The 72,089-nt window shown below is 42.6% G+C and overlaps 2 protein-coding genes and 1 pseudogene across 2 annotated transcripts; all 3 read left to right on the top strand.

The window, feature by feature from the left end:
• Nucleotides 1–21,566: 21,566 nt before the first annotated feature.
• On the top strand, nt 21,567–45,584 carry LOC141148221 (uncharacterized). The gene is made up of 8 exons (XM_073635464.1): nt 21,567–21,740; nt 23,740–23,781; nt 24,860–25,223; nt 32,879–33,100; nt 35,585–35,613; nt 36,957–37,007; nt 39,906–40,008; nt 44,194–45,584. Exons 1-7 carry the CDS (start codon nt 21,567–21,569, stop codon nt 39,969–39,971), a joined length of 948 nt encoding a protein of 315 aa, XP_073491565.1. The 3' UTR covers nt 39,972–40,008; nt 44,194–45,584.
• Nucleotides 45,585–48,378: 2,794 nt separating this feature from the next.
• On the top strand, nt 48,379–49,265 carry LOC141147888 (olfactory receptor 5B12-like; annotated as a pseudogene).
• Nucleotides 49,266–66,423: 17,158 nt separating this feature from the next.
• On the top strand, nt 66,424–67,353 carry LOC141147886 (olfactory receptor 7C1-like). The gene has a single exon (XM_073635049.1). It carries the CDS (start codon nt 66,424–66,426, stop codon nt 67,351–67,353), a length of 930 nt encoding a protein of 309 aa, XP_073491150.1.
• Nucleotides 67,354–72,089: the final 4,736 nt, after the last annotated feature.

Below are 72,089 nucleotides of genomic sequence, written 5' to 3'. Positions count from 1 at the left end.
CCTTCTTGTCTGGCTTCTTTGCAATTGGGAACAGGGGTGTATTGACCTGGGACTTAATTGGTACAACAACCCCTGCTGCTTTCAGTTGAGTGATTTGATCCTTTATCCCCTCAGTCTGAGCAATACTCAGTGGGTACTGTTTAATCTGTGGGAGATGGGCTCCTGGTTTAATTTTTATCATGACTGGGGTGCAATCCAGCAGACCTACATCATATTTGCTGGTGGCCCATAATTCAGTGGGAATCACTTTCAATTCTGGTGGAAATGGCAGAGTGGAGTCTTGGATTAAAAATACTCCACAGGCAGAATTTAAAACTTCTCCTGATAGACTACTGACCACTTGGACTCCTGTAGGAGTGTAGTCTATGTTTGCTAGAATTTGGTTCAAAATGTCAGCTCCCAAAAGATTGGTAGGAACTGTGTCTGAAACTAACACTTTAGTGACAATTTCTGTTTGCTGTCCTAGCCTAAGTTTAAGTGGCTTGGACTCAACCAAATCAGTAGAGGTCCCGGTTAGGCCAACACCAGAGATAACATTTGTAGATAATAATCCTGGAGGTAAGTCCTCTATATTAAAAACACTTCGGCTTGCACCAGTATCAATTAAACAGGTTAATTCTGTTTCTCCTCCAGGATAGGGGAGTTCTTGTAAAAATACTTTTACTCTGGCCTCGGGACCATTGTCTCCCCTATTTAACATGATTGATACTGGCATGCCATTTTCCTATGCCTGATCCACTGCTTTTGGCAGAGAACTGGGATCAGCATGAGGGGCCCCTAAGCTCTTTTCTAGTCTACGGTCAGGAAGATGGCAGAATTTGGCTATGTGTCCTTCCCCATCACAATTGTAGCATATAATTGGTCCCCGATTGCTATGATTTCTGAAATTGCCTTTGCCTCTACCTCTTCCTTTTCCTCTCTGCTTCCCCATGTACATTACCTTGGGTTTGCTGTCTTTTTGGTTAATCCTGTTTTCTATGGACAACAGGATAGGCAGGACGTCTCGAATAGACATATTGCCTGCCTCAGGCCTTGCTGTGAACAACTTTTCTTTCAACTGGGGTATTAAACCATCAAGAAACCTTTGTTTCACCAGTTGTGTAGATGGACTTGCAGTTTCTCCCGCCTTCTCTTCCTCTATTTTAATGCCTGCTTCCTCAGCCATCTCACTTAACCGCCTCCAATAAGCCCCTGCTGCTTCCTCTTTCCCTTGCTTAGCATTCATAAATTCAGCATGTCTGGTTTCTCCATATATTTGGGGCAATTTTTCCTTCAATTTCTCACAAACCTCCCGTCCACTAACCATCTTACCTAGATTTTTGACGTCTACACCACATTCTTTAAGTATATAGCCAGACATGTTGCTTCCCACTGCTTTAATAAGAAGCTGATGAATGTCAGTAGCAGAAGCCTCATATGCTTCCTGTGCAGCACTAAGTTTGTTTGCAAACCCAATTGGATTCTTTCTAGGATCTCCCAATCCTTCTAATATGGCTCTCATATCTTGGGGACTAAAAGGTACATGCCATTTAATTTGAGACTTACTGTCAACAGCATCACCTTCAAAAACTAATTGGGTTCTGACAGGATAAACTGCAACAGATTTCTCTATGCCAGGGGCAGAAGGGCTGGCATCTCCCTTCCTTCTCTCTTCATCTTGCTGCCACAATTTGGAAATTATGGTTTGCTCTGGAAGTTCAGACTCTATCTCTCTTTCTCTGGCCAAAGCCTTAAGTTCAGAGAGATCCAGGTTTGCATATGTGCCTTTTGATTTATGCCAATCATCTGTTTCTAGGATACGAGCCAAATCCCTCTTTGTAGGTTGATATGGGGCTGTTAAACCTCTGCTCTCTACTATATTGCATAGCTCATCTTTTGTGTGTTCCATGTAATCTAATTCTTTTGCTTTTGTGCGTGGTCCCCTTAAAGCCAAACTGGCAGCCACATAAGGTGGGGGGTCCTCCTCTACAGAGTCTTCTGGCCAAACGTAGTAAATTTGGGCAGTACTTTTATTAAATATCTCCGTCAAGCCAGTTTGATTCGCTACTTTAGCTTCTGTCTCCCATGTGCAAGCTATTCTCCACGTTCCTTCACTGCACAGTAGTGGGCCATAATCGTGCAGAAAAGTTTGCCATACTTTTAAATCAAAAGTCCCTTCAGATTTTAAAGGTTTAGCTGTTCCCTTTGTCCATTCTACCCATTTATCTAGGGGCTCAGTATAGGCAGAACCGTACCTTCGGTTCATATATTCTCTAGCGCTCATCTTGCGCTGGGCATATTCTGAAGGCCTCTCTCCCTTCATTCCCTTAATTAATTTAATGCCCATAATGACTGGCCAGTCTTCTCTCTTCTCTACTTGTGCCTATACCCTCTTGCCTCTAAAACAAATAGTACAGCAAATCTGCAGATTTACAAGAATAGTCTCCACTTATCTACGTGGATAGAAGGGGTTTATGACAATAGACAAAACACTCATTAAGAGACCCTCCTCGTCTCTTCTCTTCTCTGTGAGTTTTATCTGACCCTACCATGCGCCTCTGACCCAGGTCGCCCACAAGGAGTCAACGCAGGGAACTGCAGAGGATTTTCCCTATCCACACACAGTCCAACCCGTGAAGGGGGACACAAACACATTCACACACACGTTACCCAACCAGAAAGGTCCGAGAGTGGTCTGGTTTCCTTGAGAACCGACAGATAGGATACATAGGAAAAGGCAGAAATATAGCAAGCTTAAGGGCAGCTTACCTAGCCGGCATTTGAGGTCTGCGTTTCCTGATGATCCCGATCGAAGCGCGGTTCCTTCTGGAGACTCTGCCAAACTCCTGTTATGACTCGCCAAGACTGATATGACTGATTTCTGATTGGGACTCTAAAACAAAGTTAATACTGCAGCTGCAGGAACAGATTCACAGGACTCAATCACTGTGTTTAAAATGTCCGTTCAGTGAAAAATTTATTATTACATGTTATTTTATACATAGATAAGAAAGGGGTGGTGTGAGATGTTATTAAAAAGTAACAAATAGCAATATGTTATTAAAAGCTAACAAATAGAAATATATTATTAAAAACTAGCGAATAGAACAATTGCAAAAGTTAAACCTTGAAAAGGGAGGGGGGAGTAGAGAGCGTTTAGTAGGAGAAGTGTCTGTGTGTTAGGTGAAGGTTACAGAACACATTTCAACAGTGAGAACAAAATGGATTCTCTTGTGCTTAAATGAACAGTACAATGAATGTCCATGTCATAATCAATGGGGCAGCGCTACTATACCGCCGGGAAAAACGCCGCTGCGGCAGTGTTTTGCAGGCAGATTTAAACCCTTTTCGGCCGATAGCGGGGGGTTAAAACCGCCCCGCTAGCGTCTGAATAGCACAGCTAAAATGACGTTTTTTAGCGCCGCTTTACCGCTGACACCCTAGGTGGCACAGGGCTCTAAGTTGATTATTTTTTGTATTCTCCAATCATTTATATTAATGTACACTACGAAATAAAATAAAAGAACACATCTACATTCTGCACTATAAGAGCTCTCTCACCTCTTGTTTTATTTTCCAATGCACCCCTTGGAGCCACTCCCTCTTCTTCCTTCTACATTGTTAAGGCCCACCACCCTATAACACTATAAAGCTCTGTAGTATTACACTTCCTTGTTATCCTCACTCTCTCTATAAGCACTGTCAGCTACCAAAACCATCAAAATCCATCACTGGCCAAAGTCTTGCACCTGAGTAGTGGCCACATGTAAGACTTTGGCCAATGATGTTTTTTTGCAGCTCATTGTGGGGCTTTTGGCTGAAGAATTCCTATCAAATGTCCTGAAAGTTCAGATTAAATCTGAAGCTCTGAACCAGACAACCATGCTTTCATGTTGAATAAAATTCAGGCTCCTCAATCATGGATGAGCTAGGATTTCCTCTGATCCTGCACTTTGGAGTCCACCTATAACATTGCTAATCAGGGTAACCATCTGTAGGCTATCCATGTGACCCACTACTTTTCCCCCAACAAACAATACAGCTAATGGACTTGGCCTTCTTTATTCCATTGCTTTTCCCTGCAACATGCCCAGTCATTTTTGTTTTACATATATTTTTCTTGAGTTTTAACAATTCAAAAGATACCCAGACAAAACAAAAAAGGTACAACTAGGCTCCAAAGAGCCCATAAGAAAAAAAAACCCAATGTCTCTTACATTCAAACAGAGATGTACAGTGCAAAATTAGTAACTACATATAGGTCGATAAGAGTCACACCTAGTTGGGTCTACGGCCAACTGGTACATTTGAAGGGGATGCATGCTAAATAATTGTTTATAGTTCATGTACTATTAGCCAGGGATGCCATTCAATCCTAGGGTCTTATGAGGAGGGAGTTCTGAAATTGCTAGTTCTATCTCCTCTAGCACTATCCAGTGGTAATAGGGGCATCTAGGAGCTGTCTACACTGGGCAGTTAACACAGGAAGGGAAATACCCTCTAAGTAGGTAGAAAAGCAGGCATAAGAGTAGTCTGCTGCAGGGCTGTACAAAGATGACTAAAAAGAGTTGAAAGCATCCAGGATCTCAGCAGAGGATGTATATAATTGTCCCATAGAGGAGTATATGGAGGATATAAAGGTAAGAAAACATTCGGGCCTGGCCAGATAGAAGGCCTGCTTTGTTATTATGCTCAAACACCTTCTGATTACTGTACAATATGTTCATTTTGGAGAAGGCTAACATAATGGAGGGGAAGTCAGTAGGCCTTGGAGGGTAATTGGAGGACCCCCATCTCAAGTGTATCTGGGTTGGCCATCATATCACTCCTAGGAGTAGGGTTGAGACTAGGGATGGGCCGAACACCCCACAGTTCGGTTTGCATCCAGAACATGCAAATGGACCGAAAGTTTGAGCGAACATTCGAACACCGTTAAAGTCTATGGGACTCGAATGTGAGAAATCAAAAGTGCGAATTTTAAAGGGCAATATGCAAGTTATTGTCCTAAAAAGGGTTTGGGGACCCGGGTGCTGCCCCAGGGGACATGTATCAATGGAAAAAAAAGTTTTAAAAACGGATGTTTTTTGGGAGCAGTGATAAAAATTAAAGTGAAATTCCTTTAAATATCGTACCTGGGGGGTGTCAATAGTATGCCTGTAAAGTGGCGCATGTTTCCCGTGCTTAGAACAGTCCCTGCACAAAATTACATTTCTAAAGGAATAAAAGTCATTTAAAACTGCTTGAGGCTTTAATGTAATGTCGGGTTCCGACAATATGGATGAAAATCAGTGAGACAAACGACATGGGTACCCCCCCAGCTCATTTCCAGGCCCTTTGGGTCTTGTATGGATATTAAGGGGAAACCCGCACCCAAATTAAAAAAAGAAAAGGCATTGTGCCCTCAGGCCCCCATATACTCTGAACAGCAGTATACAGGCGGTGCAAGCAAGACAGGGACTGTAGGTTTGTTCTTATGTAAAATCTGTTTGTAATTTAGAACAGGTACATTTTGTAAGTGTAGCTCCAGCCAAAAAATCTATTTTAAAGCTTTTAGGAAAACATAGAGAAAGTTTATCACCCCTGTAACAGTTGTTTTGCTGTCTGTTTCCCCTGTTCAGATTTCACCTCACTTTCTGTCCCAATGACAATTGGATTTTGAAAATTTGGGGTTTTTAAGGGAAACAAGGATTGGTGATAAATATGTGGAGGAGACACCTTTTTCCCATATTAACTCTTACAGGAGAGAATTTCCCTTCCTAGGGGTAGATTTCCTCTCACTTCCTGTTGTCTCCATCCGTTTGTAAGTCGGATTTTTGAAAATAGGGGACTGCCTGTATATACTATACGGCCTGCCCTATACACTCTGTGGAAAATTGGGCCTTAGATGTTGGTGGTACCAGAACACTGTAAGCCCTCACAGTTACTCTTGGTGGGTGCTGGAACAGGCCCTGATGTGAAATATTATATCAAGAATTGTAATTACATGCCCCTGTTAAACAGGGGCATACAAATTGGGCTTTAGGCAGTGGTGGTAGTGCCACAGCACTGAAACCCCTCACAGATACTCTTGTTGAGCACAGAAACGAGCCCTGCTGTTAAATATTTGATCAAAAATTGTAATTACACGCCCCTGTTAAACAGGGGCAGAAAAATTGGGCCTTAGGCAGTGGTGGTGGTGCCACAACACTGCAACTCCTCACAGATACACTTGTTGAGTGCAGGAACGAGATCTGCTGTTAAATATTTTATCAAAAATTGTAATTACACACCCCTGTTAAACAGGGGCAAAAAAATTGGTGGTCCCCAGAACCAAAAATGTTCTTAGAAGCTATCAACATGAACATTAAGGAGGAATAGGATAGTCACTCAGCATAACAGGATAGCCACTCAGCATCAGAATAGGCAGTCTTGAAGGGATCTCACATTCATAAAAAAATTAATCGGTTACATCAGCATCAGGTGCTTGGTAGCTTGTGATCCAAGACTAATTCATTTTAAAGAAGGTGAGCCGATCAACCGAGTCGGTGGACAGGCACACTCTGTGATCGGTTACAAAGCCTCCAGCAGCACTGAATGTGCGTTCAGAAAGAACGCTGGATGCAGGACAGGCCAGTAGCTCAATTGCATACTATGGAAGCTCTGGCCAGTCATCCATCCTCAAGACCCAGTAACCCAGTAACCCAGTGGATTTTCGGTTGGAAAGGGATCCAAGTCTGATCTTGCCCCTAGGTATTGTGTAAAGAACTCCTGTGCTGTCAGATGAATCCTATACTAGAGGGACACTGCTGCAACACACAAGACTGCTCCAAAACAGACAAAACAATGGTGAAATAAGGGGGTGGTGGTTGCGCTGTGATAAAAAAAGGGGGGGGGGGGAGGGGAAAGGGAGCTAGACTTAAATGAATCAATAGATAACAAATGACCTAAAAATGTGAAAAAATTATGTGAAAACGTACTCACAGATGCAAATATATAAATAAAAAGTACGCACAAACAAATATCGCTAAATGATGCATAACAAAAGTGCTGTAATCAAACCAGATTAAATAAATAAACTGAAGGTGTATACCAGCAAAGAGTGTGCAGGGGTATATGGATCTGCTTCAAGAAGAGCATCAATCCAGAGTCTATCAGATATCATAAAAACTTATCCAATGCAATTGCTAAAACCATGTATATGTAAATGTGCTAATATTATAATCAGCTGATGATATAAATACACACGTGGATAATAAATGACAATGTGAATAAAAAATATATATAAGTGTCCATAAAAATAGTCCCAGTGGTTGGTGTTGGTGACCCGCCAACACTTGGCAAAAAAATATAATATATACCAAAGAAAAAATAAAAATAAAATAAACAAAGTGACGACAGTCCCACCACCAAATGTGACAATCCTGGATATGGATAACGTAATGATGGTGAACCAGGGGGGAAGGAAGACAGTGTGCTGACAGGTGGGGGCACCTCCGTGTTCCCAGGCCCCTTACCTTACAGCTGTAAGGTATACAGCATATGTAGAGGAGGCCCCGCAGACGGGGAGATCCAAAGGTACAACAGATGGCGTTGATTGGAGATGCCGTATATCATATGCAGAGACAAAGAACAAGTGGCATATAGTATAATTCCGTTTGATGTAAAGATACAGGTGGGGGGGGGGATGTAGTGGGAGAGGGGGAGAGGGGGTTGCACTCACTTTTAAGCAATGAGCGCACGCCTCAACCCACGAGCGCCGAGCTCGTGTAATCCCAGGCTCTGGATCTTCTAAGAGACTCTCCCCGCTTCCAGTTCCTCACCACCCATTATGCAGAGTTATATTGTGCGGTATATAAAAAACAGAAACCGCACATAGCATAATCCCGTATATCATATACTTTATTAAAACATTCACAAAATTCATGCACTTACATTTAAAACACAGCTGGGGGGTAAAACATCCACGAGCGCCGAGCTCGTCACATCCAGCTAGTGTGTGGCAGCGTCCCGTGCTCCTGACGCGTATCGTCACGTGACTTCTTCAGAGGATGCTGGCGATGGTTGCTGGGACTGATCAGACCTTGGGGCTGCGGACTAAAAAAATTGTCTGAATGCACTGGTCAGACGGCCACCTTCTCCACCGCTCCTTCTGTGACTGACCGAAGCCTCAGCAACACGTTGTTCAGGAGGAGCAGGAAATTGTAACCTCCCAGGCTCTGGAAAAGCATTGCACAAAACTTTCTGCAAGGCCTTGCGAAGAGGTTTCAGTCCTTTGCTCCCTCTGCGATGGCTGGATAAGTTCTGCCACCTTACCCTTGTAACGTGAATCAAGAAGGGTTGCCACCCAGTACTGATCCCTCTCCTTGATACCACGAATACGAGAGTTCTTTTGCAGGCTTTGCAGGATCAGAGAGGCCATGCAGCGTAGGTTTGCTCAGGCATTCGGTCCGGAGTCCTCTGGGTCACTAAGGATGACCTGATCCGAAGCCACCTCCTGACAGCCACGTACATGTCCATGGGTTTCTGGGGTTTCTGGGGACTGGAAACGATCCCTTGAAGACTGCTGCTGATGCTGAGTGCCAGGCTCCACCCCATGCTGACACAATCCTCCGCCTCCTCTTCCTGTGTGATAGGCAAGCCTGCAGGAATACTGTCTGGATAAAGTGGACCTTGAGAGGTAAGGATGTCCTCCTCTTCCTCCCTCTGTTCTGCCTCAAGTGCCCTGTCCATTATTCCATGCAGCGTGTGCTCCAACAGGTAGACAAGAGGGACAGTATCACATGCATGCACTGTAACTGCTCACCATCCATGTGGCCTCCTCAAATGGTGACAGGACAGTGCATGCATCCTTGATCATGAGCCACTGGCATGGCGAAAAAAAGTCAAGCTCCCCTGACCCTGTCCTGGTGCCATACTCGCACAGGTAGTCATTGATGGCCCTCTGCTGCATGTGCAGCCGCTTTAGCATTGCCTAAGTTCAGTTCCACCTGGTGGGCATGTCACAGATGAGGCGGTTCCTGAGCAGGTTGCATTCTTTTTGGATGTCAGCCAGCCGAGCACTGGCATTATATGACTGGTGGAAATGCCCACAGACTTTCCTGGCCTGCCTCAGGAGATCCTGTAAGCCCAGATACCTGCACAAGAACCGCTGGACCATCAAATTAAGGACATGAGCCAAACAGGGAACATTGGTGAAGTGTCCCTGTTGGAAGGCGGAGAGGAGGTTGGTGCCATTGTTGCAAACCACCATTCCTGGCTGAAGCTGGTGTGGCGTCAACCACCTCTGAGCCTGCCCCTGCAGAGCTGACAGAATCTCTGCCCCAGTGTGGCTCCTGTCCCCTAAGCAGACCAACTCAACCACCACATGGCATCTTTTTGCTTAGAACGCCTACAGAGCACCGCTGGTTCTGTGGACAAATCTGCACAGGAGGAGGCCATAGAGAAAGAAGAAGAGGAGGGGGTGGAGGAGAGAGTTTTGGCAGAATCACCACTACCAGTATTTTGGAGGTGTGGTGGTGGAACAAGCTCCAACAATACTGCACCCTGTCCTGCATCCTTCTCAGCTGCCAGCAGGATTACCCAGTGCGCTGTGAAAGAAAGGTAACATCCCTGTCCATGCCTGCTGGACCATGAGTCAGCGGAAATATGCACCTTACTGCTGACCGCCCTGTCCAACGAGGCCAAGACATTGCCTTCCACATGTTGGTAGAGAGTCGGAATGGCCTTCCGATAAAAAAATTGTCGTTTGGAAACCTGCCACTGAGGTACCGCACATTTCACAAATTCTCAAAAGGGGGCAGAGTCTACCAGCTGAAAAGGCATCAGTTGGAGTGCTAGTAATTTAGCCAAACTAGCATTCAGCCGCTGAGCATGTGGATGGCTGGGACCGTATTTCTTTCGCCGGTTTAGCGACTGGGGTAGGGAAATTTGCCTGCTACAATCGGATGTTGGTGTACCGCTAGCAGATTGGCCGGAAGTGCTTGGGACACCTAATTCTACACCTTCATTCCTCTCAGTGCAGGTCTCTGAGAGGACTGAAGTTATAGTGGGGTTGGAGATCCCAGCTGATGAGAAGCAAGGAGAGGTCCTCCTTGTTCTTTAGTGTGGGTCTTTTAAGTACTGTTGCCAACGGACTGCATGGGAGCTCGACATATGTCTGGTCAAGCATGTGGTGCCCAAGCGGCTGCTGTTTTGGCCACGCTTGATACGCTTCAGACATATGTTGCAAACAGCAATGGTGCGATCTGCTGCACACGTCTCAAAAAAGGCCTGCGCGGAGTCAGCAGTGCCCTGCACATGCAGAGCTCTGCGGTGTGATGCAGTCGGTTGCCTGCACTTAAGCTGGCCCCTGGAGGGCATCCTGCCTCATTGAAGATGTGCCTCCTCCTCCTCTCTTCTATCTGGCACCCACGTAGATTCATTGACATCATCATCCCCTCCTTCCTCGCCACTGGAGCAAACCTGGCAGCATGCTGCAGCTGGGGGAACATGACTGCCAGTTTCTTGTCCTTCTTGGGCACCCCCTCTCTCTGGGCTCATGTAACTGCCTTCATCCTCAACATGGGTACCATCATCAGAGTCTTCAAAATGCTGCACATCCTCCTGCATCATGTACCCTACACTGTGATTGAACAGTTTGGGGGACTCTTCAGGGCATGATGGTGGGGCTAGGGAAGGAGTGACTGATGATATTGAGCCGATGGAAGAGGCCGCTTTGGCAGCTGCATTTGCAGACAAAGTACCCTGAGCCTGGGTGACAGAGGATGAGGAGGATGAGGATGGCTTGGTCATCCACTCTACCAACTCTTCTGCATGTTGTGGCTCAACACAGCCAGCTGCCGAAAAAAAAGGACAAGCATGCCCCACGGCCACGTGCTGAGGATGCGCCATGTCGACGACCAGCACTGTTGGCTGTAGACACAGAGCCTGCTTGCCCTCTTTTAGTGGCCTGTGAGTGTCTGCCTATCCTTGGTGGCCTTCCAGACATACTGTACAATTAGATTAGCAAAACAACGCCTGGAATTTACTAAAAACAGTACTCCAGGAATGGCCTATAGTCAGGTATAGGCTTGGCTGGACTACAATGCAGTGGATATATATTTTATGAACTGCAGCTCACGGAGTCTGCCTGCCTGCCTGAAAGTGTCTTTGAACACGCACTCCAGGAATGGCCTACAGTTAGATATAGGCTTGGCTAGGCTATATATATACACAAGCCATTATATATATATATATATATATATATATATATATATATATATATATATATATATATATATATATATATATTAAATGGACTGAAGCTAGCTGAATCAACTGCCTGCCTGAAGTATATTAGAAACAGTACACCAGGAATGGTCTGCAGTGAGATGAAGCTAAACTGTATACAGTGTATATACATATATTTATATATACAGTAAGCAGGCAGCCAGTGAAGTCAGGGTGTGGTTAGTTCTAATATGCATACTTGGGTCAGTTAAATCAGTGGTTTTGTCCTCAGGACCCACTAACAGGCCAGATTTTAAGTATTTCCTTGGGGGAGATGCAGACTAGAACAGTGGCGTCACTAGGGTTGGTGCGGCTCTCCCCCCTTAACCTACCACAATGGATGGAGTTGGAATGGGATCAAGGGATGCATGGAGCTGGGATGGGATCGGGGAATGGATGGAGCAGGAATAGGATCAGGGGGATGGATGGAGCCGGGATGGGATCAGGGTCAGGGGGGATGGATGGAGTGGGTATGGGATTGGGGGGGGTGGGATCAGGGGGGATTGATGGAGCGGGGATAGGATCAGGGGGGATTAATGGAATGGATATGGGATCGGGGGGATGGATGGAGTGGATATGGGATCAGGGGGATGGATGGAGCAGGTATTGGATCAGGGGGGGTGGATGGAGCCAGGATGGGATCAGGGGGATGGATGGAGCCAGGGTGGGATCAGAGGGGTAGATGGAGCCAGGATGGGATCAGGGGGATGGATGGAGCGGGGATAGGATCAGAGGGGATGGATGGAGCAAGTATGGGATCAGGGGTGATGGATGGAGCAGATATGGGATCAGAAGAATGGATGGAGCAGGTATGGGATCACGGGGATGGATGGAGCGGGTATGGGATCAGGGGGGTGGATAGAGCCGGGATGGGATCAGGGGGATGGATGGAGCAGGTATGGGATCGGGGGTGGATGGAGCCGGGATGGGATCAGGGGGATAGATGGATGGAGCTGGTATGGGATCGGGGGATGGGTGGAGTTGGATGAGATCGGGGGTGGATGGAGCCGGGATGGGATCAGGGGGATGGATGGATGGATGGATGCCCCCTCCTTCTACTTCTAGTACAAGTTCTCTCTACCCAAAACAAAGAGCACCGCCTAGCACCTATCTTCTAACCCCCTAAAATCACTCCTGACAGCATAATTTTTACCTGCCAATGCCCCTCCCCCCCAACCACTATGTCCCCCCTCCTCTGCAATACTCCTGTTGCATACCTCAGGGCAGGTGCTGTAGCATGGATGGTGTCCCTCCTCATCCTCGGCTCTTACTCCCAGTCTGTGTACACGTCAGAGCCGAGGAGGAAGCAGCAGTGAGTGCAGCCGGTGGGGACAGAGATGTGATTGCGGCTGCGCCATGTGCACGGTTGGATCCCGGGCACCCAGTCTGTCTCTGCCTCACTCCCACTCTCCCCGCACATCGCATGGAGCAGAGGAGATCCCATATGGGAAGGAGGGAGCTGAGGCGCCCCTCTCAATGCGGCACCAATGGCAGTCTGAGCCTGGTGTCACCCTCTGGCGGGTATCACCTGGGTGTGGGCCGCACCCTCTGCACCTCCTATAGCATATCAACCAAGCAATTGACATTTTCAGAAGGGGTCAGCAACATCGGCCTTTCTGAGCTCCCTCTGCTCAGATTTCCATCATACAATAACACAGAAGTAAATCTTCTATGCAATCTCTGTGTATTTCTTTTTTCTGCATTGTACATCACCACAGCCCATGAAGGCTTCACTACATTCTTTAACCACTTCAGCTCCGGAAGAATTTTCCCCCTTCCTGACCAGGCCATTTTTTTGCGATACGGCACTGCGTCGCTTTTCTTGACAATTGCGCTGTCATGCGACATTGTACCCAAACAAAATTGATGTCATTATTTTCCCCACAAATACCGTAGAGCTTTCTTTTGGTTGTATTTGATCATCTCTCCTTTTTTTTAAATTTTTTGTGCTATAAACAAAGAAAGAGCAACAATTTTGAAAAAAACACAATATTTTGTACTTTTTGCTATAATAAACATAAAAAAAAATAAAAAAAAATTTTTTCATCAGTTTAGTCCGATATACAGTATATTCTTCTACATATTTTTGGTTTAAAAAAAAAAATCGCAGTAAGTGTATATTGATTGGTTTGCGCAAAAGTTATCGTGTTTACAAAATATGGGATATATTTATATATTTATATATATTTATACCTCCTGAGAGGACAGTGGAGCCTACGGTGACGTCATCACGCTTTTCCTCTCAGGAGGATGATGGGCAAATGGAATAGGAAGAGAAGGAGACGCCTTGGAGACGTCACGTCACTGTCTTCATTACGAGACACATTGCTGTATCGCCTTGAACATTATTTATCTTGTAAGTGCAGCCCACTTATTATATTACATTCATTTTTATAAAGTACTGCACTATGGAAGCATTTTCTTTTATGTTTTTTGAGAGGCATTGTCCTAGCTGTTGGTTCCAGACATCTTTAAGGGTCTTGGGGAGACCGATTTCCCGTGCGCTGGGTGAGACTGCTTTTAAGCAGTCACGGATAGCTGGTAGACATGTGCACACCGAAATATTTTGTTTCGGAATTTCGTTTTTGTCCGAAAAATATATTTATTTAGTTACTCTCGAAATTTGTTTTTTATTTATTTTGTTTCGTTAAAAAATGCATTCATCCGAAAATCCAAAATAATTAAGGTTGAATCTGTCATTGAAGGGTTATGGTGTCTGTCGAATGTTTTAAGAAGATTCCACGGAGCAGCTAAACTGTACGACGCCGCAATCGTACATTTCCGGTCAAATGTTCCGCCTACAAGCTATAGTAGAATTCTAATGTTGTATGACACTAGTAATAATTATATTTATTAATTATTATTACTAGTCAACCAACATTAGAATTCTTCTATAGCTTATGGGCGGAGCATCTGACCATAAATGTCCGCTCGCAGCGACTGCTTCGTCGAATCTTCATGTCAAATCTTTTCTCTCTATGTAGAATAATCTTGGACTAATAGAGTTAGGTTAGGCACATTCAACCTTTTTTGCTATTGTCTCTATAATGTCGAATCTTTTCTCTCTATGTAGAATAATCTTGGACTAATAGAGCTAAGGTTAGGCACATTCGACCACAGGTTCGATGGACACAGATCGCTATTGTCAGCGTCATGTCGAATCTCCTATCTATATCGAACCGTTGTCGCAATGAAAATGAAAATAAAGCATTTGTTTATGTCAGGTCTTTCGGTTTTCGGAATCTGCACGTTCGTTATCATTTTTTAAAACGATAACGAAAATATCCGAAATTCGGACGAAAATGCATTTGGATGAAAATGAATGCACATGTCTAATAGCTGGTAAGCAGGCTACTTACTCACTTGGGTGTGGAGTTGGATGCACATTCTTTGAAGGATCTTTCACGATTTCGATCTTTGCAATTTGCCACTGATACCTCACATGGATGGATGTTTGTTTTACTCTTTATTCATAGACTGAAATTTTCACTGGGACTCTGCTTTGGTTTTCCTTTTCATCTATGTTTTCACTTGAAATTTTTACAATTTTGCTAAGCTGTTATTTTATTAGCGCTGCACTTACTTTGTATTTGGGTTGCACCGATACTATTATCTGTGCCGATACCGAGTATTTGCACAAGTATCGGTACTTGTGCAAATGCACGATACCTGAAACCGATACTTTCCGGCTCGGTTCTTTGAGCTGTCAGTGGGGTCTCCTCTGTTGGCAGCTGAAGTGTTAAAGAAGTCCGGTAATTGGAGCTGTCAAAAAAAAAATCAGCCGAAATGTTTATTACCAACATTGCTCAGCCCTGAAACAATAAAATAAAAAGAAACATTGTTTCTTTTTGTATATTTTTGTTTCTTCATCTGCAGATCAAAGAGATGAACAAATGTTCCTCTGTTTAACCCCTTAATAACTCTTCATTTACTCTAATCAGCCTTAATTACCTCCCTATTCTCCTCCATTTAATTATTATTTTCCTGCTTTTTTTTCTTTTGTTTACATCTATTTTATAAATGATAAACAATTAAAACTTTTTTCTTTGCTTTGTTAGTGAATATTTTTACACATATATATTAACATATATTTACACATTTCATATTGAGAAAGCGCTTAATTAACCACTTGCTGCCCGCCATATAGCAGAATGACATTGGCAAACTTTCAACATCCTGACTGGGCGCCATATGATGTCCTAAGTATATTACCCACCCTCGGGGGGAGCACATCGCAGCGATCGTTGTTGCGGGGTGTCGGTCTGACACACCACAACTCCGATCTAGGTGAAGAGTCTCTGACGGAGGCTCTTTACCACGTGATCGGCCGTGTCCAATCACGGCTGATCATGATGTAAACAGGAAGAGCCGGTGATTGGCTTTTCCTCACTCATGTCTGACAGACGCGAGTAGAGGAGAGCCGATCGGCTGCTCTCCTGAAAGGGGGGGGTCTGTGCTGATTGTTTATCAGCGCAGCCGCCCCCCTCGGATTCCGCCCAGGACCACCATCATGCCACCCAGGACCCACCAGGAAGGTCACCACACTGGACCACCAGGTATGCCCCCTCTAGACCCCCCGGGAAATGCAAATCTGTGCCCAGGCAGCTGCCAATCAATGCCCAGGCAGCTGTCAATCAATGCCCACTCACAATGCCTACTACTGCCAGTGCCACCAGGGATGCCTATCAGTGCCTCATATCAGTGCCGCGTATCAGTGCCACGTATCAATGCCCATCTTTGCAGCCTTTCAGTGCCCATCAGTGCCACCCATGAGTGCCGCCTATCAATGCCCATCCGTGCTGCATATCAGTGCCACCCATCAGTGCCGCATATCAGTGCCCATCGTCGGTGCCCATCAGCGCCTGCTCATTGGTGCCACCTCATCGCTGCCGCCTTATCAGTGCCTGTCAGTGAAAGAGAAAACGTACTTATTTACAAAAATTTATAACAGAAACAAAAGCAAAATTTTTATTTTTTTTTCAAAATTTTTGGTCTTTTTTTATTTGTTTAGCAAAAAATACAAACCGCAGAGGTGATCAAATACCACCAAATGAAAGCTCTATTTGTGGGAACAAAGTTATAAAAATTTTGTTTGGGTACAGCGTTGCATGACCGCGCAATTGTCATTCAAAGTGCGACAGCGCTGAAAGCTGAAAATTGGTCCGGGCAGGAAGGTGTACAAGTGCCCGGTATTGAAGTGGTTAAAAAAAAATCTATTTAACTTGTAAATAACTTTTCAATGCTTTGTACCATTGCTGACAGCTGAAGTTAAAACAAAACAGTTGCGGTAGGTATCGGTAATTGGTATTGTTATAGGAGGTCAGAATATCGGTAAATGATTTTGCTGGACACAGGACTCGAATAAGGGAGTTTTTTGTATTCCACTTTGGCCAAAAGTGGACACCGGACCTGACTCATGTCTGGATGCCAAGTGTGCCAATTACAGATTTACACAGTGTAAAAATAATTAAAATTCCTTTTAAAAATCAACCTAAAAATCAACCTACGCCTCTTAACCACTTGACATCCGGCCATAGCCGAATGACGGCTACAGCGTGGATGTCAATTCCCGAGAGGCTGTCACATGATGGCCTCCCCTTTCCTCGCTCCCCATGCGTGCTCACGAGCATGCATTGGGGAAATTCTGTGTTGGCCGTGTCCCTTGGACACAGCCAATCACAGATCGCTGTAAATGGCCAATCACAGCGGCCATTTACAGTGCAATCGCGATGGCCAATGAGTGATGATCTCAAATGTAAACACATGAGATCATCTCTCATTGCCGGCTCTCTCTCCTCACAGCGATCTGTGAGTTACAAAAACCTTTTTACTGTGCCTACAGTGCCAATCAGTACAGTGCCCCATCAGTACAGTGCCCATCAGTACAGTGCCCATCAGTACAGTGCCTACCTGTGCAAATCAGTGCCCACCTGGCCAATCGGTGCCCACCTGTGCCAATCGGTGCCCACCTGTCTGCCATCGGTGATCAGTGTCCATTTGCACATCTTCACAATCAGTGCCCACCTGTTCCACCTCATCAGTGCCCACCTGTGCCACCTCATCAGTGCCCACCTGTGCTGCTCCATCTGTGCCACCTCATCTGTGCCACCTCATCTGTGCCCAGATCTGCTGCCTCATCTGTGCCACCTCATCAGTGCACATCTGTGCCATCTCAGTGCACATCTGTTCCGCCTCAGTGCCCACTTGTGCCACCTCATCAGTGCCCACCTGTGCCACCTCATCAGTGCCCTCCTGTGCCAACTCATTAGTGAGCACCTGTGCCACCTCATCAGTGCTCACCTGTGCCATTCAGTGCCCATCTGTTCCGCCTCATCAGTGCACATCTGTTCCACCTCATCAGTGCCCACCTGTGCCACCTCATCAGTGCCCACCTGTGCTGCCTCATCAGTGCACATCTGTTCCACCTCATCAGTGCCCCTCTGTGCCACCTCAGTGCCCATCTGTGCTCATCAGTGCAGGCTCAGCACACACCTGTGTAGTCGCATCACCACCAGCTACCATGTCCAAAAGATGCTTTTCCGCCGCGGAGGCGTTCCAAATACTTTCCCAGGCTGATGAGAGCAACGGGGAGCTCTCTTTTTCAGATTCCCTTTCAGACTCCGATTCTGAGTCGGACATAAATTATGAGCCAGTCCTCACTAGTGGAACACTGAGTGACTCAGAGGAGGAAAATACTCGGCCTGCCAAACGAAGGCGTTCTAGTGAGGAGGCAGTGGTATCCACCAGCACCGCAGTGCCATCCACCAGCACAGCAGTGCCATCCACCAGCACAGCAGTGCCATTCACCAGCACTGCAGTGCCATCCACCAGCACAACAGTACCATCCACCAGCACTGCAGGACCTCGGCAAGAAAGGCCAAGGACCCATGCCAGCCTTCCCTATGCCCTGCAGAACCCCTTGTGGCTTCCTCCTAATTTAGGAGAAGCCAACATTCTCCCTTTCACTGTCCAGCCAGGAGTCCAGGTGGACACAGAGAATTTTTCCCCAATAAATTGTCCTGGTGCTCCAGGGCCTTCAAAAGTATAATAGGTGGTTGAGAAATGTGATGTGTAAGTTATGCTCCTAGAACACCTGATGGTGCTCCCTGTATGTTGGGCCTCTGTATGTGGCCAGGCAGTTAAAAAGTCACACACATGTGGTATCATAATACTCAGGAGGAGTAGCAGAATGTATTTTGGGGTGTCATTTTTGCTATGTACATGCTATGTGTTGGAAATATCTTATAAACGGACAACTTTGTGTAAAAAAAATGCGTTTTCATTTTTTTCCACATTTTCTAAAAACTTCTGGAAAAAAAATAACCGTTCAAAAGACTCATTATGCCTCATAGATTATACATGGGGTGTTAGCTTTCCAAAATGGGATCATTTTGTGGGTGTTTCCATTATCCTGGTGCTCCAGGGCCCCCAAAAGTGTAACAGGTGGTTGAGAAATGTGGATGTGTAATTTATGCTCCTAGAACACCTGATGGTGCTCCCTGCATGTTGGGCCTCTGTATGCGGCCAGGCAGTGAAAAAGTCCCACACATGTGGTATTGTAATACTCAGGAGGAGTAGCAGAATGTATTTTGGAGTGTCATTTGTGGTATGCACATGTCATGTGAGAGAAATAAGCTATTACAATGACAATTTTGTGTGTGTGTGGGGGGGGTATCTCAATTTTGCAAAGAATTGTGGGAAAAAGTCACAACTTCAAATAACTCACCATGCCTCTAACTAAATACCTTGAAATGTCTACTTTCCAAAAAGGGGTTATTTGGGGGCATTTGTACTTTCCTGGCTTGTTAGGGTCTCAAGAAATGAGATAGGCCACCAGTACATCAGATGTGATCAATTTTTTATGATTTGCACCATAGCTTGTAGACTCTAAAACTTTCACACAGACCAAATCATTTCCACTAATTTTTGGTTATTTTTACCAAAGATATGTAGCATTATAAATTGTGGCCAAAATTCATGAAGAAAAATTACTAATTTGCAAAATTTTGGTCTTTTTTCATTTATAGCGCAAAAAATAAAAAAACCCAGAGGTGATCAAATACCACCAAAAGAAATCTCTATTTGTATGAAAAAAAAGGACAAAAAATCATTTGGGTACAGTGTTGCATGACTGAGTAATTGTCATTTAAAGTGTGAGAGCGCTGAAAGCTGAAAATTGGTCTGGATAGGAGGGGGGTTTAAGTGCCCAGTAAGCAAGTGGTTAAACCAGACAAGTTCTGCAAAACATGTATTTTAAACTTCATGCAAAACTTCCCTTTTTCTGCAGTTTGCCCTTTGTGGTTTCTTTATCTGTCTTAAATAATTTTTGCACAGAAAGAGGAACATAGCAGGTTTCTGTGATGGGGGGAGGAATGGGTGAATTCAGTGTTTAACCGCAGCCTGTCACAAGTGCACTGAACATGAGATGTACAGAATGCTTTTTAGCTGAAACTCTGATGCCGCGTAGACACGAGCGGACTTTACGGCAGACTTGGTGCGCCAGACTTTTTGACGGACTTCGTGAATGAACAGACTTGCCTACACACGATCAACCAAAGTCTGACGGATTCATACGTGATGACGTACGACCGGACTAAAAAAGAAAAGTTGATAGCCAGTAGCCAATAGTTGCCCTAGCGTTGGTTTTAGTCTGTCGGACTAGCATACAGACGAGCGGACTTTTCGACTGGACTCGAGTTCGTCGGAAAGATTTGAAATATGTTTCATTTCTAGGTCCATCAAACTTTGGGGGAAAAAAAGTCCACTGGAGCCCACACGCGATCAAATTATCCGACGGAGTCCGGTCCGCCGGACCAAGTCTGCCATAAAGTCTGCTTGTGTGTACGTGGCATAAATCATAAGTCTTATTACACACATAACTATGGCCACGTAAACTGACCCTCGTTGCCACTTCAGTATCAGAGAGTACTAAAAAAAAGTATAAGTACTTGTACTCATGGTAAAAAAAATGGTATTGGTACATCCCTACTTTGTATATATATATATAAAGTCTAATACAAGAACTCAATATATATATATATATATATATATATATATATATATATATATATATACTGTATATATATATACATTATATATATATATATATATATATATATATATATATATATATATATAATTTTTATTTTGTTTTGAGTTCTTGTATTAGACTTTTTAGTGCTGGCAGCTTGGTCTATTCGCTATATTTCATATATAGCACAAAAACCTTTTTTTACGTGTAATGCCGCGTACACACGGTCAGACTTTTCAGCTACAAAAGTACGACAGCCCGTCCGGCAGACTTTCCACAGACTTTTGATGGACTTTTGGCGGCCTTTCAACAGACTTTCTAACGACCGGATTTGCCTACACACGATCACACCAAAGTCCGACGGATTCGTACGTGATGACGTACACCGGACTAAAATGAGGAAGTTGATAGCCAGTAGCCAATAGCTGCCCTAGCGTCGGTTTTTGTCCGTCGGACTAGCACACAGACGAGCGGATTTCTGTGTCCGGCGGAGTTACGACGTAAAGATTTGAAGCAAGTTCCAAATCTAAAGCCCATCAGATTTTAGACTGGAAAAGTCAGCTGAAGGTCCGGTGAAGCCCACACATGATCGGATTGTCCATCAGATTTGGTCCGTCGGCGTCTGTCGGACAGGTCCGGTCAAAAAGTCTGACCGTGTGTACGCTGCATTAGCCTTTGGGCTTCTTTTTTTCACATTCAACTCTTCTGGGATCGTTGATCTGGAGTTGGTTGTCATCCTCATCATGTATCTGGAGCTCGGATTTCACTTACTGCACACTTGTTGTAGGTCAGTGACTGAACAAATGCTGAAACTAAACGCAGCCAGGTATCTGGCATTTCCAGCCCTAGGGCAGCGATGGCAGCCCACACTCTCACACTAGAGATGGGAGTGATGGGAGCTGAAAGTGAGAGTCCCCCATACATGAGATTTCAGTGATCAGTGGAGTCTCCTGGGCTGAGGCTGGGAGTTCCTGCTAGAGTTGCCACCTCATCCCTTTAAACACGAACACATATAAATTACACAGGTTCTGAGGCTAGTTTAATGCAGATAAGGCATCGAGTGAGTTTAATCACCACCTTAATCAGCCACATAACCTGTGTAATTAAGATGTGTTTGGGTTTAAAGGGATGAGGTGGCAACCCTAGATCCTGCACAGAGGTGACCCCTGCAAGTGAAGGAGAAGGATGGGTACAACAATCACTTTCAGGTGGAGTGACCCTTGAAATCTATTTGTTTCAAAAGGCAGCGATTATCATCAAGTCGTTGTATGTACCAGTCATGTGACTTCTCCGAGAACTTTGTACTGACATGCTGGAACAGGAAGAGGGGGAGGAGGATGACTGCTTTCACTTTCACTTTTCTCTGATCATTTTGCCCCAGTCTGAGCTGACACTGTGCCGAGGACAGACAGACGCTGAGCTCCACCTCAACACCCCCCCCGGAGGACAACGCATACAGGCAGAGCGACTCTTCATAAACATGGTAAAATCAACAACCTCAGAGCTCAGGAGTGCTGGGACTTGTAGTCCTTTATTACCTATCTGGACACCGGAACTTGTGCTGATCTTTGCTGGGGCTAGTGTGGTCCCAGGAGCTCCACCAGTATTGAAGTAGCAGGCAGAATATCGGTAAATGACTTTGCTGGACACAGGACTCGTTTAAAGGGGGTTTATTCCACTTTGGCCAAAAGCAGTGGACACCTGACCCGACTCTCGTCTGCATGCCAAGTTTGTCAATTACAGCTTACACAGTGTACATATAATTTCAGGATATTGCGTCACAAGCGAACAGGCGGTACATTTCCGTTATACAAACATTTAACCTTTTAAAAACAGCCAACCTATTCTTCTTTTGTAAAGCAATTTAGCAAGGCTTATACTCTGTACTCTTGCAAAAGTTTGCAGGTTTTGCCTTTGCAGTTTCCTTATCTGTCTTGTTAATCAGCAAGCAAGCTTTTACACAGGAAGACGAACATAATAGGTTTCTGTGATGGGAGGGGGGGAGTTCAGTGTCTAACCACAGCCTGTCACAAGTAGTCGCAACATGAAATGTAAGGAAAATTATTCTTAGCTGAAATTCTAGATCAGTCTTACTACACACATAACTAGGGCCACATAAACTGACCCTCGTTGCCACTTCAGTATCACACATGTCTCAGGGGAGCACCACAAGTCCCAGAAGTCCCAGTCTGACCGTCTCATGTAATGTCTGCAGTCTCTGACCATCTCCTTTAATATGTCTGCAGTCTCTGACCATCTCTTGTCTGCAGTCTCTGACCGTCTCTTGTACCATGTCCGCAGTCTCTGACTATTTCCTGTATCATGTCCGCAGTCTCTGACTATTTCCTGTATCATGTCTGCAGTCTCTGACCATCTCCTGTATTATGTCTGCAGTCTCTGACCATCTCCTGTACTATGTCTGCAGTCTATGACCATCTCCTGTACTATGTCTGCAGTCCCTGACCATCTCCTGTACTATGTCTGCAGTCTCTGACCATCTCCTGTACTATGTCTGCAGTCTCTGACCATCTCCTGTACTATGTCTGCAGTCTCTGATCATCTCCTGTATTATGTCTGTAGTCTCTGATCATCTCCTGTATTATGTCTGCAGTCTCTGGCCATCTCCTTTAATATGTCTGCAGTCTCTGACCATCTCCTTTAATATGTCTGCAGTCTCTGACCATCTCTTGTCTGCAGTCTCTGACTGTCTCTTGCATCATGTCCGCAGTCTCTGATTATTTCCTGTATCATGTCTGCAGTCTCTGACCATCTCCTACACTATCTCTGCAGTCTCTGACCATCTCCTTTAATATGTCTGCAGTCTCTGACCATCTCTTGTCTGCAGTCTCTGACTGTCTCTTGCATCATGTCCGCAGTCTCTGACTATTTCCTGTATCATGTCTGCAGTCTCTGACCATCTCCTATACTATGTCTGCAGTCTCTGACCATCTCCTATACTATGTCTGCAGTCTCTGACCATCTCCTGTACTATGTCTGCAGTCTCTGACCGTCTCCTGTACTATGTCTGCAGTCTCTGACAGTTCTTTATAGAATTACATCCACTGAATATTATGTGCGGCCCTGTGGTGATGTCAGGGGCCACATTTGAAGCCCCCTATGTCAAGAAATGTGACCATCTGTAATCTAAACTTATGGTTGAGGTCCTTGGGATGAATCTGTACAGAGTTCTCATCATATCTCATATATAAAAAAAAAAAAAATCAGATGTGGTCTCTATTTTGGCCCCGAGGCTCCTACATTGTAATAATTGGTGTGACAGCCTGATCTCCACCAGCAGATCAGAGACAGAACATCTAGAGAAAATCTTCCCTGAGGGAGGTGGGGGTCATCTGCTACTCCTATAGAACATGATTTTAGTCTCACATTTCTATCAGATTGTGGCTTTCGAAGATCTGAAGAACGTATCTGCTAGAACAGTTTGAACATCTTTTGTTTTATATGTTTCTCTTTTTGTCTTTCAGATGTCGTTCTTCTTCACTGTAATCTGGAGTTCTTTATCCAAGGTGAAGAATGGAGACAATTTGGTCTGTAGGGCTGTCTTTGAGGAATTAGGTTGAGGTTTGCAGTCTTGTGTTATTTATTGGGGGCCAACAAAACTCCCCCCTTCAGGGCTATAAAACAGACATAACGGATCAAAATAAAACCTATTGTATAAACCCAAAATACACTATATTACCATAAGTATTGGGACGCCTGCCTTTACACACACATGAGCTTTAATGGCACCCCAGTCTTAGTCCGTAGGGTTCAATACTGAGTTTGCCCACCCTTTGCCACTATAACAGCTTCAACTCTTCTGGGAAGGCCGTCCACAAGGTTTAGGAGTGTGTCTATGGGAATGTTTGACCATTCTTGTGAGGTCATGCACTGATGTTGGACGAGAAGGCCTGATTGGCAGTCTCCACTCTAATTCATCCCAAAGGTGTTCTATCAGGCTGAGGTCAGGACACTCTTTTCAATGCCAGTTAATTTCCTCCATCCCAAACGTGCTCATTCAATTCTTTATGGATCTCCTGTCCTCCTGCAGACCCTGCACTTTCTGATTTTTAGCTCCATCCTCAGCTTCTTCCTGGCAGCAGCACAAGGTAAAAGGGGGTGCACTGTGAGGGAGGGTGAGGGACTGTTGACTTCTAATGGTGGGGGTGACTCTTGACATCTGATGTAAGGGGAGGTGGGGTGCTCTGGGCTTCTAGTCTTACAGCCCTTTGTGGGCAACCATAATGTTGATGCAGCCCGCAATGTAATTGAGTTTGACACTCATGAGACAAAGCTAAGTATCTTAGGAAATTCCTACTGTGCTTCACCTTCTAGTGGCCTAATGTGGTATTCCATTTTAAATCAATAAAAAATAAATAAATTGCCGAGCATAGGAAATAACCTAACAACATTTGTTTTTGCCTCAATCGATCACAAAGAACAAATGTACATGCTTTTTGTACTGGGAAATTGCTATGCAAATTCCTTATAAGTGCACATTTTGTGTTGATGCTACTGACACACAGGATGAAGTCTATCATGATTTTTGTTTCTTATTTCACATTGAGTTCTCTTACCATGGTTGTCTTTTATCTCATTTCCCAGATCACGAGGCAACCCAGTATTACAGTTTTTATACTCTGGGACTTATGGATACGAATGGTATCAGCAGTGCTGGGTAGGGTTTCGATGATGACAATTAGTTCGAAAAGAGTTGTCGGTATATTTTCCCGGGAAGGCGAGGTTTCTTACCATTTCCTCTTCGAGGCCCTTGGGTTCCAGGATTTACTGGTTAGAAAAGTCCGGACAACCACCATAACAAATGATGGATGGCCCAGATTTAAAGAGGAGGTGTCCCGATGTGACTTTGGCATTTTATACCATTCCAAGAGCCGAGGGAGACTCAACATCACAGATGTGACGGATTCCATCTATGACAAGGAACTCGAACATCTTTCCGAAAAACTAGGTAAGACCCAAGCACTTGTATTCCTCTATTTTGGGTGGATTCCTGGAGGTAAAGCTACCCATTGGCTGTTTAACACTCCAAAAGGTAAATATTCAAAAGGAACTAGGGCTTCAAAAGGTATTCTTTTAGTAAAATGAAGCTCACTGACTCTGGTGAAGCTGCTCATGTAGAATAAGACTCCTTTTCATTTGGGTACTCAGGAAGTTGCTGAAAAACATACAATATAAAAATTTCAAGTAGAATTCCATGCAAAACCTAACTGTCTCTCTGAAATGCTTCCTCCAATTATAACTAACCTGTTTAAGGGGGAATCAGTATACTTATCTATATTCAGGCCACTCCAGTCCAGTCATGTGACCTCCCTTGTAGGGATGAGCTGAACACCCCCCCCCCAGTTCAGTTCACATCAGAACATTCGAACGGACCGAAAGTTCGCGCAAACTTTCGAACCCCGTTAAAGTCTATGGGACCCGAACGTGAGAAATCAAAAGTGCGAATTTTAAAGGCTAATATGCAAGTTATTGTCCTTAATAGGTTTTGGGGAACCGGGTCCTGTCCCAGGGTACATGTATCAATGCAAAAATGATCGTTCTTATAGGCAATGGGAGGGGACGTCGCCCCCCCCTCCCGCCGCCATTCGGTGCTTCTCTGGGCTCTTCCGTCTCATTGGGGGCCCGGAGAAAGAATCGTCCACTGCCGGATGACTACCATAGAGATTTCCAGTGACCAGATGGTCACCAGTCCTCTCTATGACCGTCGGAGGCCCGGACGCGATGTTATGACATCACACCCAGGTTCCTGGAAATAAACAAAGCCGCCATCGCAGCTGTCAGCATGAGATCTGTGATTTTTTTTTCCGATTTCATGCTTTCCAGCCTGGAGGAGAGATGTGGGGTCTTATTGACCCTGCATCTCTCCATAAAGAGGGCCTGTCACAATAGATTCCTATTACATTCCTTGTAATAGGAATAAAAGTGATTAAAAAAATGTAACAAAAAGTGTAAAAGTAAAAAACATTAAGTAAAATTAAAAAAAAAAAATTTTAACTGCCCCTGTCCCTGTAGGCCCCGCCCACATATGTAAACACCATTCAAACCACACATGTGAGGTATTGCCGTGTTTGGTGTTTGTTAGAGAGTGTGCAATAATTCTAGCACTAGACCTCCTCTGTAACTCTAAACTGGTAACCTGTAAAAATTTTCAAAGCGTCGCCTATGGAGAATTTTAAGTACCGAAGTTTGGCGCTATTCCATGAGTGTGCGCAATTTTAAAGCGTGACATGTTAGGTATCTATTTACTCGGCGTAACATCATCTTTCACAGTATACAAAGAAATTGGGCTAACTTTACTGTTTTGTTATTTTTTAATTAATGAAACTGTTTTTTTTCCCAAAAAAAGGCGTTTGAAAAATGATTGCGCAAATACCGTGCTAGATAAAAAGTTGCAATGACCGCCATTTTATTCCCTAGGGTGTCTGCTAAAAATATAATGTTTGGGGGTTCTGAGTAATTTTCTAGCATAAAAAATTATGATTTTTACATGTAGGAGAGAAGTGCCAGAATAGGCTCGGTATGGAAGTGGTTAAAGTGCAAAAATATAAGTGAAATATTCTTTTAAATATCGTGCCTGGGGGGTGTCTATAGTATGCCTGTAAAGTGGCATGTTTTACTCGTGTTTGGAACATGGATATGGATATGGATATTAAGGGGAAACCCGCACACAAATAAAAAAATGTAAAGGCGTGGGGCCCCCAGGCCCTATATACTCTGAACAGCAGTATACAGGAGGTGAAAACAAGACAGGAACTGTAGGTTTGTTCTTAAGTAGAACCTGCTTGTAATTTTGAACTGGTGCATTTTTTACGTGTAGCGTAGCCAAAACATCTATTTTAAAGCTTTTTGTAAAACATAGGGAAGGGTTATCACCCCTGTGACATTTGTTTTTCTGTCTGTGCACCTCTTCAGAAGTTTTCACCTCACTTTCTGTCCCAATGACAATTGGATTTGGAAAATTTGGGGGTTTTAGTGACACTAAACTAGGAACTCTTACAGGAGAGAATTTCCCTTCCTAGGGGTAGATTTCCTCTCACTTCCTGTTGTCTCCTTCCGTTTGCAAGTAGGAGTCGTTTGTAAGTTGCATGTTTGAAAGTAGGGGTCTGCCCTATATACTCTGCAGAAATTTGGGCCTTAGGTGTTGGTGTTGCCACAACACTGTAAGCCCTCACAGTTACTCTTGGTGGGTGCAGGAACGGGTCCTGCTGTGAAATATTAGATCAAGAATTGTAATTACACACCCCTGTTGAACAGGGGCAGAAAAATTGGGCCTTAGGCACTGGTGCCACAACACTGCAACCCCACACAGATACTCTAGTTGGAGCGCAGGAATGAGCCCTGCTGCAAAGTATTGCATCAAAAATTGTAATTACATGCCCCTGTTCAACAGGGGCAGAAAAATTGGGCTTTAGCCATTGGTGGCGGCACCCAGAACCAAAAACGTTCTTACAAGCTATCAGCATGAACATTGAGGAGGAAGAGGATAATCACTCAGCATCAGCATAGGCAGTCTTGAAGGGATCTCACATTTAAAAAAAAAATATTCGATTACATCAGCATCAGGTGCTTGGTACCTGGTGATCCAAGACTGATTCATTTTTATGAAGGTCAGCCGATCGACTGATTCCGTGGACAGGCACACCCTGTAATTGGTTACAAAGCCTCCAGCAACACTGAATGTGCGTTCCGAAAGAACGCTGGATGCAGGACAGGCCAGTAGCTCAATTGCATACTGTGCAAGCTCTGGCCAGTGATCCATCCTCAAGACCCAGTAACCCAGAGGATTTTCGGTGGGAAAGGTGTCCAAGTCTGATCTTGCCCCTAGGTATTCCTGCACCATGTGAATCAGATGCTGGCGATGGTTGCTGGAACCGATCATACCTTGGGGCTGCGGACTAAAAAATTGAACGCATCGGTCAGACGGCCACCTTCTCCACCACTCCTTCTGTGATTGACCGAAGCCTCAGCAACACGTTGTCCAGGAGGACCAGGAAATTGTAACCTCCCAGGCTCTGGAAACGTGTTGCACAAACCTTTCTGCAAGGCCTCCCGAAGATGTTTCATCCTCTGCTCCCTCTGCGACGGCAAGATAAGGTCCACAACTTTAGCCTTGTAACGTGGATCAAGGAGGGTTGCCAGCCAGTAATGATGCCTCTCCTTGATACCACGAATATGAGGATCCTTCCGCAGGCTTTTTAAGGATCAGGGAGGCCATGCAGCATAGGTTTGCTGAGGCATTCGGTCCGGAGTCATCTGGGTCACTAAGGACGACATGATTCGCAGCCACCTCCTCCCAGGCCGTGCCACCATTGCACAGATATGTATGTAAGTTGGTGGGTTAAGTGTACATATGTTGGGGGCATATTTTACATTTGCCCACCCTCTTTCTTGAACTTTTTCAAAACATGGCTGTTTTTTCATATTCATAGGTGACCCTTGAGATTTTGCTCCTGATGAGTGGCTAAAAGGTCCCGAAACGCGTAGAGCTTACAACTACCGATAGGTGTACCTAACCAATAATCATGTATGGATGTTCCATCTTTATCTGTGCTTTTTTTTTTTTTTTTTTTTTTTCTCATACCCCTTACAACTGATACCTCTGTATGTCACATATTTTATATCATTGTGCTTTTTTAGATATTTAACTTATCATGTATTTGCAAACAAGTCCATGTTGGAATGTTTATTTTGATGAAATACAAAGTATTTATGTTGACTCTGTGCAACAACAATATGTCATTGTGTTACCATTTAGAATATATTAAATCTGTTTCTTGCCCAATTTTTGTACTTGCTTCCGTGTGCCTCATTCAAAGTCCTGCCCTTTGTTCTTTTTTCTTTTTTATAACGCTTGCTGTCTAGTCTATGCTTGATACGCTTCAGACATATGTTGCAAGTAGCAATGGTGCGATCTGCTGCACATGTCTCAAAAAAAGCCCACACCAAAGAACTTTTGGAATAACGCGCGGAGTCACCAGTGCCCTGCACTTGTGGAACCCCTGCGGTGCCTCATTGGAGATGTGCCTCCTCCTCTGCCTCCTCTCTCCAATCAGGCACCCATATAGAGTCAGTGAGCCCATCATCCCCTCCTTCCTCATCACTGGAGCAAACCTGGCAGTATGTTGCAGCTGGGGGAACATGACTGCCATTTTGTTGTCCTTCTTAGGCAACCCCTCTCTCTGGGCTCACGTTACTGCCTTCCTCAAGCTGGGTACCATCATTGGAGCCTTCAAAATGCTGCGCATCCTCCTGCAGCATGTACCCAACACTGTGGTCGAACAGTTCGGGGGACTCCTCCGGTGGGGCTAGGCTAGTAACTGATTATGACCTTGAGTACAAGGAATAGGCCACCTTGACACCTGCATTGGCAGCCAAGGTGGCCTGGGTGACAGAGGATGAGGACGGCTTGGTCATCCACTCTACCAACTCTTTGGCATGTTGTGGCTCAACACAGCCAGCTGCCGAGCAAAAGGTGATGTGGATGCACCGTGTCCACAACCAGCACTGTTGCCTCTAGACACAGAGCCTGCTTGCCCTCTTTTATTGGCCTGTGACTGTCTGCCTCTCCTTGTTGGCCTTCCAGACATACTGTCGTTGATGTATTGGAATAGGTACACAAGGAATGGCTTGCAGTGAGATGTAGCTGCACAAAGCTGGGGTGTACAGTGTATATATATATATATATATATATATATATATATATATATACTGATTATACTGCAGCTAGCTGAATAGCCTGCCTGCCTGTAGTATTAGGAAGAAAACAACAGGAATTGTCTGTAGTGAGCTTTAGCTGCACACTGTGCCCAGTATACAGTACACTAATATACTGCAGCTAGCTGAATCAACTGCCTGCCTGTGGTATTATTAGTAAGAGAACACCAGCAATTGTCTGCAGTTAGCTTTAGTTGCACACTGTGCACAGGATACAGTACACTGACTGAAAATACTGCAGCTGCCTGCCTGTAACTATATTAGGAAGAGAATAACAGGAACGGATCTAGCTAAACTGAATACAGTGTGTGTGTGTGTGTGTGTGTGTGTGTGTGTGTGTGTGTGTGTGTGTGTGTTATATATATACACACACACACACAACACCTTAGATGCATGTATATACTAAATACACTGACTGCAGCTAACTGACTCGCCTGCTCTATCTAACTCAAATGAAATGACACTGTCTCTCTCTCTATCTCTCAGCACGCCGGAGCACACTACACAAGGCTGACTTCCAGGTGGCCTTATATAGTGTGAGGCGTGTACTAAATCCCCTGAGGCATAATTGGCCAAAGCCACCCTGCCTTTGGCCAATTATGGCTCTCTGTTCTTATCGCGCTGTGATTGGCCAAAGCATGCGGGTCATAGTGCATGCTTGGTCAATCATCAGCCAGCAATGCACTATGGGCCGTGACGCGCCACTCAATTCTGGCGCGAATGGCCCATAATGTTTGTAATTCGAACGGTCGAACGGCCGATGTTCGAGTCGATCTTACGTTCGACGCGAACTCAAAGCTCATCCCTACTCCCTTGTGTCAGCCAGAGCCAGCTGCAGGGGAGAGGAGGGAGTGCTTGACAATGGTTGGTAATGACTGGGAGTGGTGACATCACCCATAGGCTCCTATGGTTAATCAGTTGTTGGAACACCCTCCTCTCTTCTTGCAGATGGCACTGACTGACACAGGGGAGCCAGATCATGAAACCAGACCAGAGTGGCATAAAAATAGGTAAGTATACAGACCTTTCTTACAAGGGTTAGTCAGAATAGCTGTTGGCGGGGGGGAGCGCATTTTCAAGAGTAGTTGGGTATTGCATAGAATTCTACTTTACAATGAACATTAGAGAGAATGGTGAATGATTCAGGAGTTTAATGATTCATTATATGATCACTAAAATGTCTAATGAATTTCAGAACACTCTCCCTTGATCAAGGCTTAAATATTTCTTGTGGTAAAGAGCTCAAAGAGTCGTTTAATCACAAGAAATAGAATTAAAGGTGCTCTTGTGTACATTCTGATGTTTGTTTAACTACTTGAGCCCCAGCCTGCAGTGTTCCTTCATTACTGGGCCATTTTTCAGTTTCCAGTGCTGAGATAGTTTAACGTACAATGACTGCGTCATTCACATAAAACATTTAGATTAAAAAGTTATCAAAACCGCACCACATCAAATTTAAAAAAAAAAAAAATAACAACCAGAAGATGGCTATCTTTTATTGATATATACCGCCAATAGTGAGAACGTTCAGTTCATCGCATTTCCTCATTAAGCTTCTTCAGGAACTAGAGGTATTTTCCATATAGACATATCAAGCATGTGGCAGGTGCTTCAATCCACAGCCAAAAAAAAACTCCCCCTCCCCCAGGAGAGGAACCATGAGGAAAAAGGAAGAGAGGAAGGGAAAAGGGGCCTTGATAAACAGGGAAAAAAGAGCAGTCTGGATACTGCCTCTAAATATGATACAACTCCATCCCTAAGTTCATATAATGCAAGAAAACATTAGCCCATGGGACTTTAAATGAGTTGATCATAGGTAACAATTGAGTAGAATGAATTAGTAAGAATTTATTGAAATTCCAAAAACATAATCATAGATGAGCATAAAAACATCATGAAGCATATAGCTTACGGCCGTAGACATGTTTGTTACAATACTCGAGATACATGATCTACATATTCATCTTTGTACTCGACGCGCTTCGCGAGTTCTGAACGCTTCCTCAGGAGTTGATGTATGTGCAAGATATCTAGAAAATAGTAAGTATCGGTAAGATATAACATTCAGTGATGGTTGAAGTTAGAATAGAAGCATGTGGCCTCTATGAGGCATCTCATACTCACATTATGGTCAATTGGTCCAAAGGACTGATCCCCAAGGATGACAACGGAAGATGCTCCAACCAGGAGCTGAAGAGGCGTTAAACAGGGGGTCCATTATCTACTAAAGCAAGGATAAGAGACCCAGGATTAAGTTAAGCATTCCTAGTCTATAGTGTCTGAGGATTCTTCTTGTAGTACTCTCCTAGGTAGGTTGCTAGGATGTACTGTATATAGATAGCATAGTGTGGTCTCCTACTTAACAGAAAAACAAAAGGTTGAGGGAAAATACCTATGCAGCATGTATAGATAACACCCTATGCCAACACGGCTTACCAATGTCACTATAGCCCCTACGTAGCATATAGACAAAATTTTAATGAATTGTATACATATATTTTATTTTTTATGATGTTTATGTATGTATATATGATTTATTCAAGCGGTGAGCACACTTCTTTTTGTTGATATTTTAATTTAAGCATAGTATGCAGGCTTATTTAAGTGCTGCTACCTATATAGAGTGGGTTTTTATAAAATATTTTCTAAACCATTCACTATATCTATACTTTAGCTCTCACTCTTCTCTCACACCCTCATCTGCATTCTTGCTCTGGGGCAGGGAGCCTAAATGCACAGGATCCAATAGTTTAGCATAGGGGACAAGTAACTGGCTTTTTTAAAAAGAGGTGAGAAATGTCAGAACCTATTGATCTATCGTTAGCTTTAAGGATGTTCTCAGGTAGTCATGCGATCTTTAATAGTGAGTTGCCTGTTGGCTTCTTGCAGGTAAAGAGAATGTGCTTGTAGTGGCCGATGACCTGGACTCCATCACTCAAGAAGACAAGGAGATGATACTCAACAGCCAGCCTCTCATCCTGGGAAAGGCTCGAGACCTCATTCTCTTCAGCAAAGAGAAAGAGAAAACTTCTAAAAAAGAGACAAGAGAGAAGATAATGAAAATAATATCAGCTATAGACAAAATGGCACAGCCAATCACCATCTGCAAAGGTAAATCTCAGTTCTAGAAATATTGGCTCCATTTGTGTCTATGAAAATAGTATCCAAAGCTTTCTGTGTCTATACCGGGTTATACTGTAGGTCATATCCACAAGTCCAGTGCTAGATAGATATCCCAGGGTCTACAAGTGTTGAAGTACACTCTTCTTTGTTTGGCCTCCCTTGTCTTTGGTCATTGAGCTTTGTTAAACCAAACTGTCCTTTTAGTGTCTAATATCTATCAGCAAGTAAATAATTTGTAGCTCTTAATCAATTAACATCTTTTTGATTTTTTATTATCATTTTCTTTACTTTCCTTTTTTTATTTCTTTAAGTATGAGGTAGATTTGAATGCAACAGTAACATTTTGCTCACTCTTCATGAACTGCCTTTTTTCACAGTACCCTGCTGCATTTTTTTACGATGTAGGGTTGGAACACATAGAAATTCTCTAAGGCCTCATGCACACTGGACCTTAGAGAATTTTTGTGTGTTTCAACCCTACATTGAAAAAAGGCAGTTCATTAAAAGTGAGCAAAATGTTACTAGAGGTGCCTGGAGTTCTCTTTTTTTTCTGCCTCTAAATGCCCCACCATGGTAGCCTATGTTTCCATGCACACATAGAAGTTTAGTGACAGGGGCATTTAGAGGCAGAACCCCCCCCCCCCACAAACGGTGCATCCAGGAGCAGCAGTGTTTTGCTGGAAAAAAAATGGAATTCAAGAAAACAAACCTACATATTGTACTTAGCTAGGTGGTTGCAGCATCTCTCCTATGCTACCTCTAAAACCAAGAACTGAGCAATCAAAGACTGCTGATCACTCAGTTCTCAGTCACCTCTTCCTCTCCAGTACTCACTGGAGTGATTGGCTCTGGAGGGGCAGGAGGGGCTGGCTGAGGCTCTCAGTGGTGCGCTGAGAGGCTAAGACAGGTGTCAGTCCAGGCATCTGGGTGGAACCTGATATAAAAGTCGGGATCTCTCCAGAGCCTGGACTGGCTGAGTAATGTCAGCTGACAGCAGACTTAACCTGCTGTTGGCTGAATATGGGTCACAGGAGTGCAGAACGGAGTGCACTTATGTGACCCACAGGAGAAATGGGGCCAAAGGAACTTTGACACTACTTCTCCTTTACGAGGAGTAACCCTCTTTTCAGAAAGGCAGGCTTTGCTGATTTTCCTGAAATGAGGGATATGCAAGGGAATGAGACATGTGAATGCCTTCTGTTCTAAGAAGTATTTACTGTACTAACTCATATTGGTTGGATGGCTTTCTGTTTGATTTATTCCCTTCTCACCATAACCTGTATGGTAATTCTGTCTTTTTGGGTAACAAGCTCTGCTCCATAGAACTTCCATACACTGCCCTGATGATGGTCACAAAGCCAAAAACTGCTGCATACAGTTTGGGATTAAGGACTTTATAATATGGGGCACTATAAACCAGAGGTTCCGGATGTGCATGTGGCTGTGGAATAAGGATTTATAATACTGATACTGGAATACTGATTCTATATACAATACAAATAAGGGTTTTCAAAGAAAAGATGTACAAATAATGAATTTCATATAGTGTAGTAAGGAAATTACAAACCGTAACATTCACAAATATATTGTTAATTCAGAAAAGAACAGGTGCATGTCAATTCCGCAACTAAATTGTAATCTGTATATGTATAAGAACAAAAAATATAGTGTCGATCTAATAGATCAATAGATATCAACAGTATTGACACATCTAACAGACAAGGATTCTAATAAGTATTATGTATTTTTATCAAATAAAAGAGGATACCTTTATCATCTTGTTACATAGTAACATAGTAGGTGAGGTTGAAAAAAGACACAAGTCCATCAAGTCCAACCTATGTTATCATAGAGAAATATCACATTGGGTCTAACAGAGACCTTAGATAACCAAAATTTATATATTTAATTTAAATCATATAAAGGTAAGAGTAGATAGAAAAAGATAAGAAAGGAAGAAGATTGAAGATATCAAAGCAATGCGTACCGACTGTGCCAATTGTTAAGTAATTCTCAAGAGGGAATAACTCTAGAATTATCAGTTTGATATTTAATCCATGGGTTCCAGGATTTCTCAAATAATGGAATCTTGTCACTCAATATAGCTGAGAGATGTTTATTGACCATTAACCAGGATAATTTTGTTTTTAGGATGTCAAAAGATATCGTTGTTGTTTTCCAGGATTTGGCTATAATAATTTTAGCTGCTACAAAGATAAAAGTTATCAATCTTCTTGAGTGTTTAGGGACCTTCTCCAATTGACTGCAAAGTAATGCTTGTTTTGGGGATTTGTGTAAAATCAATACCAGAGAGGGAATAGATATGAGCATTAACTCGATTCCAAAGGTTTTTCACTGTAGGGCATAGCCACCAAGTGTGAAACATTGTCCCCTCATATACACAACCTCTGAAGCATAACAGAGAAGACATAAGAAGCTATACTGATTCGAATTTGTTTTTGTTTGTAACAGGATCAAGCAATCAAGGTATCGCTTATTGGGTGAGTTGAAATTGCTCTCCGTTTGATCTGAAGGCCTCCTGTCATGTTCTGGCTTTTTACTTATAACATGCCCTGTCGGGGGGGAAATTAAAAATCTTACAAACTTACACATAAACTCTGTTCTGATTTAATGATAGCCAACATCAGCCAGCCCATTCCTCTAGGCCAGGGTTCTCCCAATTATGGCCCTCCAGTTGTTCAGGAACTACAATTCCCACCATGCCTAGTCATGTCTGTGAATGTCAGTTTTACAATGCCTAACGGGGCGTGTTGTTCCGCAACAGCTGGAGGGCCGTAGTTTGGAGAACCCTGCTCTAGGCCAAGGCTGTCATGGATCCTTTCCTGGGGTTGTGTCATCATGCAGCCTACATTAGAAAACAGTAAGAACTACAATCAAGGAGGGGGTATGGGTGCACCGGATATTATTAAATATTACTATGCTTCCCACTTAACGGCAATTGTCTCTTGGTCTAGCATGCAGGCCCCCAACCATTGGTCAGACATTGAGAAAGGGGTTTGGTATCCGGTCCATCCAAATTCCCTGGTATGGTCACAACCCTAACGCGTTGACCCTTTTCTTAGAAATAAATGTACTGCCCCAATGACTTTTACTATTATGCCCTGTACACACGGTCAGATTTTCGGACGGAAAAAGTGCGATCGGATTGTGTTGTCAGAAATTCCGATCGTGTGTGGGCTCCATCGGACTTTTTCCGTCGGAGAGAGTTGTTTCCTTGTGTTGGCTGTCCAATAGTCCTCCCCCCCGTGGTCTAGATTCCTCCAACTCATAGCTGACATTAGAAGAATGGAATATCTTACGGCCACGGTGCACAACATCATCCCACAATTTAATAAAATATGGGAACCATGGGATCAATCAGAGGACGGGGCTCCCCTTCCAGTCTCTACACCCTAAGCCAAGGGCTTCCTAACAATAGCATGCTCATTGTATAGATGACTTATATGTATGACCTCTACAATACAACAAGATTTTTATTCACGTACGAAGTATATTTTCATGTTTAACTTACAGTCTTCCTTTTTGTATTGCTACCTTGGGCATCTTGTTTGCACTTCATGTTTTTGGATACATGTGTTTTTTCTATGAGTATGATGTAACATTTTCTTTTTTATTTTGCAAAAAATTCAAAGAACCCCCCCCCCCCAGAAGTAAAAAAGAATAATCTGTGATGTCCTTATACTAAAATTTGTGTGTACGGATGTGTGTGTACGTATATAGACAGGGTGTAGGGAAAGCTCAAGATGTGTAGGGGGATGGAGTTGGTTTTAAAAGCTAGAGTTATGCTTTAAATGTCAACATGCATGCTTTTCTTGTGTTTCAGGTATCACGCTGCATTCAATGTATGAATTTTATAATGAGTTTAATCTTCAAGGTGAGAAATGGAGCTTTTTCAATTGACTTTTTTTTTTTAACTGTTTTAATAGATTTGCAATTTGTAGCCATGATTCCCTATTCTGATGCTGACTTAGTACATTCATGATCTGGAACTGTCCTAGTTATTGAATTCACAAATCTTCCCAATCAAATCCAGAGAATAGAGTGTGCTGGCATGTTTGCTGGATGTAGTAATTTACAAAATATAAAAAAGTATACCAAAATACAATCAGGTCACCCAATGGTGAGCTTGTCTTGTGCTGCATTTATCTTAATGAATCCTATGCATTAGGATAAAAAGCCTTCTGTGTGCAGTAGCCCCCCTCAGCCCCCTAATACTTACTTGAGGTCCATCTAGACCCAGTAATGTTGCACGAGAGACTCAGCTGTCTGGGGATTCCCCTCCCCATTGGCTGAGACAGCAGCGCGGCGTCAGTGACTCCCACTGTTGTCAATCAAAGTCAGTGAGCCAATGAGGAGAGAAAAGGGGCAGGGGGCAGGCCTGAATGGACACAGGGAGCTGCGGCTCGGCTCGGGTGCCCCCATAGCAAGCTGCTTGCTGTGGGGGGCGCTCAGCAGGAGGGAGGGGCCAGGAGCACCGATGAGGGACCTGAGAAGAGGAGGATACGATCTGCCCTTTGCAAAAACAACTGCACAGAGGACGTAAGTATAACATGTTTGTTATTTTTAATGAAAAAAAATAAATAAATAAGACTTTAGTATCACTTTAAAGAGAGTGCTAAATAGAGAAGGCAAACTAAAAATATTGCTATAAAAAAATGATCCGTAATAATTAAAAAGTTCAATTCTACAGTCCTCCAAACAAGTGTCAGCATGCCGTGCCAACAAACTGCTGTCCAAAACAACACAAGATGTGCTTCAGAAAAGTGCTTCAGTGCTCCACTAGCTTTTTCAAGCTGGAAAACTCACCAGTTTCCACCAAGGAATTCTGTTCCTTTCTATAATGTTAGTCAGTATCCCTTTTACATGTGTTATTCCGGTGTTATGCCCTGTACACACGACCGGTTTTGCCATCGGAATAAACTCTGAAAGTTTTTCCGACGGAATTCCACTCAAGCTGTCTTGCCTACACATGGTCACACCAAAGTCTGACCGTCCAGAACGCGGTGATGTACAACACGACGGGACTAGAAAAAGGAAGTTCAATAGCCAGTAGCCAATAGCTGCCATCTCGTACTTGCTTCAGAGCATGCGTCGTTTTTGGTCCGTCGGAACAGCATACAGAGGAACGGTTTTCCCGATAGGAATTAGTTCCTTCGGAAAAATTTAGAACATGTTCACTATCTAAGTCCATCTGAATTTTCGAAGGAAAAAGGCAGATGGGGCATACACACGTTCGGAATATACGATGAAAAGCTACCATCGGACTTTTTCTGACGGACATTCTGCTCGTGTGTACACGGCATAACATAGAAAAGCAAGGGGAATCAATATAGTGTGAAATCATTTAAAACTTTATTACGATCACAAACACTTCCCCTCTTTCTACTCACATTGTTTGGTTCTGTACCTTGCACCGAGGGGTATTGGCCACAAATAACATAACATCACCACAGTCTGCAATAATATCTTCTATGCACCAACTGTGCAGAATGCATACCCCTATCGGTGGCAGGTCTCCCAGTCCTTCCGGGTGTACTAAGCACTAATTCCGGGTGTATGCTGCTTGATGACGTCACTTCTGGTCCCATTCAACGCATTTCTTCACATCAACGTTATCAAGAAGTTGGGCCTCTACAATGGGAGTAGACAAAAGTGAACTTGTCTTGTGCTGAGTCTGGAGGTTAGCTTTAACGTATATGTTATCTGATAACTGACAAAATATGACTATATTATTCTTTCCCACTAATTAAATACAGTAAAACCATAGACTGCGAGTATAATTCGTTCCGGAAACATGCTTGTAATCCAAAGCACTTGTATATCAAAGCGTATTTCCCCATAAGAAATAATGGAAACTCAAATGATTTGTTCCACAACCATTTATTCATAAGTCCTTCAGTTTATAGTCCATATAAAAAGAATATAGCAATGTGATAGGTTGTGTAACCATAAAATGTCCATCCACAAATGGAAGCCTCCACAAGGGGATTAGAAGCAAAATCCAGCAGGAGCTAGAAAGAATAAAAGAGAAGAGAGGTGCCTCCAAGTGTAGCAATATGGTTACATTTATTGAAGGTACAACATTTAGCAACTCCTAAAAGAGGCACATCTAAATATGCAGGCATCCGGGGTAAAGCTGTCCACATAGACCATCCCCCGCTCCGCCGGCTCTCACCGCTGTCAGTCTGCAATCGTGACCGGGAAGACTACCCTGCAGTAGAGCAATCTGAAAACGAGGCTTGAACCGCTAGTGGAGTGCAGCGTGGAAGGGACAACATCAATGGTGGTGCGGAGGACGGTCTATGTGGACAGCTTTACCCCGGACGCCTGCATATTTAGATGTGCCTGTTTTTATCATCAACCATGTGAGTTGCTAAATGTTGTACCTTCATTAAATGTAACCATACTGCTACACTTAGAGGTGCCTCTCTTCTCTTTTATACTCAGTTGTGACATGACGCTACTTGTGTATCAATTCAAAATGTATTAAAAAAAGTTTGCTTGTCTTGCAAAACACTCTCAAACCAAGGTTTTACTGTATTTATTGATTGATGTTTATCTTTCTGTGTTTCCATACTGTACAATTGTGTGATTTAGATATGCACATCATAGCCTGCCATGTATGTTCTTTGCAGGACAGGGCTTTTTTCATTGTATTGGTTACTGATAGTGTCCTGAAGGTTTTTATCCATTTTTTTACTGTATTTGTTCTTAATATAATATGCTATTTGTTATGCTAAACAAAACATTTCATGGACTCCTCTGGTGTCAGCTTTTTATTTCATTTGGACAAACCCGAATACTACGCTACGATCAACTGGCTGTTATGCAGAGGTGACCTTCCCACAGCTTGGGGAAGACATCCCAAACATCAGGTGAGGAACATTCTGTTATACAGAGCGACCCAGAACTACAGAGTGTGCTAATCCAACCCGCCAGAGATCACTTCTTACTGGTCCAGCTTCAGAGAACTCAAATCTCATTGGTTACTCCAAGGTCATATTCTCATAAAATAAGCTCATCAGGTTTCCATCTGCCAGAAAGAAGTAGGGTGCCATCTCCATCATCCTTATCCTTCACCACAAATGTTCTCCTCTGTGCAGAGACTGTATATGTCAGAGCTATATAAATGTATAATAATAGTATGTGACTGTGACATTAGAGTGTAAGCTCCTCTGGTTCAGAATCTGATGCAATTGGCTCAGTTTTCTTTGTATATCACTGCAGAATATGTCAGAGCCATGCTTAATAAGTATAAATACACTTACAATGGATAGATGTTTTGCAAGCAATTCAAACCACGTGTATGGTCAATTTTCCCAAAAGCAAGATGGCCGTAGCGCGTGTTCTGGCTCTTACCTACGCGTTTCCTCAAACATGATGATGATTACATCATCAGGGGCACAAAACACACACTGCCACTGTCTTTTATATACCTAACTATATAGGCAGGATTGCCCCCTAATTGGACAGAACAGCTCAAACTCAATAGCCTATTAACCCTTTTGGGGAAAAAACAACTTCAGCGAGACAGTGTGTGATTACCAAACAAGCGCCCCCTATAGAAGGGAATATTGGGTGCATTCAGAATGTTACCTCAATGGCAAGTGTCACAGTCATGTTAGCAACACATATCGGGTCCCTCACACAGAAAGCCACAGCTGCATTTTCTGTGCCCACCAATGTCAGCTGCCAGTGCCCACTGTGCCACCTACCAGTGCCCAGTGCCACCCATAAATGCCCATCAGTGTATCATCTGTGCCACAGATCGGTGCTGCCTATCAGTGTCCCCTACCAGTGCCTACTAGTGCCACCCATCAGTGATCATCAGTGCCACCTATCAATGCCCTTCAGTGACACCTATCAGTGCCCTTCAGTGCAGTCTCATCAGCGCACATCAGTGAAGGAGAAAAATTACCTGTTTTTCAAAAGTTTATAACAACTATGAAACAGTCCTTTTTTGTTTTATTTAGCAAAAAGTAAAAAACCTAGCAGCATTTAGATACCCCCAAAAGAAAGCTCTATCTGTTTGAAAATAAATATTAAAAATGTAATTTAGGTAAACTGTAGCATGACTGCGCAATTGTCATTCAAAGTGTGACAGTGCTGAAAGCTGAAAATTGGGCAGGAAGGGGGTTTAAGTGCCCAGTAAGCACATGGGCTAAGGACACGAGCAGCCGGCTTCCCGGTTTTACAACTGAAGGGGTTGTAAAGGCAGAAGGTTTTTTATCTTAGTGCATTCTATGCATTAAGATATAAAGCCTTCTGTGTGCAGAAGCCCCCCTCAGCCCCCCTAACACTTACCTGAGGTCCCTCTCTGTCCAGCGATGTCCAAGAGTGTCTGAGCCATCTGAGATTCTCCCTCCTGATTGGCTGAGACACAGCATCGGCGCAATTGGCTGCCACTGCTGTCAATCAAAATTAGCTAGCCAATCAGGGGAGAGAGGGGGGCGGGGCCAGGTCAGGGCTCCGTGTCTGAATGGACACAGGGAGCTGTGACTCGGCTCAGGTGCCCCCATAGCAGGCTGCTTACTGTGGAGGGCACTGAGCGGGAGGGAGGGGCCAGGATCACAGAAGAGGGGACCGAGAAGAGGAGGATCCAGGGCTGCTCTGTGCAAATCCACTGCAACAGAGCAGGTAAGTATAACATGTTTGCTATTTTTATAGGAAAAAAAAAACGATACTTTACAATCACTTTAACAACCAGCTATTTCTTCATACAAAATTCAAATTTGTCTAACGTTTTTCGACCAATCCAAATTCTAAAGCCCCGTACACACGTTCGGACTTTCCGACGGGAAATGTTGGATGTGAGGTTGTTGGCGGTAAGTCGGATCGTATGTACGCTCCATCGGACAATTGTTGTCGGACTTTCCGCCAACAAATGTTGGCTAGCAGGTTGTCAAATTTTACCCCGACAAATGTCTGTTGTCGGATTTTCAGAGTGTGTTTGCACAAGTCCGTCAGACAAAAGCTCAAAGTACAAACATGCATGCTCAGAAGGAAGGACGAAGTGGTCTGTCTTGTAAACTGGTGTTCGTAATGGAGAATTAACATTTGTGACGTGGCAAATTATGAAATCTCCAAATGCAGCGCACAATTCTCTTCTTCTTTAATGGGATAATAATGAAGCTGCTTTGCTGGTGATACTGATGGAGTTATGGCAAACACATTTTCAAAGGCTTTTTTTTTCTAGTGATATGTAGCATAATATTATTATGCTTTAATTATTTTTTTGGGGCAAATTACCACAACACCATTTTTTAAGATCAAAGATACAACTATGTTGGTGTCCCTTGTCAATTTTACATTGTATTTTATGAAATGTAACTTCCGACTCCCAAACTGTCATTTGAAGTAAAACACATAGCCAAGTATTATTCTACACAATTTTTTTATTGTGCATTAAAAAAAGAAATAAAATTGGACATGCTATCTGCCAATAGAACTTAACCAAAAAGTGCATTCTATGCATCCAAAAATATAGAAAATATACCAAATCAAATCATTATTATTCAACCAAAAAATAATGTCAAAGCAATAACTCTGAGGCCAACAATAAATAACACGTTATCTCCTCCAATTCCGCAACATGGCTGGTTGACGAACGGCCGTTCAGAAACGAACTGAAAAACGCAAAATGAAAAGCGCGAAAAGAAAAGCGCGAATCATCACTCACCAAACTTCTACTAACACGAAGTTAGCAGAAGGAGCCCAAAGGGTGGCGCTAAAAAGCTGAAAAACCATGTAGTACGTCTTGTACGTCACCACGTTCCTAGTTGTTGGCCAACATTTGTCTGACCGTGTGTATGCAAGACAAGTTTGAGCCAACACCCTTCAGACAAAAGTCCACGGTTTTGTTGGCCAACAATTCGATCGTGTGTACGGGGCATAATTGTTCTGAAAAGTTGGAAAATGAATAAACGAAACAAATTTTAACGGATTTCAGAGAAATTTGTTACTTTTTGTTACGATTTCATTCAGAGATTCGGATACATCAGATTCTCCAAATAACCAAAAATTCATCCAAAATTTGTATTCGGACCGATACGAATTGCACATGTCTAGTGTGGAGGAACTGGAATATCCTGCACAGAGCCCTGACCTCAACCCTTCCGAACACATCCACCATACTCCTCTCATGACAGGTGCACTTCACAGCAGTTTTAGTTATGAAAACATCGTTTGAGACCCTGATTTACCCTGTACCCCATTGATTGCATTTCTTTGTTATTCACTTATCAATAACAGTGAAAAAAAGGAATAAGACCTTTATTAATTAAACAAAGAAACACAAAGATATTTTTGGATTGTCTTGTGTCATGAGACCCCAGTGAGATCTCAGCAGTGTAATGAGACACAGGAGGGATATGGCTGGAGATCTCAGGGAGATGCTGAATGCTTTTATACATGGTGAGATAGTGCAGGGTGGGGAGAGAACCTGTGTGTCCTCTCTACCCAACACTCCGATCTCCTCTATAGAACGGGCTGAAGGAACCCGACCAACACAAGATCTGATAACAAGACATCTACAGGATGCATTTTATTCGTCTAGAACAGGAAGGTGTTGGCTGTTTTATACATAAAATATTCTTCAACGAGGTGATCGATCATTCCTGACAATTACACAATGTTATTATATTCCTCATCTCTGTCCCCTCAGTATTCATGTACAGGTGAGTGGTTACATTGGGGGTTTATTTACTAAAGCTGAAAGGTGCAAAATCAGGCTCCCTTCTGCATAGAGACCAATCAGCTGCCAGGTTTTATTGCCAACGGCTAATTGAACAAGCTGAGGTTGGAAGCTGATTGGCTACCATACACAATGACACCAGATACTGAGTGCCCCAGTTATAGTAACTCTACTCCAATGTGTCTTATCACACTTCTCTGGTATATTCAGCTCTGATCCCTAAAATCTGATGACCCCAGTCTGTGTAATTCTCAGAAAAGGGGCCCTGTAATGATGAGATGTTCCGGAGTTCAATTTTTACTATACAAGTCATAATCTTACAATTTACAATTACACCCTGATAATTTCTGCTATTCCTTCTTTACAGATCTTTACACACTAACAGTTTACATGATAGGAAGACGTCATGGCGGAAATGGAAAAGACAAAGAATACAGAATTGATTCAAAATTTTGTTGAAGGTCCGGTGTCATTGGACGAAATGCTCTGACATTGAAACTCATCCAAATATTGGACCTAATGAATAATGTCATTAAAGCGATTGTAAAACAGCTTTTTTTTTTTTTTCTTTTTGTCAGACCTGCAAGGTAATGTCATAATGTGCTAGTATGCATCTCATACTAGCACATTATGTGAAACATACCTAAAAATGGAGCATCAGAGAGTCACAGAGGCGGAGTCTGCAAACCCAGAAGCAAGACGGGTGAAGATGGAAGTGACCTCTAGCAATCGCAGGTGGCTGCTTCCATCTTCACTCGTCTTGCTTCCGGGTTCATGGACTCTGGCTCTGTGATTGGCCGGAGCCGCGATGACGTCACTCCTGCGCATGCACATGAGAGCCGCCATTTATGGCACAGGGCTCTGAAGGAATGGCCCAGGTGGCCGTTTCTTCAGAGCGCATGCACCAGTGATGTCACTGGCTGCATGCACAGTAACTATCTCCTAAACGGTGCAAGGTTCGATTTTTACACTACCTGTAGGTAAGCCTTATAATAGGCCTATAGGTACAAGTCAGAGATGGAAGTATCCTTCCACTTTAGAGAGATCAGGAATATGGCCTCAATAGATGAGATGAGGTGTGCTGACTGATCACATTACAGCTTGATTGAATGGAGGCTGTTTAGTTCTATTACTGATATCTCACTTTTATTGATGATTTGCTGAATTCTTCCCAGGTCGATTTGTCTGTCTATAGGACATCACACAATTCAGGAACCCAGACAATGGTGATCCATGAATAATGGGATTGTCTATAGATGAGACCATTCTGGATTCATCTCTTGGGGAGTTCACAGAATTCACAAACTCCAATTCACCAACTTTGTACACAAATACCGAACCCAACATATTCTATTCATTTATATCAGACAATGGGGGTTATTTACGAAAGGCAAATCCACTTTGCACTGAAAGTGCACTTCAAAGTGCAGTCGCTCTAAATCTAAGGGGTAGATCTGAAATGAGGGGAAGCTCTGCTGATTTTATCATCCAATCATGTGCAAGCTACAATGCTGTTTTTTATTTTCCTTGCATTTCCCCCTCAGATCTACAGCGACTGCACTTCCAAGTGCACTTGCAGTGCAAAGTGGATTTTCCTTTCGTAAATAACCCCCTATGACTCTCATCTCTCTCTGTATTGTTCATTGCTGTGTCCTTACTAGTATGTTGTCTGTTGTATCTATTGTATCTGTCCAATGACAATTTGATTAATTTCATAATAAATAAGTAAATTAATAAATCGTTGAATATATATCATGATTTTTTGCAGTCAGCTTCTTTATTGGGAATTAAAAACCGGTGAAATATACCAAATGTAAGGTATACAGAGTCTGATGTGACTGTAAGCTCCTCTGGTGCAAAGACTGATGTTACTACCTAAGCATTCTCTGTACGGTACTGCAGAATATGTTAACGATGTATAAATTTATTTTGTTTAATACAGGTATATATGTATATATGTGTATGTATATATGTGTGTGTATGTGTGTATATATATATATATATATATATATATATATATATATATATATATATATATACCAAAAGTATTTTTTGACGCCTACCTTTACACCTACATGAACTTTAATGAAATCCCAGTCTTAGTCTGTAGGGTTCAATATTGAGTTGGCTCTGCCCTCTGCGGCTATAACAGCTTCAACTCTTCTGGGAAAGCCGTCCACAAGGTTTAGGAGTGTGTCTATTCTATGGGAATGTTTGACTATTCTTCCAGAAGAGAATTCATGAGGTCAAGCACTGATGTTGGACAAGAAGTCCTGGCTCACAGTCTCCACTCTAACTCATACTAAAGGCATTCTATCGGGTTGAGGGCAGGCCAATCAAGTTCCTCCACCCCAAACTCGCTCATCCATGACTTTATGGACCTTGATTTGTGCACTGGTCCAAATCATTTGTTGGAGGGGGGATTATGGTGTGGGGTTGTTTTTCAGGGGTTGAACTTGGTCCCTTAGTTCCAGTGAAGGGAACTTTTAAGGCGTCAGCATACCAAGACATTTTGGACTATTTCATGCTCCCAACTTTGTGGGAACAGTTTGGGGATGGTCCTTTCCTGTTCCAACATGACTGTGCACCAGTGCACAAAGCAAGGTCCATAAAGACATGGATGAGCAAGTCTGGGGTGGAGGAACTTGACTGGCCTGCACAGATTCCTGACCTCAACCCGATAGAAAACCTTTTGGGATGAATTATAGGTATATATATATATCTTATAAAGTCCAATGTTTGAGGTACTCTTCGGTAATTAGAGTAAATGCAATCAGACTCTCCCACAGGTCATATATATAAAAAAAAAAAGGTGGATTGCTGCACAAAATTTGTATTTTAATGAAGATGTTCAAAGTTACAACAAATTATTTATGGTTGACAGTTTTGGGCTGGACAGATTAATCCCTTCTTCTTAACCGAATAGTATACAAGTGAAGTAACACAAAGCATAGTAACACAAAGCATATACCGAGTAGCGGTAATCCAACGCGTTTCAATAAGTGATATTCAATAAAATCTTCATCAGGGATATTGTATCAATTATTCCATACATATTCAAAAAATGGTAGTAGCATAGCATATATATATATATACACCAATCACATCATCTGGAACCAATTAACAAATTAATCTTTGAATTACTTTGAATATTAAGTAGGTAAAACGAAACAAAAAAACATCAGGTGTTGTAGGTTCCCCACACTTCATGATGATACTATTGGACAGGCACCTATAGTCTTATTGAATCTTACTAATGTTTAAAATAAATAAATTTTACTAAAATTTAAAAAATCTTTTTTTTGCCTTAAAAATCCCCAAATAGAGATTTTTTCACTTTTTTTTTTTTTTTTACATGCTATGCTTTGTGTTACTTCACTTATATGTACTATTCGGTTAAGAAGAGTGTAATCTGTCTAGTCCAAAACTGTCAACCATTAATACTTTTTTAAAACTTTTAACATCTTCATTAAAATACCAATTTAATGGCAGCAATACACCAGTTTCAATAATATATATATTGTATATGTGTGTGTGTGTATATGTATGTATATATTATATATATTTTTATTAATAATGTCTGACTGTGCTGGGGATGTTAGAGTGTAGAGTCGGCTCCTCAGGTGCAAAGACTGTTATAATAGTTAATTTTCTCTATCCGGCAATGTGGAATCTTTTAGAGGCTTATATAAATAAAGTAAATTATATTTAATGATCTCCTAGTTGGATTTATCGTTTATGATTCAGATACATCTGGGAACTTATTATGAAGCATAGACTTGTATTAACCTCTGATCACTACCTGCCGACTGTATGCACTGAAAACATATAAGAAATATTGGTAAATGTTTTCTCCTTTTGGGTCTGATCACAGGCAAATATTTAAATTGTTTAAAAAAAAATCACCAAGCTGCAGTTTTCCTGGGTTGGAATATGCGAAAGGCCACAGAGTTCACATCAGGGTTGCCAACCTCCCACAGCATTTTTAACTGACAAAACATGGAAAATTTACTGGCGGAGCACATTTTTTACTGGCAACCTGAGAAATGACAGAACTCCTATTGAAAACTAACACAGGGAATATTTAAACAGTATAAACATGATATGGAACTGCTGACAATACCTATAACAAAGTCATTTGCTTGATTTACACTCAAAAAGTCAACAGAGAATGAAATTATCAGCCCCTGATATTTACTGGCAGTTGTAAAAAAAAAATAACAGATTTTTACAAACTGTCGGTTGGCAACCCTGGTTCACATCAATAAATGTTTATGTGCATTTTATTCCTTTTTTTTTTTCAATGAACTACAGTAGATTTGACACCATTTTTTTGAGACTCATTTTATTTAGTTTATTGCAAAATATTCAAATTAATCAAAAATGTCAAATTCATGAAATATATTTCATTTTCCTTTTAATGTCTTGGTGTGAATGATCCTTTAGAGTCTGGTGAACGACGTCTTTTCCAGTACAATGTCTTCCTGAATCCTCACATAATCTCCCCCTCTCTTGAATAATTGGTGAATTAAACGGTTTTAATTTGGTTACGATGGGAAACCAAACTGAATTCATTTTGCTTGGCCTGTCAGACCTCACCGATTTTCAGATCCTGGTATTTCTGCTGATCCTCCTCGTCTATGTGACCACACTAGTTTCAAATCTTCTCATCATTTTCTTGGTGGTCTCAGACTCCCACCTGCAGACCCCTATGTATTTTTTCCTTTGTAACCTCTCAGTTTTAGACATCATCAATTCCTCTATTTCAACATCTCATATGTCTTTTGACATCTTTACTGGAAACAGGCTGATTTCATACCCAACTTGTATCTCCCAAGTCTTCTTCTTCACCTGGTTTATTAGCACTGAGTCCTTTGTGCTTGACATAATGTCCTATGATCAACCATGGTGAGCATTTACTTGTGTGTTCAGGTGGCGTTCTTATTCTGGCTTCTCAGTTTTGTCTGTTCCTTGTTGCACACGCTTTTTGCTCTAAGATTGGTCTTCCCTGACCCCACCACCATCTCAGGATTTTTCTGTGAAATATATCAACTGATTTGACTGTCGTATTCTGACACATTCCTCAATTACTTACTTATATATTTTGAAATTGGAAGTTTTGGAGCCCCTGGTCGTTTCATTACTTTCCTTTCCTATGTGTACATTTTCAAAACCATCCTGAAAATGAAATTAAAGGATGGAAGACGGAAAGCTTACTCTACCTGCAGTTCCCACCTCATGGTGGTCTTCATCTTTTATGGGACTGTTTTTTTCAACTACCTTCAACCCATAAGTAAGGATTCTCTGGCAGGCAGATTGATCTCTTTATTTTTTGCAGTTTTCACTCCTCTACTAAACACGATTATTTACAGCTTGAGAAACGCTGAACTAAAAAAAGCTCTTCGGAAAACTCTATTCGGAATTGGCTCAATGCCATGAACTATCACTAAAGGAGAACTGTACAACAATATTGTTAGTCTCAGAAGTGTTTGTATTTTTAACTGGTTTGCTGGGTCTTTATTTTAGATAGGTGAGATTTGTAATCCTAATACACACTTACTTTGCTCTGATGTTTCCTTTTTTTATATTGCAATATTTGTCTTTTCATGTAATAATAAGCAGTGCTTATATATATAATTTATATATGTATATAATAATGACAATGTATGCTGTAATCAGTAAAACACACACTGAAATATAAAAATACCTTATATACTCGAGTGCAGGTCGATCCGAGTATAAGTCGAGGCCCTTAATTTACCACAAAAAACTGGGAAAAATTTATTGACCCGAGTATAAGACATAGGGGGGTGATTCAGCAGCTACTGTAAGTGGAAAAGAGGGTCAACCATGCCCATCTGCAGCTGCATGCCTCCCTGTGTCCTGTGCATGTGTCCCTGTGTATGTGTGCATGTGTCCCTGTGTCCTGTGCATGTGTTCCTGTGTATGGTTGCATCCTACCTGTGTCCTGTGCATGCCTCTGTGTGGCACTCTGCACCGATTAGCTTGTGATAATACTACTCAGCGGCCATTCTACTGTTCTAAAGCCGCGCCTCCTCCTCATCTGTGATAGGCAGAACACACTATTTCCCAGCAATAAGCAGTCAGCCTATCACGGACATTCTCTCATCCTCATACCACGGATGAGGATGAGCGGATGTCCGTGATAGGCTGTACACTGATGTGCTGGGAAATGGAGTTTTCTGCCTATTACAGACGAGGAGGAGGCGTGGCTTTTGAACAGTGGAATGGCCGCCGAATGGTAATATCATACGTTGGCCGCCGTCTGTCTGCATGACACACTGATCATGTAGGCAGACGGCGGTGACTCGAGTATAAGTCGAGGGGGGCACTTTCAGCCTAAAAAAAGGGCTGAAAATCTCGACTTATGCTCGAGTATATACGTTAGTCCACCAAGTGAAAAAATGGTGTAAATGTAAAATGATATCCACCAAGTAAAAAAATGATGAATAATGATGAATAACAAAATTCAAAAAGTCCTGGTATCAGTGAATAATATCAGAAAAATAAACGTCTAAAAAGCATCGATAAGGTAAGTAACATCAAATGTATAGAGACTCGGTGAAGAGAAGCTTGTAGAAGACACCACCACCAATTGCATAAAGCCTTACCAGAAGTAATGGACTTAAAGGGGCTTATACCTCTTAAGTCAAACAGGCTCATGGCGATAAACAACGTATATGGAAAACCATCAGAACTCCTGGACAGATCTTATGCTGTTCAAACAGTAGAGGGTTTTTTTCACCTTTAAACACCCTTATTATGCCCTGAGGTCCCCCATAAGGTCCTGGGATGGGTTCTCTGAGGCATTGAAAGTGACCTAAATTTTCCCTGCATCGATATAGAAGTATTCCCCATATAGGTATAGGTTTATTTTCCAATGCACCCCTTGGTTCCACTCCCTCTTCTTCCTTCTACATTGTTAAGGCCCACCAACCTTTAACACTAAAGCTTCCTTGTTATCCTCACTCTCCCTAAAAGAACTGTCAGCTATCAAAACCATTTAAATCCATCACTGGCCAAAGTCTTGCACCTGAGTAGTAGCCATATGTAAGACTTTGGCCAATGATGTTTTTTTGCAACTCATTGTGGGACTTTTGGCCGAAGAATTCTTATCAAATGTCGTGAAAGTTCAGATTAAATCTGAAGCTGTGAACAAGACAACCATGCTTTCATGTTGAATAAAATTCAGGCTCCTTTATCATGGATGAGCTAGGATTTCCTCTGATCCTGCACCTTGGAGTCCACCTATAATATTGCTAATCAGGGTAACCATCTGTAGGCTATCCGTGTGACCTGCTACTTTTCCCCCAACAAACAATACAGCTTTTGTACTTGGCCTCCTCATTTCTATGCTTTTCCCTGCAACATGCCCAGCCATCTTTTTTTACATATATTTTTCTTGAGTTTTAACAATTCAAAAGATACCCAGACAAAACAAAAAAGGTACAACTAGGCATAAGAAAAAAAAGTCCAAAGTCTCTTACATCCAGACAGAGATGCACAGTGCAATATCAGTAACTTCATATAGGTCGATAAGAGTCACACCTAGTTGGGTCTAAGGCCAACTGGTACATTTGAAGGAGTTGCAGGCTAAGTAATTGTTTTTAGTTCATGTACTATTAGCCAGGGATGCCATTCAATCCTGCTCTCTCATGAGGAGGGAGTTCTGAAATTGCTAGTTCTATCTCCTCTATCTCTATCCAGTGGTAATAGGGGCATCTAGGAGCTGTTCACAATGGGCAGTTAACACAGGAACGGGAAATACCCTCTAAGTAGGTAGAAAAGCAGGCATAAGAGTAGTCCGATGTAGGCCTGTACAAAGATGAATAAAAAGAGGTGAAAGAATCCAGGATCTCAGCAGGGGATGTGCATAATTGTCCCGTAGAGGAGTATATGGAAGATATAAAGGTAGGAGAACATTCGGGCCTTGCCAGATAGACGGCCTGCTTTGTTTCTATGCTCAAACACCTTCTGATTACTGTACAATATGTTCTTTTTAGTGGGGTCTAAAAGACAAAGTTTTACGCTTATGTAACCAATCTGCACAGGCATCTGAAAGTTGGAGTTTGAAAGCTGCAGCTCTCTGTCTGAAGCATGGCCATTTTGAGCTCACTAGTGGAAATCTGATAATTTTTTCTAAGAATAACCATGATAGACATGAAACTCTCCCTAGAGGAGGCTTTAAAGGCATCCCACATCACCGGCATTAAGATGCCAATATTCAGTTATATTTGTGGTACAGGCCATTTGAATGGATGGGTTTTCCAACCATTATCCATTTATTTGCCACACATCCAGACCTGTCTGGGAGGGAAGAGTAAGATATAAGGCTAGCAGGCCATGATCGGAAATGCCACAAGGTAAAAAGTCAGCCCATGACACTGCAAAAAGCGTGGGGGTAAGAGTAAAGGTTGGGTGAATCCTGAACGTAGTGTGAAACAAGTCAGAATGACAGGAGAATTGATGGTTGTCTGGATGCTTCCACCTCCATATATCAAAAAGATTATATGTTTGTATCCAATCTACAAACATGGGTTGAACTCTCCCTGTACCACACAAATGGTCTCTAGAAGGATCAGGGACTCTGTTAAAATTCCCCACTAGTAAAAAGGGGGCCTGTAGCAAGTGCTAAGACCTGTTGCAACATTTTGTGTAAGACCCCTGGCTGAAAGGGAGGTGTGACATAAATATTAACTGCTTGCTGACCAGCCACCACAGTTTTACTGAGGCAGAATGACACGGCTGGGCGAACCGACGTTACCTTACGTCGCTTCGCCTTTTGGACACTAGGGGCGCCTGCAGCATGTGCCCACCCGCCGGTGTAAGTGCCTGGCGGGCTCCCGCGATCGCTCGTGACAGATCGAGAACCAGGATCTGTGTGTGTAAACACACAGATCCCGGTTCTTTCAGGGGAGAGGAGACAGATCGTGTGTTCATACTATGTATGAACACCAATCTCTCTCTCCTCTTAGACAGTCTCATCCCCCCCACAGTTAGAAACACACCCAGGGAACACAGTTAACCCCTTGATCGTCCCCTAGTGTTAACCCCTTCCCTGCCAGTGTCATTTACGCAGTAATCAGTGCATTTTTATAGAACTGATCGCTGTATAATTGTCAATGGTTTCAAAAATGTGTCAAAAGTGTCCGATGTGTCCGCCATGTCGCAGTCCGGATAAAAATCGCAGATCGCCGCCATTACTAGTAAAAAATAAAAAATAAAAATACCATAAATCTATCCCCCATTTTGTAGACGGTATAACTTTTGCGCAAACCAATCAATATACGCTTAATGTGATTTTTTTTACCAAAAATATGTACAGGAATACATATCGGCCTAAACTGTGGAAAAAAATAGCTTTTTTTATAAAAATGTGGGATATTTATTATAGTAAAAAGTAAAAGATATTGAGGGTTATTTACGAAAAGGCAAATCCACTTTGCACTACAAGTGCAAACTACAAGTGCAAAGTGCACTTGAAATTGCACTGAAAGTGCACTTGGAAGTGCAGTCACTGTAAATCTGAGGGGAAGATCTGAAATGAGGGGAAGCTCTGCTGATTTTATCATCCAATCATGTGCAAGCTAAAATGCTGTTTTTAATTTCCTTGCATGCCCCCCTTGGATCTACAGTGGCTGCACTTCCAAGTGCACTTTCAGTGCAATTTTAAGTGCACTTTGCACTTGTAGTTTGCACTTGTAGTGCAAAGTGGATCTGCCTTTCGTAAATAACCCCCATTGTGTTTTTTTCTAACTTGTCGCTCTTCTTTTGTTTATAGCGCAAAAAATAAAAACCGCAGAGGCAATCAAATACCACCAAAAGAAAGCTCTATTTGTGGGGAAAAAAGGACGTCAATTTTGTTTGGGTGCAACGTCACACGCCCGCGCAATTGTCAGTTAAATGGATGCAGTGCCGAATCACAAAAAATGAGCAGCCAAATCTCCCGGGGCTGAAGCAGTTAACTATGGTAAAGACTGTATTCACAATTTGTAGGGAAAGGAGAAAAAATCTCAAGCTAATAGCCCATCAAATGAGTTTCTTGAATTCATACTATATGGGGCGTATGCTTTTTAAGGAGTGAGAGCACAATAGACTGCTTGTGAGAGAAATCCATGCCTCTAACCCGCAAGGAAATCTGTTTCAATACAGACAACATATACTGTATAATAAAGCTGTAACCAGATACAACCTGTACCATCAATCAATGTACCAGAGCATAAAAAAGGAAAAAGGGTTTGGGACTTTATATGGGGCATGCAGCTGGGAAGGTAATGCAACATAGTACTAATGAGAATAACTGGTAGATACACCATATCTGCGACCACATCATTTGCATAGTAACAAATTGTATACAGTAGAATATAGTAATTCAGGGAAACTTTATTTCATAATAAAATACATAGAGAGTCATAATGGTACTATAATAAAAAACATCAGACTATTAGTTGCATGTGACTGCAACATAATAATAATAATAATAATAATAATAATAATAATGTCTGGTGAATAGACCATACTGGTGACCAATTAACCTGCATACTACCAGAATGCATACAGTATGATATAATAAAACGTATGAACCTATATTACACACAGTAATACATAGTAGCAATGTAGCATGGCAACATAGCACCACAATGTAATCGCAGTAGTGAATAAATAACAAACTCAGACTCATTGTTGCGTGCCTTCACAATACCATAGTACAGTTGGTGGGGTTCAAAGCGGCATGTTTTAATGGATGTATGAAAAGATTGTTAGTGTGAAAGGCATCTAATAGCTCGACACATTTCATGGATATTTCCAATCTTCAGGAGCAGATGCGGTGTAGCTATCTATAAAAAATGTATAGGAAGGTTTTAAGGGACTAACCAGAGGGCAGGCAAGAAAAAGTAAAATGTAATCTTAGAATAAGGATGATAACTTATAACATAGTAAGTAACTTACAAAGGACCTGTGTAGATGGGTGGGGGGCACCAATGGTCAAAACCCGCCAGGGGTGTATCGTCAATCCCGGGAGCTGAGGTGGTACCCTAAAGGCAGCTAGTAGAAATGCCAGTGAAGAATAGGTATTTCTGGGAAGCTTGTGATATGACATAATCACATAATCATAACCTGTAAAAATAGGAATACTAGAGGGGCGTGGCGACCGGACTCCAAGATGGAAGCTTATTCCAGGAGCTCCGTTTGCCCATCGGAGATAATCCGCAGACAACAGAGCCCACTGGTAACATCCGCGGCTTCAAACACAGCCACATTCTCGGCAGATCACCGCTGATCCTGGCGAAGATGCCTCGGCACCGTAAAACCCTGCAGCAGCCTCAGAAAATGACGAGCTACTACGCCTTGCTCGGGCCCCAACAAAATGGTGGCGGCACCCGAAACGACAGGCCGGAACAAAGATCCGGACGGAACATCGGAGATACGGGGCTATCATCAGCTACCTCTTGCCCGGACAATACACCCAGCAAAACCTCCTTAGGCCCATCAATTCCCACAACGAGGAGTTCGGCCAAATCGAGGCAACGGAGGGACTCGCCGGTCAGACCACATGCCGATCCGACCATGGCGGTAAGCGGGCCTCACAACAACACAGGTCAGAGTACTTAGGGATGGGACCCTATCAAAGATTTCCCCACAGAAGACAGGCCAGTGTCAGATACACTGATGAAGGACATGCTGCTGTCCCTGCGCTCCTCTTTACAGGCATATTTGGTTAGAGGAATCACTGAGTGTCAGAGAGAGGTGCAAACACTAGGCCGCAGAGTGAATCAAGTGGAGCACAAGATGGAGGAATATACCTCATCATATAAATGTCATGGTAGAAGCACACACAGCTCAAGGGGAGGACATTTCATGGATAAAAGATAAACTGGCCGACCTTGAGGACAGATCCAGGAGGAACAACCTCAAACTGAGGGGTATACCAGAATCTGTACCCCCCTCTCAGCTTCTGCAATACGCCCAGACCCTATTTTCCACATTAATTCCTGAAGCAACTGCATCAGATCTCCTAGTGGACAGGATCCATAGGGTCCCCAAACCATCATTCCTCCCTGATGACACGCCTAGAGATGTGTTAATGAGTGTGCACTATTACCACATAAAAGATCGCATTCTGCAGGCTTCCCACAAGCCGGAAAACATTCCACAACAGTATACCGCCATTAGAGTACTCCCTGACTTGTCCAGGCACACGCTTCAACGCCGCAGAAACCTGATGACAATTACAAAAGCCCTGAGAAACCACAATATCCTCCATAAATGGAAGTACCCTGCAACTCTGTCTATTACTCATAATGGTCATACCATCTCAGTAACCGCCTTAGAAGAGGGGCTTAAGGCGCTGGGGCATAATCTCTGACCAGCCTACCCAACACTTACCTCATCAGGAACCGACCCCTATACAGAGCGATTGGCAAATTGTCTCTAACAAGCGTTCAAACAAGAAAAATACCGGTGGAAGTTCATAACACACTCCACAGTTACAAACAAGTTTATCTCCAGGGAAGAGCTCAAGTTTGACTCTTACCAAAACCCTATAACACCAGTAGCAGTTATACCTGCACAGGGATCAATTCATGGATCCATTTCTTATCCAACCCTTGTTGACTTTCTTTTTTTCTTTTTTGTTCTTTTTACCTTCTGTTTTTGGTATACACAGTTTCGCTTATGGCAGAATCAAATCACCTACGGCATATGAAGAAATGACGAGACCTCTCTCCACAGACCAACCTGCAACAAACTACAAACCAGCTGGGCACAGTGAGTACTCCTACCACCTCACTCCACACGATCCCACATACTTACAATGATGATTACATGCCTTTCAATTAATACCCGGGGACTAAACCACCCAGCAAAAAGGTTCTCCTTATGGAAAGATGCTAATAAACAAAATGCGGACATTCTATGTGTCCAAGAAACCCACTCCCAACTAAACAACGCTCCACAGTGTAAGCATAAAGACTACCCACTCATTTACATGGCTAACACACCAAATAGCAAAAAAGGAGGTGTCTTGCTAGCCTTCAAGAACTCGCTATCAATATAACCTAAAGATGTCTTTACCGATGCAGGAGGCAGATACATCATCTTCACAGGAGATATTAATTCCAGACCATATACAGTCATTACACTGTATGCCCCGATTACACACCAGATTTGATTCCTTAAGAAGGTCCTGCACAAAGCTAACTCAATAAAATATGGCAACCTCCTGATATGTGGTGATTTCAACATAACCTCTGATCCGACTCTGGACACTTCTTCAGGTCAACCAAAAGGAACTCTATCCCTTCAGTCCATACTTCACCAGGAGGAGCTGTACGCCACCGAAAGAGATTATACCTTTTTCTCCTACAGACACTCTTCATACTCACATGTTTCTAACGGATAAATGGCTCCTACAAAATGTGAAATCGACTAAAATTCATGATATTACGTGGTCCGACCACGCTGCCATATCCATGTCTATCGCAGAGAAGGGAGTCTCCTCCTCACAAGATTCTAACTATCACGAAACAATCTCCCAGCATATACAAAATTTCTTTTCAGAAAATAGAGGTTCACTGAGTGATCCCTTTACTATTTGGAATGCACATAAAGCCTTTATGAGAGGCATACTAATCCAATTAGGAGCAAGAGAAAAGAAGAAACAGGCTCAGCAGCTAAACAGGGTTCTCGCTGACATACATCTTATAGAAACTCAAAATAAAAAAATCCCCATCAACAACACTTATTGACAAATTAAATTCTCTTAGAGAAAAACTTAGAACACTTCTAACCCAACAATATGACATACACCTTCAACGCCTACGACAAAACTATTATGTTAATGCTAATAGAGCCGGTAAATATCTAGCGAATAGATTAAAAGCAGCTTGCATCAAAACTAGAATAGCATACCTTCAACATCCTACACTAACACATAAAATTACGAACCCACAAGAAATAGAAAATCAATTTGCGTCATACTATAGCTCTTTATATAACCTACACAAAGATACCAGTACACCCCAACCAACAATAGACAATATAAACTCATTTTTGGAGCACATAAATCTCCCCTCCCTTTCTGAACAACAATTAGAAAATCTGAATGCTCCGATCACCAAACAAGAAATAGAAATGACCATACATTCACTCCCCAATGGGAAATCTCCCGGTCCAGACGGATTCTCAAACGAATATTTCAAAATATTCACCAATATTCTCTCACCACACATGACAACAATTTTTAACAAAGCTGCTGAGACTGCTTCTCTTCCACAAGATATGCTGAGAGCATATATAGTGACTTTACCTAAACCGGGCAAAGAACCCAACACACCAGCTAACTTTAGACCCATCTCACTACTCAATTCCGATACAAAAATATACGCGAAATTATTAGCCAAAAGATTAACAAACATTATACCCACTCTTATAAAGCGAGACCAGATGGGCTTTGTGAGGGGAAGACAAACTTCGGACGCAACCAGGAGAATTGTTAACGTAATACACTATGCTGAAAAGAGTCGAACGCCTTCTCTGCTGTTGTCCATTGATGCAGAGAAGGCATTCGACAGAGTCCACTGGACCTATATGTAATGAACCTTAACCAAGTTTGGATTCAAAGGCCCTATATTACAAGCTATTATGGCACTATACTCTTGTCCGTCAGCACAAGTGTATACAGTGGGGTTCCTATCCGCAACCTTTAATATCACTAATGGAACAAGACAAGGGTGCCCCCTGTCTCCTACAATCCTCAATATGATGATAGAGCCATTGGCAGAATCTGTAAGATCACACCCCCTGATCACGGGCTTCCAGTTTGGAAATACCACCCATACCATTAACCTATTCTCGGACGATGTAATTCTGCTTTTGACAAATCCCACCATTTCCTTAGCACAAGCTCACAATGTCCTTATTGCCTTTGGGGAAATATCCTATTACAAAGTTAATTTCACTAAACCGTTAATATTAGATATGGGCGTTTCAACCAATACCCGTAACACACTACAATCACAACTGCCATATATGTGGAGTAAAGGGAGTATCACGTATCTGGGGATTGCACTTACGAACAAAATCTCCACAATGATAAAAGCCAACATAATACCTCTGATTGCCAAACTGGAAGCCCAAATCAGAAACATGTCAAACAACGAGATATCATGGCTGGGTAGAATTACAGCTTATAAAATGATGATAGTGCCGCAAATATTATATATATTCCGCACTTTACCATTGTACATCCCTCAACATTTTATCAAAACCATTGCAAATTTAGGCTGGAGATAGATCTGGAAGGGGAAAAAAGCCAGATGCTCACGAAATAACCTCACATCACATAAATAAGCAGACGGAGCAGGACTAGTGGACATACACGACTACTTTTGGGCAGTACGCCTAGACCAAAACAAACACTGGTTCCAAACAAATGATGCACCATTATGGGTGGACATTGAAAAGACAACTGTACCGACAAAAAATGTACCCTTACTACTCATAACAGACGGGTGGATACCATGGGACACAAAAACAATGTCTCCTACAACGCAGATATCATTAAAAGCGTGGAGATTCATACGGGAATGAACATGTAGGGACAAACAAGACAAACAGTATAAAATACCCTTAACACTTTTAGAAGCATTGATTCCAATGCTGACAGTGAGTGACCTGATAACTAAGGGTATAACACATATATCAGACTTGTATAACGGTACACATCCTAAATCTGTGGAACAATTTATGACACAGTATCACCTTCCAATAGACAAACAGTTTATATGTTTAAGAATTGTACACTTCATCAACTCTTGACCCACACCGAATATATCCATTCCGAGCAAAATATGGCAATTTTACTCTGCAGCTAAACAACACACAAGAGGCATATCCTTCTTGTATAACATTACCAGAGATAAACTCACACTTACAAAAACTATAGCAATGAAAAAATGGGAGGAAGACCCAGGTATAAAAGTTTCAGAAAAGCAATGGCAACAAACCTTTAGAGCAATACACAAAGCCTCTCACTGTGTCAAACACTGGGAATTAACTATCAAAATGGCAAACAGATGGCACATATAGAATAGCGAAGTTCTTCCCCGGAGCTTCCCCACATTGTTGGAGAGCCTGTGGACAAATAGGAAACTACTCCACATGCTTTGGTATTGTCCTACAGTTAAATGTATTTGGAACCAAGTATTCCGAATGATATCTACAATAACGGTACTCACTCAACCAGACCCGGCGCTGGCAATTCTACATCTAAACATAGAAAAATTCCATACAGACTTTAGGCCAGTTGTAACACATATACTCCTAGAGACACGCTTAATGATCTTAAGAAATTGGAAATCCACTAATGCCATCAATCTGTCAGACGTTACCAAAGCTGTTCATAGAAATTACACCTTTGAGTATCTCTTAGCAATAAACTCTTTACAATGCACAAAGTTTGATAAGTACTGGTCAATATGGCCCAAAGGTTAAGCTTACTGTTAATATTAATGTTAATGTTGAAATACAATATCCTGATAGTGGAAGTAACTGCCACTGGAGAAAAAGGTAAAGTGAAGTACAGTTAAGAAAACTAATGTGAATAGTGAATTATTTTGCTCACAATGATTGGTTCTCTGTCATATGAACAACAAAAGTAATGTAATAATCTCCGAGACATACATAAATTGAGTGTGTATATCAATATTCCCCTTTTATGTTATGTAACATATTCCTTTATAAAATCTTCAATAAAAATCATTGAAACAAAAAAAAAAAAAAATAGGAATACTAAAGGTGACTGAAATACTACATGAATATAGCAGAGTAGTTATCATTGTGAATCGAGATGTGTTAATACCAACAGAGTAGAACTAAATGGTATAGCAATAGTGATGTTACTTAATTGGGAGTGAGAAGAGGGGAAGTAAATTTGTAAAGGTGGATAGCAGCGTAGTGGCCAATTGGGGGAATGTGGAAATGAAGTAAGGCTCCAGTGTAAATACCTGGACCAAAAGGGAAATGTGACAAACAAAAGCAAGGGCAGAAAGTGGCCATAGTATTACCTGTGATTTCAAAGAGACCAAGTGACACCCATTGGCCACCGCTAAAAAGTTTGACAGGGAGTGTATGTCCAACTGAGGGGAGTATAAGTACTCAGGTGCCGCCAATAGGTAACCGCCAACGTCATGTGGGCGGCTAAACAGAGGAGAAAACTGGCTGCCAGAGCAGAACAAGCCGCCCGACAATTGGCGCCAATTCTCATCATAGACGCCTGGATGTACAACGCACAGCGTTGACGTGATGACGTCAAAAATTGACGTCACACGTGAGACATGGAGGCATGGGATGGAGGTACATTTCCATTTTAATGTCCTCATATAAAGTCCCACCTAGTTAGTTACAATAGTGTTTCTTTTTCTCAATGTACCAGAGCACCCCAGATACAAGAGCACATGTATTAACAAATCTATATCAGAAGAGACATTGAACTAGTAAGGAAAAAGAGAAAAATTCCCAACCTTTCCAACCAGCTCTTCTGTCCCAACTATAGAGAGCTTAGATAACCCAAAAAGTGAACAAAAGGCCAAAAGGAGGGGGGTATGATGCCAGACATCTTGAGCAAGGAGCTATCTTGCCTCTCTCTTCAACAGGGGAGTAAAGGTGCTAGAGTAAAAAGCTTGAAAATTGACCCAGCTAAAGAAGAAATAACACACATCTATCCCCATAAAACCTGAGTGTAAAGTCTAAAGCACAAATGTCACCATTAACTGAAAGAAGATAAATACAAATATCTAACAGAGCAATTTAACAAAATGTTCAGTATGGAGATGAGATTTCAGCATCTGGAGAACAGTTAATAGCAACATGAAATGTCAGGAAAAGTCCACAGCAACAGCAGATGCTGATTAAAGGAACTCAAGTAATAAGGAGTCACAGCAGCAGTAAGGGGAGTTGGTGTCCAAAGGAAGTGTATAAAAAAACAAATAACAGCATTTAGCTAATGAGATCTGTTGCCACGAGGAGGGGTACTGGCCGTGTTGTTCAGCCAGGAGGCTGCTTTAGTAGGTGTAGTAAAGAAAATGACTTAACCCACAGAGGTCACTCGTGCTAGGTAAAGCATGGTGTATTGTAGGCCTGCTGCTCTCAAGTGGGCTTTAACCAAGGTGAAGGAGGCCTGCTGTTTTTGGACCTCAGGAGAAAAGTCTGGATAAATGGAGATGGGATTTCCATTGTAGCTTAGCTGACCTGCCTCACTTGCAGCTTTCAAGATGCTGACCTTATCCTGAAAGTTGAGAATGCATGCAATCAAAGCGTGCCCAGATGGACAGGGGCACGGTAGAGTATAATGGTGGAGTATGATGGGCTCTCTTTATGGCAAGCAAGGCAGGAATAATGTCAGATCCAAAGCTAGATGTGACCCATATAAGGCAAAAGCATTCTGGCGAGTTGCCTTACGACTTTTCAGGGAACCCTACAAAGAGCAAATTGTTTCTTCTGGACCTGTTTTCTAGGTCATTCAGCTTGGCTCGCAGGGCCGCCATCTCTTTAGCAGCATCAGGGACAGTAGCGACGCAAGGGTGTTCTGCACTGAGCTTATGCACTCTTCCGCAGCAGTGGTACGTTCTCTGAGGTTTTGCACATAGTGTTTTAGTAGAGAGAAATCAATCAATTTGGGCTGTGGGAGTGACCTTGGAATCATGAATGGCTTGCATGATTTCTGAAAGAGAGGGTTCCGCACCCCGAGATTGAAGGAGACCATCACAGGACTGTCAGGCCTGGAGAGAACCTGGGTAGGATCATCAGGACCCAAGTCTGGTGGTGCTTGCAGGGGACACTTGCTGGAGGTCAGCAGAGATGAAGAAGATGGAGAGGCCTTGTGGGAGTCCGTGACATTTTGGTGATGATACCCTGCCGCCATGGTCAGACGATTCTGCTCGATTTTTACCATGGAGAGTGCCGGATGATCAGTGCTGGGCATAGGAAAGGTATGTGCCAAGAATCAGCAAGGAACACTGCAGGATAACTGCTCAGATGGAAAGGAAAGGTCAGGACACTGAGAATAAGCATGTGCTCAGGTCTGCCATAAAGCCATGCCCCACAACATGCCCAGCATGGTTGCAAATGAAAAACTTTCAGCTATCCACAGGTACAGTTTTGGCTCCTGCACATACTGAAGCAGATGGCTGTAAAGATGCAGTTTTGGGGGGAATAATTGGGCATATGGAGATTTTTTGCACATCCAAGCTTGTGGCAACAACTTAGGGAAGACCCATTTTTGCCAGCATGACTGTGCCTTTGTGCTTAAAGTCAGTTTGATAAAGATATTGTTTGACCAATTTGATGTGGAGGAACTTTTGTGGCCTGCACAGAGCCCTGACCTCAACCCTGGTGAACACCTGGTGCACTTCACAGTAGATTTATTTACCAAAAATGGAGAGAGACCTTGATTCTTCCCTTGCACAATTAAAAGTATTTTACATTATTCACTTATCAATAACAGAAAAGTGAAGGAGACCTTTCTAAAGATAACAAATATATTTTTGGATCGTCTTGTGTCATGAGCCCACAGTGAGATCTCAGCAGTGTAATGAGACACAGGGGGGATGTGGATGGAGATCTCAGGGGGCTTCCAAATCCTTTTTATACACGAACAGAGGATGCAGAAGGGAGGAGAGGGAATCTGCATTCCCTATGTACCTGACACTCCGATCTTCTCTATAGAACTGGCTGAAGGAACCCGACCAACACAAGATCTGATAACAAGACATCTACAGGATGCATTTTATCTGTATTGACCAGGAAGGTGTTGGCTGTTTTATACATGAAATATTTTTCTACAAGGTGATCAATCCTTCCTTACACATATACAGTGTTGTATATTCCTCATCTCCATCCCCTGTATTCCTGTACACAGACTTCATCCATCATCAATAAGGGAATTTGAATATACAGGTGAGTGGTTACAATGTGCCTTATCACACTTTCCTGGTGCAGTATATTGTGCTCTGCTCTGGCCCCACATCAGTTTGGGATGGTGAAAGAGAATTGCAATAATCTGATGAATCCAGTCTGTGTATAACTCAGAAAAGGGGCCCTGTAATGATGAGGAGTTCTGGAGTTCAGTCTTTACTATATGCGTCAGAAAAGTAATCACACCCAACTTTACACTGACACCCCCCCCCCCCCCCTGATAATTGCTGCTATTCCTTTTTAACATTTTACAGATAAGACGATTCTAGATTAATTTCTTAACGTGTTTAAAGAGTTTAGAGATTTCACAAACTCCAATTTACCAACTTTGCAATTTGTTTTGCTGATGATAAGCAGCTACTGAACCCAACATATTATAATAATACCCAGGGGGATTTGTATCACTCTACGACTCTCATCTCTCCCTCTGTCTTGTTCATTGCTGTGTCTTTACCAGTATGTTGTTCTTTTATATCCAAACGATGTCCACTGATAATCAATGTATTTACCAATAAATAAATCAATGAAGAAATCAACTAATACATTCTTATTATCGCAGTCAGCCAATATTTCAGTGTAAAGTATAGAGAGACTGATGTGACTGGCTCAGTTTTCTCTGTACAGCATTGCAGTATATGTCAGAGATATATAAATGTATAATAATAGTGTGTGCTTGTGGGTGGACATTAGAGTGTAAGCTCCTCCGGTTCAAAGCTTGATTTAACTAGCTTAAAGGGGTCGTCAAGGTATAGAACAATTACAGCCAGCTCCTCTGTTCTTCTAATCTCTCCTACACTATGTAAAATGTTCTTTTTAAAACAATGCCGTAAATACCTTATCTTTGATCTTTTCTGGCCAGTCAAGTGACCTCTAGCCGCTCGATTCCTCCGATCTATGGGCTACAGAGGGAGGAGCCGAGATCCCCCTCTGATGTCAGCTGGGGAGGTCACGTGACCTCCAACCGCGTTAATCCTCCAATCAATGGGCTACAGAGGGAGGGGCCGAAATCCCCTTATGACGTCAGCTGGGGAGGTCACATGACCTCCAGCCGCTCTATTGCTCCTATCTTTGGGCTACAGAGGGATAGGCCGAGCTCCCCCTCTGACGTCACCTGGGGAGGTCACATGCCCTCCAGCTGCATTATTCCTCCAATCTATGGGCTACAGAGGGAGAGGCTGAGATCCCCCTCTTACATCAGCCGGGGAGGTCACGTGACCTCCAGCTGCATTATTGCTCCAATCTATGGGCTACAGAGGGAGGGGCCCGAGATCCCCCTCTGACATCACTCCGGGAGGTCACGTGACCTCCAGCCGCTCTATTCCTCCAATCTATGGGCTACAGAGGGAGGGGCCGAGATCCTCTTCTGACGTCAGCCGGGGGGGTCACATGACCGCTGTGCTGGCCGCTTATCCCCTTAGAAGGGGGAGAAGAGTGGCTGGAGGTCAAGTGACCAGCAGAGATCAATGATATGGTATTTTCAGGCTTTGTTTTACAAAAAACATGTACACAGTGTAGAAGAGATTAATAGAACAGAGGGGCTGGCTGTAGTTGTTCATTACTTTTACTTCCAATTACTAATAGATGCAGGAGGGGGGGCTAAGAGGGAGAGAGGCACACAGGAGCTGACTGGCAGGGAGGGAGGGGGAGAGAGGAGAGCAGCGGGATCACGGAGGCACGTAACCTAACCACGGTAATCAGGGATCAGCAGCTGGGATTACCATGGTCAGCACACAGAGGGGGGCACAGGTAGCATCAACCAAGTTTTGTACAGCTTAGGTAAGGGACAGATTAGACAGCACTGTGCTGTTTAATCTGCTATAAGGTAAGAAGAGCTCTTTTTTTTCAGGTTACAGCCACTTTAATGTACTCTATACATCATATTAATCTATTTTATATACTTTAATATATAATTATTGGAATGTAATATTACATTTATTTGCATGTTTTTTTTGTTATTGTTCATATGATCATGTATTTTATTTTTTTTAATTTTTATTATTTCAGAAACAAGCATGGTCCTCAATGCATACAATAATTGAACAGTTTAGGAGACATAGAAAAGCATCAATAGCAATGAGGGACATACTGTACAAACTGAGCAATACAATTTTACGAAAAAAAAGAGACCCTTAAACTCTTCTATATGCATTATAATAAATGTAGCACCAATAGAGAAATGCATTGGATTGTAAATGCTAAAAAAACATTTGGTTACAGACAGATGACTTTGATTTTTTTTTGTAGGTTTATGCATGTATTCACTGGATGTCTTCATTCACTGAAGGTGGGAGTTTTGCAGCAGTCATCCATTTTTATTCTCTTTTATCTGCTCGATGTTGTTTCACCTGACTTGTATTAATGAATGATTGAATAGATTGAAACAAATCTATTTACTGCCTATGATGACAATTACAGGCTTCTCTCATCTTTTTAAGTGGGAGAACTTGCACAATTGGTGGCTGACTAAATACTTTTTTGCCCCACTGTATTTTGTATTGGTGTGAATGATCCTTTACAGTCTAGGGAATGGTGTCTTCTGCACAACAAGGTCTTCCTGAACCCTCGCATTATCGTTCCCTCTCTTACTGAATTATTGGTTCTGATGGGAAATCAAACTTCTCAGTCTGAATTCGTTTTGCTTGGCCTGTCAGACCTCACAGATTCCCGGATCCCGGTATTTCTGCTGATCCTCCTCATCTATGTGGCCACACTGGTTGGGAATCTTCTCATCATTTTCTTGGTGGCCTCAGACTTCCACCTGCACACCCCCATGTACTTTTTCTTGGGCAACCTCTCAGTTTTGGACATCTTCACCCCTTCTGTGTCTGCATCTCATTTGTCTTTTAGCATCTGTACCGGAAACAGGCTGATTTCATACCCAACTTGCATCACCCAGGTCTTCCTATTCACTTGGTTTGCCAGCACTGAGTCCTCCATACTTACAGCAATGTCCTATGATCGCTATGTCGCCATCTGTCATCCTTTGCGTTATACAACCATGATAAACATTCAATTGTGTGTTCGGATAGCGCTCTTTTTCTGGATATTCAGGTTTGTGTGTTGCTTTATACACACGCTTTGTGCGCTAAGAATGGCCTTCCCTGACCACACCACCATCCCAGGCTTGTTCTGTGAACTATATCAGCTGATTCAATTGTCATATTCTGACCCATTCCTCAATTATTTACTTTTATATTTTGAATCTGTAAGTATCGGAGTCACTAGCTTTCTTATTACTTTCCTTTCATATGTCTACATTTTTAAAACCATCCTGAAAATTACACTAAAGGATGGAAGACGGAAAGCTTACTCCACCTGCAGTTCTCACCTCGTGGTGGTCTTCATCTTTTATGGGGCTGGTCTTTTCAACTACTTTCAACTCCAAACTAAGAATTTTCTGGCAGGCAGGATGATTTCTGTATTTTACACAGTTATCACCCCTCTCCTAAACCCGATTATATACAGCTTGAGGAACAATGATCTGAAAGGAGCTCTTCGGAAAGTTCTATCCAGAATCGGCTCCACACTATAAACTGTCACTGACCGAAAACTGGACAATAATATTGTCAGTCTCAGGACAGCTTGTATATTAACTCCTTCCTGTCTAAGAGTAAAACAAATGTTAATGCCTAAGCACAATTTTGCAACTTTGACATGTGCTACTACCCATATAATCCACCATCAACAGAGCTCACAGGTGCCTGATCCACGGTCGCCCATCTGAGAGTAATCAAACATGAAGATGATCTGCACAACCGATATTGCTCTAAAATCTTGCTTTTATTCAGGAAACCACAGTGTACAATACGGTGGTACAGTCAGCTGACGCATTTCAGCCTACGCGACTTTATCATTAAAGCCATGTATGCTGAAACGCGTTGTCTGACTGTACCTGCATATTGTACACTATGGTTTCCTGAATAAAAGCAAGATTTTAGAGCAGTATCGGTTGTGCGGATCATCTTCATGCGTTATTAAAACCGTGCAAATTATCACAACTTTGTGCATCCAGGTGGATTATACCTTGTTTTTTCAGGACAAATTGGGTTTTTATTTGGTGGTAAATGGTAATGGATATCTCCTGATTTCTTTTTTTTATTATCAAAGGAAAACTGGCCCAAAATAGTAAAAATACTATATATATTTTTTTAATTTACACGATATTGCCAAAAGTATTGGAACGCCTGCCTTTACACATGAACTTTAATGACATCCCAGTCTTAGTCCGTAGGGTTCAATATTGAGTTGGCCCACACTTTGCAGCTATAACAGCTTCAACTCTTCTGGGAAGGCCGTCCACAAGGTTTAGGAGTGTGTCTATGGGAATGTTTGACCGTTCTTCCAGAAGCGCATTTGTGAGGTCAGGCACTGATGTTCCTCCACCCCAAACTCGCTCATCCATGTCTTTATGGACCTTGCTTGGTGCACTGGTGGGCAGTCATGTTGGAACAGGAAGGGGCCATCCCCAAACTGTTCCCACAAAGTTGGGAGCATAAAATTGTCCAAAATGTCTTGGTATGCTGAAGCCTTAAGAGTTCCCTTCACTGGAACTAAGGGGCCAAGCCCAACCCCTGAAAAACAACCCCACACCATAATCCCCCCTCCACCAAATTATTTGGACCAGTGCACAAAGCAAGGTCCATAAAGACATGGATGAGCGAGTTTGGGGTGGAGAAACTTGACTGGCCTGCACAGAGTCCTGAGCGGAGACTTCGAGCCAGGCCTTCTCTTTCAACATCAGTGCCTGAAAAGTCCCATCCAGTGAGGCCATATATACATGTACTGTTGGCAGGAAGGGGTTAAACTCATTTTCAAGGGCAAAAGACAAGGACAAAAGATGTCCAAACATTGCAAACTGATAGCAGAACAGATTATTTCAATCCTAAAACATCTTGATATTCAATACAGAAGAAAAAAGAACAAAACAAAGAGGACAATGCACTCAGGTATAATGTATTTGTAACATTTTCTGCATGTTTTGTCTTTTTACATCATTATCAATAAACCTAAAGAAAGCTTATGCCCCGGTGTCTTCTCCTTCACTCTGTTGGTTTGTACACCTTAAAATCCAATATCTAATGGTGCTAGTGTACAAGTTATAAATAAAGTTGCGCTAAATTAAATAATCTCTATAAAGAAAAAATTGTAAATAGACCAAGTGGAAGTGGAACATACAAATAAATCAATCAAATACTACAAGCTTATGCAGTGAATAAATTGAGTAATGAAAATAGGTGTCCATATGCATCAATAGTGCATTGTTGAATACAGAAATAAAGATCTAAAAATAAAAATAAATTAAATGTCCATATACACCAAAAGTGCAGGAAATAGTGTCCTTTAAAAATATATACACATTGGATAAGTGTATGCAGGAATGGGTAGATTTGGGCAATGATGTCCACAACAGGTAAGACCTCTGGGTGACCGCCCTCGCCCTTTAATGCCAAAACTGAAAAAAAGGGGGGTCTCAACCTAGAAGTGAAGCTCTATATATGAGAACCCTTACCAGAGCTGGTGGACCCCCTTAAGAGCAGGGTCATAAAGTCAGACAGATTCAGCCCTCTGCAGGGACACGTGGATCCTCCAATGTCTCCGATCCTTCGGTTGCCTCAAATAGTTGGTGGAGAATTCGCCAAGTTGCGATGATACCTTTATCAGATGGATGTTCTCGATCTGAAAGAAACACACTCAGGCTTAAAGCCACGAGTGAGCAAATAGAAAGGGACTTTGATCGTGTAGTAGGTTAAAAATAAAGCTTTAATGCTAAATAAAACGAGCAGGAGCTCGCAAGAGGACATATACAAGTAGGTTACATAAAAAGCCAGCTAACTAAAACAAACAAATAGAACACCCGTGTGTCGGGGTCACATGTGGCGTGATTGCGTCAGCACAACGCACCGCCCTACATGTTTCGCAATACCTTGTGTCTTCCTGGGGCCTTGTACACCTTACTTGTTTCCTGTAAGTTACAGTAAGCTACTTTACATCAACTGCCATAGAGCTTTGTATCTCAGTTCAGCAGGCCCATTATTATTCAAATTTTGAGGGTCAACCTTTAGCACTTTTAGTCAGTTTATATAACGGTTAGAGCTAGATTAATGCTTTTTCTCCACTTATTCAGATTTTGGGTAATCTTAACTTTTCCAGTTTATAGTTATAGTTTCTTTTTTTAAGCATAAAAATGGAAAAGGAGGGGGCATTTTTATTTAATAAGGCATATTTGGATCTTAAAGTATCCCAGCCAAGAAAAGTGAAATACTTATATAGGGCAGATGAACATGAGCAGTGATAAATCCAGTAACCTCAAACCAGAAGGATGGGATTTTAGGGCAATTTAAACCATGTGAAGAAAACGACCCTTTCCCCTGAAACCTGTAGATGTTACTCATCATGTATATTCTGTATTGGATATAATATACTGTATATACAGTGAAGATATTAAAGCTGGATACATTTATCTTTAGACCCCTTTCACACTGAGGCAGTTTTCAGGCATTTTAGAGCTAGAAATAGTGTCTGTAAAGTGCCTGAAAACTGCCTCCCATTCATTGTAATGGATAATTTCACACTGGGGTGGTGCGCTTGTGGGTCCTTAGAAAAAGTCCTGCAAGCAGCATCTTTGGGGTGGCAATGAATAGGCAGCATTTCCGAAGTGCCTGCAAAGTGCTTTAGAAGCGCTGCAACACGGGAGTTTTTAACCCCTGCTTTACCGCCAATGCACGAGCGGCCCCAGTGTGAAAGGGGTCTTAGAGAATATCAGCTTAGATATAAGTGGATCAAGGATATCATCTGAACTCTCATTTGCTTGCTACTGACCCCTGAACTTTGTGTCACCTACTACTGGCCTCTGATCTCTACATTACTTACTTCTGACCTCTGATCTCTGCATTACTTACTACTGACCTCTGATCTCTACATTACTTACTTCTGACCTTTGATCTCTGCATTACTTACTACTGACCTCTGATCTCTGCATTACTTACTACTGACCTCTGATCTCTGCATTACTTACTACTGACCTCTGATCTCTGCATTACTGAGCTCTGAATTTTTTGTCACTTACTGCTGACCCCTGAACTTTGTATCCCCTACTGCTGACTCCTGAAATCTGCATCACTTACTGCTGAACTCTTTGTTACTACTGACCTCTGAACTCTGAATTACTTATTACTGACTTATGTATCACTTACTAGAGACCCCCGAACTCTGAAACACCTACTTCTCACCCCTGATCTCTGTGATTCTTACTACTGACCCATGAGCTCTGTGCCATTTACTTCAAAGACCTCCAAACTCTGCATCACTTACTGTGACCTCTGAACTCGCCATCGCTTACTACTGACCCCTGAACCTGCCATCACTTACTATTGACCCCTGATCCCGCCATCACTTACTACTGACCCCTAAACCCGCCATCACTTACTACTGACCCCTGAACTCTATTTCACTTACTATTGACCTCTGAAATCTTCATTACTTCCTCTGAACTCTGGGTTACTGACAGCATTTTAAAAAATTATCACAGAGACACAGTCCAAGATGGCCGCCTAGCCTTGGAGTTCTGCACCTTTCCAGGCTTTTGATCCCCGCCACAGCCATCAGAGTCCTTGTTCTGGCCCTGCTCCACCGCTGATCATTTGGGGAACACCCAAGGAGTCACCCGATGTCCACGGGCTCTGTGCGTAGGGACCTCTCCCATCAGCTGGGCTCCGCTCTGCTGCAGCGCGGCCTATCCAAAATGGCGGCCACAACTCTACGAGGCCCATACACTGAGCCAGACGAGCCCATAGCAGATCAGGACGCTGATCAGGATGAGGCAAACACTCCAGCACGTCTACAGAGGAAAGCCACAGTGAGTACCCCACAGCAGGTTTCTTTATCCCCTGCATCCACTGAATCCTTAATCGGGAGGACATTAGAGGGTCTCAACCCTCATCCTATGAGTGATATGATGGCCAACCCAGATACACTTGAGATGGGGGCCCACAATTACCGTCCAACGCCTGCTGACATCCCCTCCATGATGTTAGCCTTCTCCAAAATGCTATCCAGGGGCCTAGCCCAAACAGCAGCTCAGATCGCATCTTCTATACATGCTGATCTCCAACAAATAGGGGCACGGATGGACAGAATGGAAAAGAAAACTGACCAATCGGTTGCCAGAATTAACCAAAACTCAGCCAGAATGCAGGAACTCCAGGACCATGTAAAGAGTGTCAAGTCCAAAATTGATGATCTGGAAAATAGATTTAGGTGCCATAACTT

The sequence above is a fragment of the Aquarana catesbeiana genome, linkage group LG06, assembly GCF_042186555.1.
Source record: "Aquarana catesbeiana isolate 2022-GZ linkage group LG06, ASM4218655v1, whole genome shotgun sequence".
Lineage (NCBI taxonomy): Eukaryota > Metazoa > Chordata > Amphibia > Anura > Ranidae > Aquarana > Aquarana catesbeiana.
This window is presented reverse-complemented; position numbering and strand designations above follow the sequence as displayed.

Bases quoted from the DNA above. Each gene is read 5' to 3' on its own strand.
- LOC141148221 (XM_073635464.1), top strand. From the start codon at position 21,567: ATGCTGGAACAGGAAGAGGGGGAGGAGGATGACTGCTTTCACTTTCAC. The intron at 23,782-24,859 runs GTGAAGAATGGA...CTCATTTCCCAG, and splicing joins TCTGGAGTTCTTTATCCAAG to ATCACGAGGCAACCCAGTAT. The intron at 37,008-39,905 runs GTGAGAAATGGA...CTCTGGTGTCAG, and splicing joins TAATGAGTTTAATCTTCAAG to CTTTTTATTTCATTTGGACA.
- LOC141147886 (XM_073635049.1), top strand. From the start codon at position 66,424: ATGGGAAATCAAACTTCTCAGTCTGAATTCGTTTTGCTTGGCCTGTCA.